The 72089-nt window shown below is 39.0% G+C and overlaps 1 long non-coding RNA gene across 1 annotated transcript; it reads right to left on the bottom strand.

Moving 5' to 3' along the window:
- Positions 1–36302: 36302 nt before the first annotated feature.
- Positions 36303–52782, bottom strand: LOC123375353. The gene is made up of 3 exons (XR_006581412.1): positions 52730–52782; positions 38054–38115; positions 36303–37490 (listed from the first exon to the last, which is right to left on the bottom strand). It is a non-coding gene; the product is annotated as an uncharacterized LOC123375353 (long non-coding RNA).
- Positions 52783–72089: the final 19307 nt, after the last annotated feature.

Here is a 72089-nt window from a genome sequence, read left to right as displayed (position 1 = left end):
GGGGTTTCTAATTATTTCACAAGCTGGCATCCACCAACAGCTGGATCAGGAGATCATTTTAATTAAAATAAAAAATACAGACAAATACATTTAAGTGTATTTTTTGTGAGAAGAGCTTATAATTTCTCTGCTGATATTTTAAAAAGCCCTGTGCATTTGTTATATATAAACTTGGAAGCTGATATTTCTATTTTATTTTTGGAGTCTTAGTTGAATATTTATATCCCATTATATCAGCTGCTCACACCTGACCTTTCTTGCAAACTGAGTCTTGGGTCCAGTGTGGTGGGAGAAAAATACCTCCCCAAGAAATAGCCACACTACCCCAAGTTTCTCCTTGTTTCCTGGTGGCATAATGCACCCTTGCACGTCAGACCCACCATTCTTGTCACCTTTGGCTGGGGACTTGCTCCCAGTCGAATGCTATGGTGACAGAAAATCACCCTTCTCCTGGATGCTCCCCAAATATCCTTGATTACCCAGTGCACCGTTAATTTGGCCCACAAGTGGATAAACAGTTCATGATGAAGGGTATTAACTCCCAGTGAGCATTCAGGCCACAAGGATCTGTAAGATATTTTCATATTTTGTTTCAAAATAGCTGATATTCAGAAGAGAACTGAGGCTAGATTTTCAGTTGGAGAAAATTAAAATTGTTCCATTGAAACCATTAGAGCTATGCTTGTTTACACCAATGGAAGATCTGGCCCTTTGGAAGCAATACATTAGATGAGAGCCAAAATGCAAGTCTATAGGTGCCAAGAATATGGAACAATATGAAATGTAATGCTACTGATTAGTTGAGCTGTATGTATGTAATGTAATATACCTATTAAAACAGCATGTTGCCTTATATTTCAAATGTTCATCAACATGTATACTGTAAATTACAGGAAGTAATGGTAGTCCTTCAAGCTAAAATCCATTGCAGGATCTGTTTACAGCTGCTATTCACTAGAATCTATTTCATACCTGAAGCAGGAGTATAGGATGCAATGGTGTTTATGTACATAATGACTTATAAGCTACAGTGGACTTGTCTGAAAGTAGAAGCCCTGTGTGAGTAGTTAATAAGGTGCTAATTGGGTGACTGGGTGAGAATTAAAAGGAAGCACACAAGCTGGCCAGGAAGGGTGTATTGTGACTAATGCTGAGCTCTGTGATTGGCAATTAGGGTAAATTGAACTCTTTCTTTGATGTGCTCTTTATTACTTGGCTGCTGGCTCTTTTCTTTCTTTCTCTCCTGATAGGTCATGTCATCATGCTATATCTGTCTATTTCCCCATTATGAAAGATCACAATCTCAACCACATCAGCTGTGAAATTTGAAAACTCTTCTTTCTCAGCAGATTCCAGTTATTTTAAAGGAAATGTCAACTATATGTATTACAAGGAGTGGTTGCCTCTGATGTTGTGGCTTTCCTTTTAGTACAGTAGTGGCATGATTATCGTAAAGAGGAATGAAAATTCCAACACTGTTGTAGCTACTGTCCAGTGATACCCATATACTGTATCAAATATTTGCAATCCTCTTGCAGTGCTCCATAGGATATCACTAGAGTTAACACTGAATTACTTTAAATAAAGGGAAAACACTGATTTACCCACAGATCTCCTTTTATTTATCAACAGGTATATCTTTGATTTAGTTGTCTGACATGTGTTGATTGCTTCAGTTTCCAGAAGGCCGTTTTTGTATCTAAAGCCACTTCTGTATAATAAGGCCTATGCCATCTTAATCCTTATCTCAAGCACCGCCAAGTATGCCCTTCAAAGTCTAAGAGAATTCAGTAAAAGCTTCGTCTAACCCCTAGAAATGCATTTTACAATTCTATGCTTTCCTTAGTACACTAGTGGAAAATGGGAAAAATTGACTGTGCAACTGCAAGTCGTCTTTTTCCCTAGGTTCGTGCTCCCAAAAGGCTTTAGTAAGTTAGGCATTTGGGGCAAAAAAAGCCTTTAGTTATATTATATTTTTTTCATCTCTGTAAAACCCCATATGTTCTTCAAACATTTCCTTTTTTGCTGAAATTGATTAAATAGATGAAAAGAAATACCCAGAAACAGAAAAATACAGGATATTTTATTAGTAATCAAATCTTTTTAAATGGATGGAAAGTTTCTAAGTGGCCATTATCCATGTTGTAAGGAACCTGGATCAGTATGGGGTGTGCAGAAGGAAGTGGGTAGCTGTTTCCTAGTGCGATAAGTATGGTTCTAATTAAAAAATAAAATAGTAAATATGCTATATGGACTCGATCTTGTGTATATAAGTGTTTAAAACTAGAACACCTTAAGATGGCATTTTACAATAAGGATGAAGGGCAGAGATATGGCCCTGTGAGAATAACTCGGGAACTGCCTCAAGAGCGGTTAGTGTTAGCAGTCTAAGGAAAGGAAAGTGTTATGGGTTTTTTGTTGTTGTTTTTTTGGTACATTCAGAATATAGTTTAATATCAAATAAGCCAGATGTGTTAACCACACTTGTGTCATATTTTATAAGAAAATACATGAGCAAGTTACTTCAGTTCACTGAGGTGGTAATGAAACTGGGATTCATGTAGAAGACTCAACTCCACAAAAGATCTCAGAACATTTTGGGAGATAATTTGTTAGTGTTGACAGTCCTACTCTGAGTATTTCAAAGCTGCTTAGGCTACCAGGATACCCTTCCCATCAATTTCTCTCATGCATCTTTGAAAATCCCACCCTTGCTTTCCAGTCCATTATGAGCATTAACATTCAATGCACATCCATATGTGCCATTGAAGATGAGCTTTGGCATATGCACACATACCTTGAGGAGTAGCTGAATTCCTGAGATGCACACTGAGGCATTACATGTGTCGGAGTACGGGGTCAAGACTTTGAGGCTGGGAGGGCTGTCTGTTCCTGATCACAATCTATGCAGTGACAGTGGCAATGGACAGGAAAGCGATAGGTCAAGATGGCCAAAACTGGTTCTGAAAATTGTGAAAGCCTCTGGGTAATACCAAACTACTCACTGACTGAGGGAGCATTTGATGATCTGTGACTGAGATAGTTTAGCACTACCTACAGAAATGGACCTTGAAGGCAATAGTTTGACACAGATTTTTCTTGCATAGGAAGACAGTAGCTTGAGTTCTGTTTCCGTAAATCATTCCATTTTAAATGGCATTGCAGTTTGTGTCTGGCATGGATGCAAATAACACTGCACGTGTGCAAAAATAAACTACTCTAAATCTAGAGGTGGTTTAGAGTTCCAATTATTATTATAATGGAGCCCATCTCTCACACACTTGTAGTGTTACCAATGGTAAAAACATTCATTTTTCTTGTAGTTTACCTCAGGAATATCCTGCCTACAACACAGAAGCAGACAGCGTATTCCATGGTCTTGTTAGGACCTCATATATAAGAAACAACTGCATTAATTATTTTTCTCTAGCTAGAGCTAAATTCTTCTTCCTAGTGTATGAGCAATGTAGCTCAGGTGGCACATGACCATGATTCATCACTGAATTTGGTCTGCTGGTTGGACTTAGCTTGCCCGGACCAGGCAGGGTACGGACAGGGAGTGTGATGTGAATGCTGATCCATGCCCCCCAAACTAAATTCATACAATGTAGAGATTCTATAATAATAATATAATAATGCAGAGACTATAATAATCCACTTTGAGGATTTTGAATATTTCCTTCATTTATTTTTATTCATTACTTTATTATTTATAGTTTAACTTCTTCCAAAGTGGGGGAAATGCAAAAACTCACTGAAGAATAACCCATAATTGTAGTCTTTATTACAGTACAATTTATTTTATTTGTTTCAAATTTTAGGTAGTGTAGTGGCAGGGAACAGGAGACAAAGAAATGCCAGATAAAGAGGAAAATTTAAAATGGGAATTTTGCCACCAACTTCAGTGGGGAGGATTTCACCCCCCATTTTTAGTAAATATGTTTTCCCTAGTTTGTCAGCTAAAGTAGTTATTACACACTTTTCATTTGCTGCACTGCATTATCTTCCGAGAATCTCCTCTCTGCAGGGCATATCTGTTTGTGTTTCAATCTCATCATATCTACAATGTACAAATTAGGAGGAGCATATCTCGGCAGGTTCAGAAGGTGGGCTAAGATAAGGACACACAAGTTCACATATTGATTCTGAGCCTTAGCCAAACTATCCAGACTTCTTGCATCTGCTAACCTAGGTTGTAGTTTTAGACAAATAACCTTGTTTTTTTTTTTAAATCAATACAAAATATTTTTATTTGAATAGGTTTTAAAAAGTAATCAGATCTATTTTATTTTTCATATTCTAGTTTTACTTTCTCCCCATTGTATAGCCATATGCTGCTAATGTGGATGTTTTGTATTTACTTGTTTAGTGTTGTAATTGCTAGTGGAGTTTTTTGTTAGATAATAGAAAAAATCTCAAAGAACTTTCACACTTAAAATATTCGCTTCTGATGAAAAGGACCAGTTCAGGTCCTCATGAACATCCTTACTGCGAAAACAACACCAAGTCATACACACAGCATTGATAAGCAAATAGCCCGTGCTATATTTGCAACCAACACATCATTTTCTGATTTATTGAACTTCCACAAGCCAAGTAAGCTGGAAATCTTCAACCAGGCTGTACTCCATCCAGGTTGTCAGTTAAAAGTCCATGGGACTTGTCCTCTTCAGAGCCTGAATATAGACTAATATTAAAAAGTTTACAATAACTTTGTTTAAAATACTGAAACTCTAAGTAATGTTTAGCTGTTAACACTTTACTTTGCATAAAATCTATTTTGCTTCAACTAAAAAGTTTTTAATAAAAATAAATGTGGACCCTGATTTTGCAAATATTTCTGCACATGATTAGCTGTAAGCACATGACTGCTGTTGAAGTCAGCAAGAGTACTCATGTGCGTAAAGTTATGTACCTTCGGAAGTGTTCACAGGATCACAGGCTAAATGTTGAAATATTCGTTTTTTACCTCTAGCAGTTTTGTAAAATTCAAATAAAATATCCTAGCAGATTTTTGTTTTTTTGTTCATTATAAATTCATTATAAACTTTAGATTAAAGTTTGCAACAGCATAAATTAAAGCATCAAACTAATTTAAATCACTGATTAAAAAAAAAAAAAAGCAGGTCATTTAAATTATTCTGCCCTGCTAGGTTGGAAACAAGAACAACTTGTGTTTTTACTGTACTGTGTTTAACCCATTCTGCTTAGGCTAAATATGCCCAGGATGTGGAATGGAAAAATCTCACACCAAAATAAAATAAAATACACTTCATTCTCCAGAAAGATTAGATTTGTGTTGGTTCCTATTTTATGCAACCCAATTTGCATCCCAAAATTGAAGGTCTGTGCTGCAAATTTAGCTGTTTGAGAAAGAGTTTGGTTAAAAATTAACTCAGTGGGATCTAGATTTAAAGTGCCATTAAATCTTACTTTAATCATGGGAACTTACAGGGGAACTGTCCATCTAGAGCAAGTTGTTGTTCTGTCTCTAGCAGTCATCTTCAAAGGAGACAGATAATTATGCAATAAAACATCTCTGAGGAAGCTTTATCCCATCCCTCTGCAATTAGTGGTTGGCTTATGTCCTAAGATATGAAGATTGATATCCTGTATAAATGTTTTATCCTTGGTCATGCTATTATTGCTCTGGTCGTTGTCAGCACTATCTGACTGACAATCCATGCATTAACACTGGAAACTTGTTCTGTTGCCCTCTGAGTGTTGTTTTCAATGTACAGCAGCATATATAAAAGTGAGGGTGTGAGGAGGAATTTCAGGGTGAAAAGAATGACTGATACATTTCTGTTAACTCTCTTGATTAAAAGAACATTTGGGGTCTTATACAAAAACAGAAGAGAACACATTTTAAAATAATACACTTTTCTGTGTCGTTGAAACGAATTATCTGCTACAACAGTAAATGACAAATTATTTCAATTGATGATTACTCAGTCAGAAGTTTGTCAGGTGCTCTCAACTATATCCAGACAAGGACTTGCCAGAGTTTTGAGGGCTACCTGAAATAAGCATGATACTGAGCTGTTTGTGACCATGATGGAGAATACAGATCCCAAGATGCAAAACTCCATTTTCATCCATGTGCAGCATTAGATCTTGGCGCCAGTAGGCTGAATTTCAATCCTATTGATGAAGGTAGTTAAATGCCACAACACGTTATTTCTAGGCAGCACATGTTATTTCTAGATGCTGGATGAGGAACATAAATACAGTGTGAAGCCTGCCACTTTCATTAGGCCATGTACTTAATGTGTGTATTTGTTACTTATAGTTCATGCTTCTGTTCAAAATCAGGGCAGAGCTCTTAATGATGTATCCTGTATATTTTATTGTTGGGATGACATATTGTACTCTTAACAGTAAAATAATGGAGTCATTAAACACTTGCTGCCAGTCAGTTAGCAGGGAACAAGATGCTGGAGAATCAGTTTTACCAGAATGAAATTTATTGAATTCATGAGTTTACAGTTTTGTGAGGAAATGAAATTTGCTATACTCATAAGGAGGATTTATGGGTATCCTGAAACAGTAACTGGAAAATTTCATAGGACTGACAATCATGACACATACTTTGATATCTCTCCATAGGAAGCAGTTGCACAGAGTATCTAAAAAATATCTGACGTAGATTGTGGTGACACTTCTTGTTCAGGTTTTTCAGAGGGAAGTTGAATGTGAAAGTATTTCAGTTAGGCCTTGGAAGTTAATTTGGGTGTTCTTACTATAAATATGTAAGCAAGTTAGTTGATGATAGACTTGAGTGTGCCCCTCAATAAAACCATTATTTTTGGACATATTGGTGAACTGACCATACTAAAATCTAGTTATGCAACCAAAGAAAAAAATTCCTGCCTGTATTAAGAGCGCTTCTGAGCTTGTGATCAATGCCTTCTTCAATATTTGTGTCCTTGAAAGTACCAGCCCCCAAGGTGACCTTCTAGGAATAACCTCAACACTGATTGACAAAAGCAATTTCTAGAGGTACATACTGTGACACTTTTTAGGAAAGGAACTTTCAAGCATGATGTGCACAAAAGATGATCTGTTTACAGTAATTTAGTCTGAGGGCATTGTCGGGCCCCAGTCTACTTGCTATTGACTTAAATGGGAGTTGGATCAGGCCCATGGAGAATGTTCATAGGCAAAAGGTTGACTCAAGCACAGTGGTTCTCAGATTAAGGAACATGGACCATTGCAAAAATGATTAAAGATCTACCAAACATGACCTACAAGGGAAGACTGAAAAAAATGGGGTTGTTTAGTCTGGAGAAGAGAAGACTGATACTAGACATAACAATTGTCAAGTACATACAAGGTTGTTACAAGGAGGAGGGAGAAAAAATGTTCTCCTTGGCTTCTGAGGGTAGGACAAGAAGCAATGGGTTTAAATTGCAGCAAGGGCAGTTTAGGTTGGACATTAGGAAAAACTTCTTAACTGTCAGAGAAGTTAAGCACTGAATACATTGCCTAGGGAGGTTGTGAAATCTTCATCATTGGAGATTTTTAAGAGCAAGTTAGACAAACATCTGTCAGATAATTCTTACTCCTGCTAGGGGACTGGACTAGATGACCTCTCGAGGTCCCTTCCAGTCCTATGATTCTATCACTGATGGTCCTAAGAATAGAATGCTTTGACAATCAAACACTAAGCTATTGGGGGCCTGACACAGAAACGTGGGCCACAGAAGGACTGATGTCTTATGAAATGCTCAATACTGTAACAAAGTTGGAGAAAATGTGAATAGTTGTTGAGTTCTATTCACTCAATTTCATGAAGCACTCTGTCAAATGCTTGAATACCATTCAGATATATTCTGTACTCTGTTTCTCTGACACTCATCTTTTTCAATGTTATCAGTAATTTCCTGAATGGCAAAAATTGGAAAAACATGCATATATCTAATTTAAAAATAAACAAATATGTGAACTAAGTCATAAAGTAAGCACAAATGCTATTTCAGTGGAGTTCTTCAGCTAACAGATTGTTTCAACTTTCTAAAGATGTTAACATTGATGTACATGAGGTTTTTATTTTCCTTTTTATTCTGCAAACAGTGGACATTTGAGTGCGGAGATCTTTTTGGAAATCTGGCCACTTCATTTCGGCACCTAACCAGGAGCTGTTGGCTGTTCAGTTCTTTTGAAAATTTTGGCTTGTATGCTTTTAAGATCAACTTGTTGAAAAAATTACAATATAAACTGCACAGGCAGCTCTGTAATGCACTGTCTTTAAAATGCTCTGGAATCTTTTGTGATTAAAGCAGGGAATGAAAGTTTAATATTTCTAGTTTTTAAATCTGTTCCTATGTAAGTAGGAAAATATGACTGTACCCATAGTAAGCATTGTTTGACTTTTAGACCAAATCTTTTTGTTTGTCCTCAGTTTCATCAATTTCTTTCCCATCTATCTTTGACCGGTGTTATATTTTGTTTATATAGGCAGAAAGCTTTGCAACCCCTGGAAAAGTTGAAAAATGTTTTTTTGTTAGGGCTTTCTTTGTCTTTTGTATCACCTGTGCTGCAGAAGACAACCATATTTTTGTAATTGAATCTTGCCCTCTGGTGGAATTCAGGGTGTGAACATGTCTGAATAGTAAATAATGTACTTTAATCCTCTGGGTAACCCAGATACATTCATTGGCATTAATTTACTATAGCTTATCTATTTAACCCTAAAATTTTGTGTGGACATTTGACTAGCCACATTTTTAGCACTACTCATGACAATGCATTGTATAATTTTTCACTTTAAAAATCTTCATAGACTCATCTCTAACACTTAGCCAATTAGCTACTTACCACCACCACCAAAGCAGTTTTGGTGGTGTTTTTTGTAACTTACAACTGCATAGTATTGGTTTAGTGTTTGTGTCAGAAAAAAAAATATGTGATTTTACCTATAAAATCAGCTTGTGCTCTACAATAGAAAAATCCTGTCATGATGACATACAATTTATCCTGTAGAGCAGCAAATGTTAAGAGACACTTAAAAATAAAATCCCTGCAGCAAGGGATTTGGAAGATTCAAAAGAAAATTTGCATTACTACACATTGTTCCCTCCTATTTCCTGCAGAGGGATATTATGGAACAATTGCATTCCTCTGAGCTCACCACTTCAGTTACAATCAGTGCAAAAATCTTTCTCATAGCTGCATAAATAAACCACTTAAAAAGAACTTTTACAATGTCTGATGCATATTGCTTTTAAAAAATGGCACATTTTTTATTCCAGTTTAAGACTGAAGATTTACAATGAAGTCCAAGTCAGCAAATGTTGACTCCTAAACAGCTTTGTCCAAGGGTGCTCACATCTGGTTAACTCACATCTGGTTTAATTTCTGGTTATTTGGAAGATACTACTACATTCCCCACCCCAACCTCTACCCCACCCCCACCCCCCTACTGTGATGTAAAGCACTCAGGGAGTAAACAGGTAGATTATTTTTTTTTAAATTGTGCATGCTGTTTGTTCACAAAAACTAGGTTTTGGATTTGAAAGAAGAGGCTTGTTATGTACCGATGTAGACTAGGCTTAGAACAGTACATGCATGAATAGTATGTCCCACACTGACATTCTACTCATGTTATATTCACAATGTACAAACAGCAAAATTAAATAAAAACATACACATATTTTTGCTTTAAGGTTGAAAATTAACACTACTTTGTCTCTAGAATCCAAAATGATCATACACAAGAACCCAAAACAGAGAGAGAAAGAAAGCAGGCTGCTTTGTAAAATGGAGAGGCACAACTCACCTCACCATAATTTAGGCTGTCTGAATTAACTTTGATCTTGTGCTTCCCTACTGAGCTCTCGGCCTGCAAGCAGGACCAGGAAAACCCCATAGAATTTAAAGTGATCACAATTTTAACATAGTTTTCAGTACACCACCATAGTAGACTTACTGCTGGAGGTTTTACAGATTTCAAAAGTGGAAGGAAAGTGGGTGGAGCTAGACATTATAATCATATAAGTGCAATTTTCAAAAAAGAATTTATGGAGGCATCTTCCATTATGCCATGGCAAATGTAGACAAATGAAAATATTAACTAAGAAGAATCACTTCATAGATGTATGTACGCGTCAGCCAAAATGCCTGTAATTAACTTTTGTTTTCATGGTACCTGCAGATGTCTGGATTACAGAAAGCTCAGAAGGTAACATGCAAATACCTTTTGGTCCTTGCTTAGGAAATATTCCAGGCAAATATATGAAGCTGTAACACTTTACAGGACCAGATCATTAACCCCCTCCCCATTCATACTGCTTTTCATTGCTCTTGTCACTGGGTAAAAACTTACTGAAGACTTGAGAACTTGGCTCATAAGTGATAACTATCTTAAACCATGAACAAATAATTTAGCTTTAAGAAAAGATGTAATTTTGTATGTTTTGCCCACTGCTATGACAGTTTGTGGGGAAAAAAATATTAAAACAATAAAATAGTCATAAAGGTAAAGCCTAGAAGGGGACCACCAGATTATCTCATCTGACTTCCTGTATATTGCAGCTACCCAGCACCAATTCACTAAACCCAACAATCAAACTTAGACCAAAGTATTACAGTGCCCACCAGGAGACTAAAGTATTATGTGCCACAGGGAGAGAATACAAGTGACTGAGGTGCACCAGTAATGGCCAGGAAATAATTACTTGAAATACACCCAGATAATCCTAGCAAGTAACACAGAGCCACATGCAGCAGAGGAAGGTAAAAAACCTCCAAGATAACTGCCAATCTGACCAAGGAAACAATTTCTTCCTTCAGGGTGATCAGCTAGACCCTGGGTATGTGAGCAAGAACCAGCCAGCCAAACACCAGAGATACAGAATGCTCAGTGCCATCTCAGAGCTGTGGGCTATCTCCAGTTGTGGCTATCTCTGGTGCTTCAAAAGGAAGAGACCAGCCTCCCTTCCCCCAGAACATATTTGAGGGGAATCCCTTCCTGACTCCTGAAGTTGGCCATTTGAAACCCTGAATCATGAGCTTTTAGAACCATAAGTCATAAACCGTAAGTGATCCTGTGACCGTGGTCGCTGGAGGAGCAATATTGAGAATGCTCAAACAGGGCAAACTGCAAAGAATAGGACAGACAATCCCTCAAAACTGGTGGTTTATGTTATGATTAGATTTCACCAAGCCAGTAACCATACAGCTTCTGTAATACCTTCCTGGTTACCAAGAAGAAAATGGGAAAATACAAACCTATGCGGATCTTAAAAAGACTAGATGAAGCAGTAATGAGAAAAAATATATCCTCCTAACATAGTAAGACTTTGTCCCTAAAGTCACAGGAGCTATTGTATTCTCCAAGCTAGGTGATTCAAGTGGTCTGCCAAATTCCTTTAGTCAAAGAGTGTGCTAAACTTACTACATTATTTACACCATTTGGGAGATTTTGTTTTCAAAGTTTACCAGTGCTCTTGAAGTTTTCCAAGTTTTAACAGAGCTGCTAAAGAACATAAATGGAACTATAATTTTTTATGGATGACATTTTAGCATATGAGTCACCAGTGGAAGAATATGACAAAACCCTCAATGAAGTTCTGAGCTTAATCAATGAGTCCAGAGTCAAACTAACTAAAGAAAAATGTTTTCTGCCTATACCAAATTGTTTATGATCTGTCCCATCTTAGAAGGCCTGTGTTTAAAAAAAACAAATTGATATTTACAGTGTGGAATTCTTTGTAATGAAATTCCATTGTTTAAGCTTAGATTTCTTCTGAAGTTTTGTCCTGTATTGTAACCCAGATCAATTTAATCAAATTATTTCCTTAAAATTATGATACTATATTCCTATAAGCTAAATATTTTAGCCTGGGAGTATTCAGCTTCCTGGGAAGGCTGTATTTCAATCAGCTATATTTTTTGTGAAGTTAATATTCTTTCCATTTTACTAAGATTCAATTGATGTTGACTCTGGTGAATGGCTGTTGGGAAATTGCCCTCAGAGCTTTATTTGCAGCCACAACAATCTTTTAGTAATGAATTGTTGTATTGTGAAAGTCACACTCAGTGTGTCGATTCTTTTCCTAAGTGGCATTGTTGAAGCATAACATACATTTAGTTACCTGCCTGACAAGTTGTCTATTTAACAGGGAAAAAATGATCTGACTGTGATTGATGGCATAGCTGCCCCTTCTCAGTGATGAGGAAAATAAGCTGAGTCAAAATAGATCTGGCTACACTATGGCACTTCTATCCTTACTGGTTTTTCCTCATTTCTCTTCATTTGGATAAGAAGGTTTTGCTCTGAGCACACTTATTCCCACAGTCTCTAATCTACCAACCACTGTGCTTATTGCTTTCTTCTTTTTCACTTTGAAATTACTTTAGAGACATATTACTCTGCCCTGGTCTACATTAAAGAAAACCTTTTGTAGTGTTTTCTATCATGTGCACTCCAGGTCAAGGACAACCGCTGAGCTCTTGGTGGGGAATGCTTAGAGTGTTGTTTACCTTGATGCTCTATGTTCCTCTCTAAACATTGACGTTCTGATCTGGGCCCTTTTCGGGTGGTGGTGGTGTTCTGGTTCAGAACTGGAGTTGCAGATTGCTCACATGCAATGGACATGCTACAGGATAGTTCTAAGGCTGCCAGGCTGGCTCAAGAGATAAATGTTTTTGACCACTGCTCCCTCCTTGTTTTAGGACCCTGTCATTTCTGATAAGGTATGGAGGTATTCTTGTACCTGGGAGGCTAGTGGGAAAGACAATGTCTATTGTTTGTCATTAGCTGGTCATTAATTGAAGGGTTCCGCAAATAGAAAAGTTTGCTGCTGATCCTATCCAAGTGTCGCTATGACAATGGAAATAACTGACTTGTGGAGATTAGAGGGATATAATTCATACAGTCACAAAGGGTATAAATAAGATATTATAAAAGGCACTTTCCTAATGCAAGAGGGAAAATTATACTGAAAACCCATATCTCAAAACTCAGTTTGCTGTTGACTCAAATCATTTACATTCAAACACAATGCTCAGAACACTTGAAATTTATACTAGCCTTGCTGGAAGGGGACTCTTTCAGCACAAAAGGGATATGAGAGATGAAAAGGGGAAGTGAGAATTACTCCATAAGGGCAAGAAACAAAGCATTAAAAACTCATGATCTGCCATGTTTTTCACATACCCTTTAGCCTAAGAAAAGGAAAAAATGGCAAGTTGCAGTCTACAGAATAACGAAGGACCTAATCCAAATAGTCGATTCATTGTCTTCAGGTGGGAGTTAGATCAAGGCTGAAATGCATAAGTACTGTAAACCATCTCAGAGCTGGAGCTGCAATACAGATATACACTGCTATACGATTTCTGTTGAGCACTATGTATGAGTTTTGAGTTTGAGTCTGTTGCCCCTCTGTACCTGGTTTCCCGTTCCTTCTTTCAGTATTTCTATATATTAGGGATCCCTTCAGGTACAAAGTGTATATTTGAGAAATAGGGTCCAAGTCACACTCAGCCTTTATTAGTTACACACTAAATAAACAAAAGCTTCCTTCTGTCCCCATCAGGAGCAGATGTGGGTGAGACATGATGTGGTATTAATGGCTTTCTTATTTTTTGTGCTATTTTTAGAAAAAAATTGTCCCTTTTCCCTAAGGGAGATGTGGTCAAGATCAAATCCATGTGTGCTTCCCTGCAAAAGCAGCATGATGAAGGGAGCTGGTTAATACTGTCTAAGTTGGCTTTTAATTTATACCTCTTCCACTCTCTGCATGGGCTCACAAAAATATCAGTGTTTGCATGGAGTTATGACTCACTGTGGAGACTCTGGGTAGTTACAGGATTGACTGTAGTAAATTGAGATTCATTTGTTACCAGACTGTGATACTGATGATATGCATTTATTGGACTTTGTATCTCTCAAGATGTGGGGTTGGTGTCAAGAGCAATGTAATGGATGGGCTGTTTCCAAGTGAGTCAGATATGTTATGGGTATGATTCTTCATTTTAGTATATTGATGATTTTTGCAGTAATATTTTAACAAGCTGATCGCACAATAAGTTCTCCCTTTAGCCTGCAATAATGCCTGTGTATTCCAGGTGTATGCATTCCAAGAGAAGAGAAAGGTGAAGGACTCAAGAAAACATATTAAGAAATTCCCATTAAAATTCATAGGAGAGGCAATACCACTTGGCAAACCAATTAATACAAGGAGCCACTTTGAAAATGTTTATAGTTGTTTTCTTTCCCTGAAAAATAACCTGCATGAGTGTAGGCTGTGCAGCACAGTATTGCATCTTAATAGTGAGAAATAATTAAAGGATGGTTTGTTTTGGAATTGAGGAGTAACCCTGCTGGTTAAATATTTTTGAAAATACATGGCTCTCAGTGCAATGAAATGCATTCCAAAAGCAAACATTTTGTTCTTTGTTAGATTTTATGAACCTCAGGCATAACATTTTCTCCATCAGGGATGATTAGTGATACAGCTGTATCTTGAGAAATAACAAACTTAATCAAAGGGTGAGAAATCACCTAAGTTGCTTTCTCATTTTGGTGGCAGAATATGAAGAAAGGGTTCCCACAAGCTATCTCCAGCAGGGCTGGCTTTAGGCCGATTTCCCCGATTCCCCCAAATCAGGCCGCTCGCCTAAGAGGGCCCTGTGCCATAAAGAAGAGCATCTAACTTAGGCGCCTTTTTAATTTTTACTCACCCGGTGGCGGTCTGGGTCTTTGGCGGCATTTTGGTGGTGGGTTCTTCACTCACACTTCAGTGCCACGGAAGACCTGGAGCAGGTGAAGGACCCGCCGCTGAAGACCCAGACTGCCACCGGGTATTCAAAGTGAGCCCTGCACTTCATAAAGCCGGCTCAGTGGTTTGAGCATTGGCCTGCTAAACCCACGGTTGTGAGTTCAATCCTTGAGGGGGCCACTTAGGGATCTGGGGCAAAAAAATTGGTCCTGCTAGTGAAGGCAGGGGGCTGGACTCAATGACCCTTTAAGGTCCCTTCCAGTTCTAGGAGATTGGTATATCTCCAATTATTACCTATCTCCAGCACATGGCTAGCATTCTGAAAATGAAAATACCCATGAACCATGTGTCAGGTAACATATGAATTACTAATGGGAATACCATTTCAGAGCTGACTGATGTTCTGCAGATACAGTGAAATGGATACTGTGGCTCAGTCCTCATGGCTCAGAGGCTTAGACTCACCTTTGAGGGGGCAGGAAGAAGTGGGAGGGGAGTATACGTGTTTCGGGGATGAAAGAGGGGAAAAGATGGAGGGCTAGGGAGTGTGGAACAGATCAGAATACTTAATCAGGGAGTAAATGAAATTATTTTACTTACTTAATACAGCATACTCTGGTACTAAGGAGGTAAAATATTTTATTTACCTTGGGGTTTTTTTGTTTTTGTTGAAGGTTTCCTAAATATCTATATCGTGCCTCACCTTTTGCTCTGTGCCACTCTTCCCTCCCACTAGGGGGAGGCTTCCTTATGTTTAACTGTAGGATTTCCTTATGCTAATGACTTCCACCATACAGTGTCAAAAAGCGTACTCGATTATGACTATCCCTTTGGAGCTTTTAAAATGTAAATTGATGAGACACCCCATGGCTTGAAAACAGAGGTCCACCTCTCTCACACATTCAATTTTAAACCCCAGATCACTGTATTTTGATACAAAGCAAGAATGATTCATTTTCATATGATGTTTATCAGGAGATAAGGATCTCATAAGGGATCCAAGACAGAAGTATACGGTCTCACTATTCAACAAACTCTTGATATATTTTTGCCTTGAACCATCTAATCCAAATATTGTCATCTGTAACCACATATTTCAACTCCCTTTGCTTTACTATTCCTCCATTTCATTGTAACCCACACACCTTCTGGGTGTGGTGTTCTGTCTCATCTAGTGGCACTGAGACCACTTAGAGAGAGCGATTAAGTCTGCTCTACAGCCTTATCTAACAGCAAGTTGGCTTTTAGTTTATACAGTAGAGGCTCATGCACTAAGCTCTAGAGGTCCCAGGTTCAATCCCGCTGATGACCGGGGTCTGTCAGCGTTATATCATCACTTGTTCTTGGCCTGTTGAGAAGGGTAGGAGACCTGCGGGATTCTTGGTTCAACAGCAAAATGAAGGGAGAAAGGGAAATTAAGTGGATAGAAAGATGAAGACAGAACAGGCCAAGGGACAGGGAGGTTTTATTCCAAACTAGAAATGATCTCATCCATTCATGTCAGAACCTTATCCATTTTCTCTTTTCCCTTCACACAACAGCTAGAGACCCTGATTTGCCTTTATCTTCTGTCTATTGAGCTGTAAGGGTCCCCATATTTCTTTGCCAAGGTGGCTCACAGAATTTTCTTTTGTATTCACCCATATGAGTAACAAACTATTCTCTGATAAAAAACACTTTAATATCCTTCCCGATACAATTAGGGTTTTACTATGCTGCATAATCGGCCTGTTGCAGTTCTTTGTAAAATTAAAAAATACTCAATATCCTGTTTCATATTGTAAGCAACTTACTTAGTAGTTAATGTACAAATGATGGACTCTTTTCTCAAGATAAGCCACAATGGCCTAAGATCACACTAAAATTTTGTTGACAAGGGAATAACTTTATTTCATCACTAGAAGTCCGTTTCAATCATCTGATTGTTAGCCAAAACTTGAAGAACCAATCTTCTGCCATCTAGCTCCTTCAGTGTTTTTTTTTTTGGTAAACTGTCACCTTTATGTCAACATTTAGCATTAGCACCATTTGGATCAAACTTTGTTATAGTATGACTTAAAGTATTTCTCACTAATTTAAGAGAGAGCTTAGTTCTTTCAAACAGTGGAATATCTGCCAACTCTCAGATTAAGTGAATGCTTTAATGTTCACAGACCTAATTAGAATAGAAGAGGGTTTATAGATTTTCATAGTCAAGGCATCTCATTCTCAAAGTGCATTGCAAAGTAATTGGTTAGGTATGATGAGTGCAACGATGGTATCAGCAAATGGAGCAGCCGTTATGCATTCAGAAATAGCTTTCTTACAACCTGAGACATTACAACTACTTGCACTGAGAAAGGGAAAGTTGGCCAAGAGCCCACAATTATCTAGGTGTTTTTTCCCAGATAGTGTAGTGTTCTTTAGCATCTACCCGCATAGCCACTTCAGCAAAGCAAAAGGGAATTTGGGCTTAACAGACAAACTGTAATATGATGTTTGTAATGGTCACAATTCAGCTTTGAATTCTGAGTTCAATATTTTTCTAATCTTTTAAATTTCTTATGTACTCATGGGAAGCAGTGTACTCTTGGGAAGCTTGATAAAGCACTAGACTGGGACTCAGGAAACCTGGCTTCTGTTTCCATCTCTGCCACTGGCCTGCTCGGTGACCACAGACTCAGACTTTAAGGTCAGAAGGGACCATTATGATCATCTAGTCTGACCTCCTGCACAATGCAGGCCACAGAATCTCACCCACCCACTCCTGTAACAAACCCCTAATCTATGTCTGAATTATTGAAGTCCTCAAATCGTGGTTTGCACCTATCACGGGCAAGTTGCTTCACTGCTCTGTGCCTCAGTTTTCTCTTGTATGAATTGAGAATAATGATAGTGACCTGCTTTCTAAAGTGCCTTGAAATCTACTGAAGAAAAGCTCTATATAAGAGCTAGGTATTTTTATTAGTATTATATACTGTATTTAATGCATGTTAGCAGTTATTCCTTTATTATTTTTTTAAACATCATTACTCCCCACCTCTTCCAATTACTGGCAAAGTTAATGCCTATACCTTATTTTTCAGTGTCTGAAGTATGTCAGATGTTTTAGGTGATGAATACAGTAGAAATGTAAATATTGACTTTGGCGGGGGAGGAGATATAGGCATTAACATAAATATGTACTTTATAAGTATCATGACTGGAAATAACATGAAAGGTAACACATCTCACGGATGGGGATGCTTTCCATTGGAACAATACATTGTGAAATGACTCATAAAATATGACATTCTGAACTATTAAAAAAGTAACAAGTAAAAGCTAGTAATAAAATAAAATTCAGGGATGAGGTATAATTCATATGTACAAGATATCTAATATAGAAGATACAGCCCTTGCTAAGAAAAGATTTTATATGTACTTGTACCTCTTCTACTTCAAGAAAATAAAAACCATGTACCAGCTTTTCCCCCATGAAACTTAAATAGTTGTGCCATTTGCGACATCTGTTAAGCAAAGACAGAAAGGAGGTGAGGGGGAGAAGGGATATTTTAGGAATGCCATGCAAATACTATGAATCAATGCTGACGGTGGTTTGGAGATGCTTGGCATGAATCATATTTGTACTTCAGTCTATCAATAGAAAAGAATAATTTAAATATAATCAACCTATTTTTCTAATCCAATCTTCCCAAGTACCCAATCACCCCAGCCTCCCTGTTTCTCCTTATATAAAAGCAAAAGGTGGCCAAAAAAAAGAGCCTGTTTCTCTATGTAATATGGGCAGAACTATTTTTCAGTATTAGAAGCTTATATTTGAACCTAAGCATTTAATGATGAACTGAAAATAGGCTATTAAAATCAAGGTGAAAATATTTTTATGCTGCATGCTCCAAAGGGCAGAAGTTCTTTTAAAGTCCTAATTTCAGGTCTCTCAACTTTCTGTGCTTCCTAAGTACCATAATATCATGACAATGCCAAATCCCAAAAGATAAAAAATAACACCAGTATTTTTCTCCAGAGCCCCACTAGCCATTAAAAATCTCCGATATCTGAACCAAACTGGTCCTACTTTACTGTTCCTGCAATGTTCATGTCACTGGTGACATCACCATATCCAGGAGTTCTCAGCAGTTAGGAGCTACCCATGCAGTGATATCCATAGTCCTGACATAAATATTTTTAAACAAACATTTTATTTAAAACAAAACAAAAAACCTGAGTGCATAATACTTATAGCTAAAAAACCACACATAAATATCTATACCAGAACGTTCATTTTAGCTATGTTGACCATATCCTATACTATACCAAAAGTTTGACTTGATCCCATCACTTCAAATCTAGTTTAATTGTATTGTCAGATCTAAACTCATCTCTAGCATTACCAATCATTTTGTTCCTCCATAACATTCTTTTCTGCCCCTTAGGCTTGATCCTGCAAGCCCTGGTGACACTGCATGGTGGTTAACTCCAGCATGTGTGTGTTTGGAACCTATACATGGGAGCAAACCCCTGTCATGCCTGCTCCCTTACTCTGAAACGTGAAGAGTCAGGGTGGAGTCCAGGAAGATGGGGTTATGTGGGATCTGTGACATTGCACCCCATAATGCTTTATAGAAATATGCTTATGAGTGTAAATATGGCATAACTGGAATATGTTTTATGCTAAATATGCTATGTAACATATCTTTGCAAAGGTTATGATCTACTGAATATATTCATCCTATTTGTATGCATGTATCATGTTTATATTTGAAGTTATGAGCTTTGGCTCTATGCTTGTATTTTATGTGCTTCCTACAGCAAACACTTTAGGCAGATTTGGTTAACATAGTGTGAAGGGGTTATTCAAGTAATTGGGAGTACTTAACTAACAATGGACTTTGGGTGATGGCAATCCACATCTGAGCTTTCCTGGGAACATTCAAACTAACATGTAAACAATGGTGTTGGCCTGCAAAAAGCTGAATCATCCATAGACAAGTGACTTGCCCAGGTGGCTACAGATTGTTGCTGTGATCTTGCACAGGAGAACTAAGGGGTTTCCGCCCACCAGAGAAAGAATATAAAAAGCCCTGAAAACTCCTCCATTTTATCCTGAGTTGGCTTAGAAGATAGCCTCTCCACCCCAAAGAGATGCCTGAAAGAAACTGGAACAAAAGACAGTAATTATGGGGATGTGAGTGACTGCTGGATCCAGACTAGGAAGGAGTCTAGTCTGTGAAAGAAGTTTATTGGAACATCTCTGAGGGTGAGATTTACCTACATTTAGTTTCCTACTGTATTAGACTTAGACTTGCATGTTTTTGTTTTATTTTGCTTGATAATTTACTTTGTTCTGTCTGTTATTACTTGGAACCACTTAAATCCTACTTTTTATATTTAATAAAATCACTTTTTACTTATTAACCCAGAGCAAGTAATTAATACCTGGGGGAGCAAACAGCTGTACATATCTTTCTATCAGTGTTATAGAGAGAAAACAATTTGAGTTTACCCTGTATAAGCTTTATACAGAATAAAACAGATTTATCTGGGGTTTGGACCCCATTGGGAACTGGGTATCTGGGTGCTAAAAACAGGAGCACTTCTTAAGCTATTTTCAGTTAAGTCTGCAGCTTGTGAGGCATGTGGTTCAGACCTGGGTCTGTGTTTGTAGTGGGCTAGTGTGCCTGGATCAACAAGATAGGGTACTGAAGTCGCAACCTGCCAGGGAAAACGGGCTCAAAGGTAGTCTTGGCTCATCAGGTGGCAGTCCCAAGGGGGTTTCTGTAACCCAACCCGTCACAGGATCATTAGTGTGCAAAGGAGGCACTAGTTACCTCTTTCACCTTACACTCACTGCTAGACCGAGGTAAACTGGAAACCACATAAATTTATTCAATGCAGTTCACTGTCCTGCTCATCCCTTTTTACTTTGCTCCTATAATGCAAAGCTCCACATGCGAGCTGTGCCAGATAAAACCTCAAATTATCTAAACCAGCGTTTCTCAAACTGGGGTCCGCTTGCCCTGCTGATCAACTCCTCCCTCGCATTCCTCAACACCTCCTCCTCCTTCCCAGCACCTCCTGCACACCAGGGAAGAGCTATTCAGCTTTGGCTCCTTGTCATCCTGTCACACACCTATGAAGCAACATAAATAACAAATGATATGTTAAAGTAAAAAGAAAACGATAGGCTAAGCTAGTACTATCACTAAAACAAATATTACAAATGTGATGCTAGCCAACTGAGAATGATATCCCTTATTAGTGAGGTTTGTAGCATTTTGCCAGATGACTGTAACATGGAACCTTTAGATGTTGTGTGTTTAAAAAAAATCACATCTATATTTTTGATAAAAACTGGGAATAAAAAATGTGCCATGGGAAAAAATATCAAGTCTATTTAAAAAACAAACAAACTGTGTGCATATTGACAGCCATCTACTTTGAATCTCTTTTCAAAACATAGGCATTTCTCATCTATGATATGTATATTGTACAAGTGTTTGGATACTATTTCCACCTGTTACAAATATATTTATTGTAATTTTAACATCTCCTAAATTATTGTGTGACATCTGGAACATTTCATGGCTATGGTCAGGTGGAAAACTCACCTAATCACCACAAACTCGCTTTGAAGAATAATCCAAAAGTCTAATTCAATGGTAAGCATTTTATGGACAATGACTGTTCTTACATAATATGTATGTCTGGTGACTTGCACAATGGGATCGAAATGCCTGACTGGAGTGCCTAGACACTGCCTGTAATATGAAGAATATTAAGTAGTAATAGTCATGGCTATTTCTCATCCACTTTGTCTAACCTTTGCTCTGATACTACTTCAAAATTATGGCTTCTATTCTGATTCTTTGCTGAAGTAGGATCTTTAGAAGCCATCACTAAAGTGAGACTGAGTCTTAAGTGACATCTTGAAAAACTGAGAAATCTCTCTTCTCCAGTCTTCCTCATTTCCATGTATGGAATTCCACCTCTAATAATATCCTCATAAAGCTACAGTAAATTGCCATTTTTTCCATGTCCTCAAACAGTAAAGGTTGCAACCTCCCTGTACTCCTATCCTTGATCAAATATTTTGAATATATACATTTCTTATGAAAAAGTGGATTCCATTCTGCCCTGCATGGAACTAAGGGGAGAAGATATTTCTCAAGTTGATCATTGTTGTGTTGGAAGTGCTTTTGCTTCCAATTTTCCCCTCCCCCCCCGACACACACACACACACACACACACACAGAAGAACATAAAAATAGCCAGACTGGGTCAGACCAAAGGTCCATCTAGCCCAGTAACCTGTCTTCTGACACTGGCCAACACCAGGTACCCCAGAGGGAATGAACAGACCAGGAAATCATCAAGCAATCCATCCCCTGCGCCCATTCCTAGTTTCTGGCAAAACACACTCACACTCTCAGAAGAATCTACAGGTTAGCCCCTTTGACCTGCAGATCTCTGAGCATTTTCAGGAAGCAAGAGGCTTTTGAGCTTCCATTTCTCCTTCTGGATCAATCTGCTTCTGGTTTCTGTACCTCTCCTGAAGTACTCCCCAATCCCAATCTGCCCACCCTATCTCCACAGTGTAATAGGGACACCATATGCTCTGAGGCTGTACTAACTTAACTGTTTTTCGAGTTGATTTTTGGTGGGGGAGAATCTGGAGCATTCCAGATGGCTATCCATTTTTCTCTACCATGTCTCCTCTCGCTATCCTGCTTTCTCCAGCCCCATGAATCTGGAAACCATGGCACCCCAACAGAAACACTCTTTAGGGAATAGAGGTCAGATTTGCCTCTGGGATATATCACACTTCAGAAAAATGTGAATGATAACTGCGAAACATTTAAGAACACCTTACTAGATGCCCCCAAATCTGTAATCCCATAACTGAGGAAGAAAGCTGTGCTGGTTTTAAAAAATGGCCTGATTTAGAGGAGAAGTAATGACATGTATATAATAAATCCTGACAATGGTGTTGCTCCATTACTGGATGGAAATGGTAGAATTAATGATGCAGAAAAGGCAAAAGTTAAATAAATATTTCTGTTCTGTATTTGGGGAAAAACAGATGATATAGTCTAATCATATGGTGAAAATGCTCTTTCCATTCCACTGGTACCTCTGGAGGATGACAAAAAGAAGCTACATGTTATACCTTTTTAAATCATAGGTCCAGTTAACTTTCATTCAAGACTTTTAAAAGAACTGCCTGAGGACCTTTCTGGACAGTTAATGGTGATTTTCAATAAATCTTGGAGCACTGGGGAAGTTCCAGAAGACTGGAAAAAGCTAATGTGCCAATTTTTGAAAAGGATAAGTGGGATGACCCAGGTCTTTAAGCCTGATATCGATCTCTGGTGAGATAATGGAGCCTGATATGGAACTTGACTAGTCAAGAGTGAAAGGAGGATAATATAACTAATCTAAATTAACATGGGGTTATGGAAAATAGATCCTGTCAAACTAACTTGATACCTCCTTTTGAAGAGATTACAAGTTTTGTTGATAAAGGTCATACTGTTGATGTAGTATACATAGACTTTATCTAAGTTGTTTTCTTTTTAACATTATTTTTATAGTTTTTATATAAACACACAATGAAACAAAACATTAATAGGTGCACAAGATGGAAATAGCATATAAATAATAAAATTCAATTTTCATTATTTGAAAAATCTGTGTGTGGGTGTGGGTGGGTGTGGTGGGGAGGAGAGTCAAAACTCAACCCATGGAGGTCATGCAGTGTATCAATTATTAAAGGGACTAACTAGATAAATAAGTGAGAACATAACCTATTCTTAGACTTCTCTAATTTGTTTGACTTCGTACTTCATGACATTTTGATTTAAAAATCCTAGAACAATATAAAATTAATGGATTAAATGGATTAATACCTGGCTAAATGATATATTTCAAAATGTAATTGTAAATGGGAAACCACCTTGAGCAGTTGTGTTTGCAGTGGGGGATCACTTCTTGTCCCTGTGCTATTGAACATTTTTATCAATGTCTTGGAAGAAAACAAAAAATCATATTTGATAAAGTTTGCAGATGACACAAAAATTGCGGAAGTGGTAAATAATGAAAAGGTCAGGTCAATGATTCAGAGTGATGTGGATTGTTTGGTAACCTGGGCACAAGCAAACAGTATGCATTTTGAGATAGCCAAATGTATAATTTAGGAACAAATCATGTAGGACATTCTTACAGGATGGGGAACTCTATTCTGGGAAGCAGTTAAACTGAGAAAGATTTGGGGGTAATGAGTTGGAAGTTGATAACTTGGGGAGGATTAAAAAAAAAAGAGCAATGAGAATGATTAAAGGATTAGAAATATGATTAGTCATGCAGACTCAAAAAACTCAATCTATTTAATTTAACAAAGGAGTGACTTGATTACAATTTATAAATATCTATATAGGGAACAAATATTTAAAACTGGGATCTTCAATCTAACAGAGAAGGTTTATAACATAATCCAGTGACTGGAAGTTGAAGCTAGACAAAGTCAGACTTGAAACAAGGTTTAAATTTTTGATAGGGTAATTAATTGTTGTAGACTATGATTTTAAATCTAGATTGGATTTTTTTTTTCTAAAAGTTGAGTTCTAGGAATTGATTTGGGGAAATTCTATTATTTGCATTATACAGGAGCTCATGCTCCCAGTGGTCCGTTCTGGCCTTGGAATCTATCAATCTATGGATTCCCTCCTTAGTGCCCTAGTTATTCATACTATCATTCCCTTTGGAATGTGTTTGAGCTCTGTCTTTGACTGATGCCTAATAATAGGTAGGAACTGTACTTGGCCTGGACAACCTCACCTTACATTGCTAGAGCCTCATTCTCATGAAGTACCCATTTCTATCTTGGTTTTCCAAATTCACTGTACTTCTGCTCTTGGTGTCGATGCTCAGCAAAGTGAGAAGACTTATAGGGATGCAGCAGGGCTGGCGCTTCCATTAGGCGACCCTAGGCGGTTGCCTAGGGCGCCAGGATTTGGGGGGTGGCATTTTGTGCGCTCCCCACGGGGCGCACGGGAGCTTCCGGTTCCGCTCCCGTCACGCCGCCAAAGAAGGACCTTCTGCCGACGTGCCGCAGAAAACAGCGGCAGGCAATTGAGCAGCTCAATGACTGCTGCTGTCACCTGCGGCATTTCGGCGGAGGGTCCTTTTTCGGCGGCGCGATGGGAGCGGAACCGGAAGCTCCCACGCGCCGCTCCTGGGATGAAGCTATGTGATGGTGTCAGTGAGAGGTGAGTGGAAATCTATCTTGATTGAATACGTTTGGTAGAATTTTTATTTTGTTTGTTTTTGTGTTTTAAATAAAATCTTTTGATGAATGAACATTGTTATTACACATCTCTGAAACAAGTGTTGTATCTGCCTTGACCCCAGGATATTAGAGAGACAATGTGGGTGAGGTATATCTTTTACTGGACCAACTGTTAGTGAGAGAGACAAGCTTTCAAGCAACACAAAGCTCTTCTCAGATCTATAAAACTTTGTGTTGGATTTTGTGTATGAAAAGCATAATGTGATAAAGAGATGTCATCTCACAAGCCTTGGCTTCTTAATGAGTTAAACCATTTTCCCACTGACCTGACAAAAAGCTCTGTTTAAGCTTGAAAGCTTGTCTCTCTCACCAACAGCAGTTGGCCTAATAAAAGATATTACCTCACCCGCCTTGCAACTCTGAAATAATGCAGACAAATACATTTTGGTAATGATTTATCAAATCCAAAGCAAAATTGTATGGGAAAATGGTCATTAAGAAGCTAAGGCTTTTGACGTGACATCTTTGTGTATGAAAAGCATAATGTGGTAAAGACCAACACAAAGTTTTCATTCAGAATGGCCTTTTTTGGTCCATGTTTTAAAACAACAACAGCAACAACAAAAAAAACTATGTTAAAAGAATGGTAAGAATGCAAAATAGAAGTATGGAAAAATAGGGAAATCCCAAAATTGATTTATTTTTTTGTTTTGTTGCGACTTGAACTCTGTCCACTTATGCATATGCATTTTGATCTCATATTTATCCTTTCTGCAGCACTACTGAGTAATTCAGTGCTGACACTGGAATTGTTCAAAAGGTTTAATTAAGTTTTTAAACTGCAAAACTATCTGCCATTTTCTTCCTTGAAATAGCTAAAACACTTGTACTCAACTTTAAATCAATTCTGGACAATGAACAGATGTGCCAGTTTCATCACAAATTGTAAGATCATAGAATATTACAGTTGGAAGAGACCTCAGGAGGTCATCTAGTCCAAGCCCCTGCTCAAAATAGGACCAACCCCAACTAAATCGTCCCAGCCAAGGCTTTGTCAAGCCTGGCCTTAAAATCCTATAAGGATGGAGATTCCACCACCTCCCTAGGTAACCCATTCCAGTGCTTCACTACCCTCCTAGTGAAATAATATCCAACCTAAACCTCCCACATTGCAACTTGAGACCACTGCTTCTTGTTCTGTTATCTGCCACCACTGAGAAGAACAGCCTAGCTCCATCGTCTTTGGAACCCACCTTCACGTAGTTGAAGGCTGCTATCAAATCCCCCCTCACGCTTCTCTTCTCCAGACTAAATAAGCCCAGCTCCCTCAGCCTCTCCTCGTAAGTCATGTGCCCCAGCCCGCTGATCATTTTCATTGCCCTCTGTTGGACTCTCTCCATTTTGTCCACATCCCTTCTGTAGTGGGGGGACCAAAACTGGACACAATACTCCAGGTGTGACCTCACCAGTGCTGAATAGAGGGGAATAATCACTTCCCTTGATCTGCTGGCAATGCTCCTACTAATACAGCCCTTGGCCTTCTTGGCAATGAGGGCACACTGCTGATTCATATCCAGCTTCTCATCCACTGTAGTCCCCAGGTCCTTTTCTGCAGAACTGCTGCTTAGCCAGTCACTCCCCAGCCTGTAGCGGTGCATGGGATTCTTCCTTCCTAAGTGCAGGACTCTGCACTTGTCCTTGTTGAACCTCATCAGATTTCTTTTGGTCTAATCCTCCAATTTGTCTAGGTCATTCTTGTCACATTCCAATGGCCCCCTCCCTCAAGGGGTCCTCCTGTGGGAGGCATGCCCCGGGCATGTGGCACTCTGGACCCTATCCTTACCCTCCAATGTATCTGACTCTCCCCCATCTTAGTGTCATCTGCGAACTTGCTGAAGGTGCAATTAATCCCATCATCCAGGTCATTAATAAAGATGTTGAACAAAACCGGCCCCAAGACCGACCCCTGGGGCACTCTGCTTGATACTGGCTGCCAACTAGACATTGAGCCATTGATCACGAGCCATTGAGCCCGATAATCTAGCCAGCTTTCTATTCACCTTATAGTCCATTCATCCAATCCATACTTTTTTAACTTGCTGGCAAGAATACTGTGGGAGAGCATATCAAAAGCTTTTGCATGACTTGCCCTTGGTGAATCCATGTTTGCTGTTTCTGATCACCTTCCTCTCCTCCAAGTGCTTCAAAAGTTTGAAGTTTGAGCAGCATTTTGTAAATAACTCTTCAGAATGAAAATGCTTGTCCAACTTTAACTATAAATTTCACTGCACAATGTGTCTATAATTAAAATAATACAAACATGTAAAGTCTCAGTGACTCAAGCACACAGTGCTGTCTTCTTTACAATGGGCTTCAATACTATGCTTTACAAAATGGCAGCCATATCTCCTCCACAGGATGGGGTTATAAATATCCAAATCCCATTTTAATGGGAATTTGTGTGAATAAATTCACTGCACAGAAAACAAGACCATATGTTATTTAGCTGCATACACCAGAAGAGTCCCCTTAAAACAATAGTGTAATGTCAAACATAGGAAGGTTATCTTGCTTTTTCATTTTATGATTGAAGTTGAGCCAAAGGGTGGATTAACCACTATTTGATAACTATAGCAGCAACAACAGATTCACATGAATCTGATGTACCCATTGTGGTGTGTAGAAAAGACTTAATGTATTCCACAAGAAAATACTCATTTAATGCAAGGGAGATTCAGGAAATCCTCATTTTCATCATCTGAAATTCCCCAATATATATTATGCAGGGTTGTTGTAGCCATGTTGGTCCCAGTATATTAGAGAGACAAAGTGGGTGGACTAAAAGATATTACATCACCCACTTTGTCCCTCAATATATATTGCAAATTAATATGTATATGAAATTAATTATTACAGCTTGTATAGATGTGTAATTCTGTGCTTACTTTTAGAAGCAGAGTGATGGTATGCAAAAAAGACTCACAATATCATCCATTCTTGTAGTTCTGCTTCATAAAAGTAAAACACTATAGAGAACTTGACTGCAGTGAAAGAGTTACCAAAGGTGAGGAACCCTTTTTCTTTTTGTTTTACTCATTGGAAATGCCTCACCAAATTGTGAACATTACTGAAATCTTTGAGAAAGTTATTCAAGCAACACTGAACACAAGAAGCAGCTGGTCTGTCCTATAAACAAGGATTTATTTAAGGCACAAAAACAATCAAAACTGAAGATGAAGGCCTTGTATTTTATTTATGTATATATACCGGTATATATATATATGGCTGCCCTCACTTTCATTTCCAATAGGCTACATGCTAGATTATTCCAGTGAGCAAGCAGAATCTCTAATTTTACTTAATTGCACTACAGAGACTGCCCACATTCATTATAATTAGTTTTGAAAACGCAATTTCAGAATTATTTGTTGACAATGTGATGTACTCAATGTAAATTTACTTCAGAAAGAAAAATAATATGTTATTAACTTGAATCTCACGCTATTCCTTGAATCTTGAGGTGTGTTGGAGCAGAGCTTGGTGCGCTTGAGGACAAAAAGAAGGGGGTGGGGGGAATCTTTTCCTTTCTAAGAGTCTGCCCCAGCCAAGGATTCCCTCCTGGTGGGAGACAGTTCAGCTGCTCATTTAGAAGACAGTTTTAAATCTGCTTTGTGCCACTGGAGTGGCACAAAATGGATTTAGGGCCAAATTCTTGGGCATACTATCCTTTTACTTCTATAGGTTCAATACTATTATGTGAAAGAGCTTGTTAAAAATATGGCATGGTAAGTCAAATATTGGATCAGGTCTCCTTGCAGATGCTTTAGCTGTAATTAGTTACAGAAATGCTTCTTATAGTGACAAAATGTTTAGGGAGTATTCGGGGGCTTCTGAGATTGTATTTAATTGGTAATTTAATCAATAGAGAGATTAGTTCTGAGCCATAAATATAGTGGTTTGAGGTTTGGAAGGACAAGTGTACTTATAGTATCTGCTAAATAAATTCAAGACTATAGATAGGCTGGGCAGAATTTGATTTTTCTTTTCTTATCCTTTTGATGGATAATATCAATGTTTATTTTAAGCTTTTTAAAAACTATTTAAATTTTCACAATTGCGGCATGGGGTCAGACAGTAGGTCAGACAGTAATTTAGTTAACGACAGTACGCAGTGAGATTCAAAAAGCTAAAGCTCTATAACTATTAAAACAAATTTTCAATATCATATGTCAAATATACAAAGTAAATATCCTTAAATAAAACTGCGTTTTCAAACAGCATTTTTCGCTCTTTGCCGATATGTAATTTTTTATTATAAATGGAAATATTTTATTTATCTGTTTGTGCGTGAGTGATGAAATTGACATATACTCACACTTACCAATAAAAATTGACCCCTTCCAAGCCTAATTACAGGCCACTGGTAGAGGTTTTTGAAGAGAGATTTGGCAGTGATTATGATGTGTTAGTTAATGAAGATCTGGAAACCATCTAAAGAAGAGAAAAATATATTCTGAATAAGCAGATGTCACTAATTAGTAGTTTTGGCTTAGCCTGTTATCCCTTCCCCTCTTCAAGATGGTTTATACAGGTAACAATTTATTGGTATTCCCAATCTTGGCTGATTACACCTGATTGTAACTATGTAAATAATCCTTCACAGAATAAAGTTGATTCTGTTGACATTTTCAAGTGCAGGGCTAGGCAGCAATGCAGCACCTCTCTCCACCCCCACCCCCACCCCTTTCTCCATATACACACCAGAAATGCTCTGATTTATTGAATCTGCTGTGCAGTGTTCCCATGTTTATTTTAACTTTGTATTGGGTGAGTATGAAGATAAGAATTCACTTTCCTCCTGATGTGAATCTGGACCCTTCTCAATGTGCAACATGTTGGGTGTCACTACCAATTCTATTTTCTAATGATTGTTTCTATTTCATTTGGAAAAGGAAAACCTGCCCATGCTTTTGCTTCATGCACCTGTGGAGAATAACAGGAGTAATTTATATTAAAAAAATCACTGGTAATGTTCTAAATTGACAAACACTATCTCAATAGATAAAATATTAATCTGAGTCCCAGAGACTTTTCAAACTTTCAAAAAACAAACTCCATTGCTGAGTAAGGTGAACATAATTCTGTTTTTTTACAATTGGTTCAGTACTCATGTTACTGTATCAAGAGGTCTGCTATGAGCTCATACAATCTTCTTTAAGAACAATAGTCCATTACTTCAAATTTCCAATCTGTGGAAATTATCCCCAGTAGCAAATATCTGTTCTTCTACTTTCAAATGCCAGCATAAATAAGACCAAGGATAACAGACAAACCAGAAACCTCAGCGAAGTTGTAGAATATATTTGTAGAATTAAAATTATATTGGCCAGTAAGTTAATTGCCAGTTTTCCATTTAGACATAAAGATGGAAATTCACTTGCATCAAGCTGGCAAAGTGAAGAACATGTCTCTGAGCAGAATGCTGACATATACCAACCACCTTTGCGATATTTGTCCTGATGCTTTGTTTGCTTACTTCAGCTTTACTCCACTCTAACTAATGGGATTATTTCTGGCTTTCAATGACACTTGTGTTCCTGAGTTACCTCGGTACATTTGAAAATCCATCCTTCCCCAGTGCATGTACCTGATGTGTTCTAGACAGCATTTTTGTGAAAGGTGAAGTGCTGACAACTGAAAAGATCACAGGCCTTGCTGCTTAATTATATACAGACAGAGATCTTTTGGAACATGATATTGTAAACATTGCTACTATGAGGCATTTTTACTCTTATGTGTAGGGCTACCAGATTAGCAACTGTGGAAAAAAAGGGATGGGGTGGGGAATGATAGGCGCCTATATAAGAAAAAGGTCCCAAAAAAATGGGACATCTGGTCACCCTACTTATGAGAGATGCTGTAAGAAATTTGCAGACAAAGAAGCATGTGATGCTGAGCCAGGGAAAGGCAAAGACTGAATCAAATGCCATTCACTGTTCACTTTTCTGCGTTCCTTTGTGCTTGGAGTGTTTGCTGGTAGTGAATATTACATTTGTGAATTGCAATGTATAGCTACATGTATTGTGACTTTAGGCAAAGTATATGAATTCTGGAGCACTGTCATCACTAAACTCTGTGTGAAAGAGCAATAGATGCTGATGTCAATTTTGGAATAGTGAATTCTTTTGTGAGGACTGTTAGGTTTCCATTTGGCCCTTCAGGAATTCGATTTAAATAGTCAATAACATCCTTTTATTTAGATATCATTGATTGCTTTGGCTGTAACATGGACATACATGCTGGAAAATTTAACAAGAAACAGGTAGCTCAGCTGCCTGGTAGCTCAGCTGAGCAGCATTCCAAAATGAATATAAAGCACAAGACATAACCTAGTCCATAGGGAAATAATGCAAGAAGTAGAAATGAGGTTCATTTGGGCTTATATTGTCTCTGGCCTGGTTACAGCTCTGATAGGACTGGATGGGAACAGGAGGAAATAAGAGCATTCTTGTGCATTGTTACTGTCTTGTTCTATTCTGCTCTCATGAGATATGTGTATCTGCTGTACAGCTATAGGGACCATGCAGAGGTACTTGGGGATGGCCTATTATCTGCATATGTTCTCACATGGCTTCTTATAGAACTCTTGCTGATTTATTTCTCTGTGTTTATAGTAAGTGTTTTCTCTCATGGCTTTGAGTTCTTCATCTCTATATCTGGTCTGATGGTCCATACAAGTATTCTTTTTTCTGTCTCTTCCAACTTTTCTCTTTTGCTCCTTCTCATCTGACTGGACATACTCTTCTCATTTTTTTTCTGCCACAAATGTGTCATTTTTGTTTCTCTGTCTTTTGGCCCTGAAATTTGTCAGGCACCCTCACCCATGAGTTGTCAGATACGTGCTCCCTTTTCTGAGCTGTGATGGAGCACCACTTCTGGGTCCTGTGCACATAGTACTGGGGTGGGGGGGATCCAAATGGATAAATAAAGCAAAGTAGGTTACTAGCATTAGTATCACCTGCTTTCATTTGCCATGCACAATGACAGAATGAAAAATTTGATTCCCCTAAACTAGTCTCTTTCTCTGGCCACAGGCAAGAGACATACTGACAGATTCAAGCAGTGTACATTTTTTCCTAGTGCACTTTACATCCACCTGGGGCAGCTGCTCAGACTTCCATCATAAGCAAGAGTGTTCCAAAATGATTGAATGCAGCTGAACTCGGATCTCATCTTCACCCCAGATATGCACAAATTCCTTGTAGTTTGCCAGTTATGACTTTGATCTTAAATCAGGTTGCAAAGCTTTTACTACAACACAATAACGTGGATCTACAAAAGTGGATGCTGGTGAAAATGTGCATAAATGAGGCCTGAGGTGCATGTTGCCCTTTTTTCCCCGGGGTAAGACACTTGGATGATTTGATCCCAGGGCATTAGAGTACATAAACTCAGCCAGAGGTCACTGAAGAGGTAACTGGTGCCGGGGCGGCTCTAGGCATTTTGCCGCCCCAAGCACGGCAGGCAGGCTACCTTTGGCCGCTTGCCTGTGGAGGGTCCGCTGGTCCCGCGGCTTTGGCGGACCTCCCGCAGGACCAGTGGACCCTCGCAGGCATGCCGCCGAAGGCAACCTGCCTGCCGCCCTTGCGGCGACCGGCAGAGCGCCCCCCATGGCTTGCCGCCCCAAGCACACGCTTGGCGTGCTGGTGCCTGGAGCCGCCCCTGACTGGTGCAGTGTGAGAAAGTGCTGGAAGGACCAGATGAATGGATGCAGGTGATATGTCTATGCTGGCACTTCAGTGATGCAGAGTGACACAGTGGTATATCTATTAGCCTTGCTCAGAGAAACTGCAGTCACAACAACAATGCAAATGCTTCTGTTGGAAGCACTTTTGTGGATATGTGGTATATTACAGGCATGCTAGGGCATAACAATGGTGCTGGCGATGCGCTCTCATGTAGTCACAAGTCAAGCAAGGAGGAAGGTGAGAAGAAACAAAAGAGAAATAGAAATAAATAACCAAAGTTAGGTTTAAGAAGAATATGTGGAATTGAGAACTTGATGGAAGGGAAATAGAACATGCTCAGAACAGCTATATGAAGCAGCAACTACGCAGCATTTAAATTTCTCCCAGTTTAAAGAGCTGAGAAAGTAGCTGAGAAAGTTTGAGTTCATCTACTGGGGGCATCAGGTATAACACTAAGGCAATCTATTGTGGTTTTAAAAGAACAAACACCAAAACTTGGCATTCACAAGCTCCGCTACACAACTGCAGTTTCAGAATCTTCACTTTCTATTTAATAGTTTGAATGGAAAATGTATAACAATGTGTTTTTAAGTAGATGAAGGAAACCGAGAAAAGAGAGAGTGGTTAGAAGCCGAGGGTGGAAAAAGTCACAGGGGAAAAAGAAAATAGCAAATAATGCCTTCAGCACATTACTGTACATCAAGAATCTCCATAGTACTATTTACCTTACCTGAATATCTTTAATTTCTTGTGCTTTTCATAATTCTTCCCATTCCTAATAGTACTAATGTATTATTTATATAGCACCAGCATTGTGTTTGGCACTTTATAGACAAGTAAAACTTCAAGTCATTACTCTCAAAAGGTTACAATCCACATAGACAACACAGGGATGAATGATAGCGTGCAAATATTAGAATAGATGCACAAATGGTAAAATAACTGAGCGGTATAATCAACGTATTTTTACTTCTCTGAATGTTGTTTAGTCTGTTCTCTTTTCTATAAGATTCTAATGTTAGTATACAGACTTGCCAGGCAATAAACCCAATAGCTATAGTAGATGTTGATACACATCCTCCAGTTGCATTCATTTGGCTAACAATGTAAGCAGGCCAAGGCTTGTGCCATATCAGGTGTCAGTGATGCCTATCCTATGTATTTAATGTGTTTTCCTATTACTGCCTGAACTGCCTATCTATCAAAAGGCATCCTAATATCTGTTGCCTGAAATTGCTTTGATAAATATGGATTGACTAAGTGCATAGACTTCACATAAGTAACTCAAGCTGCAGTTTAGTTTTGAATATAGCTTAGATCTGCCAAAACTATGGGTCTTTAGTGGCTAAATCCAAGCAAAGCTAGGTGAGTGAAGAGGAACACATTTGTAGCAGACTCTGGTTTGTTAAAACCAGACTAGTGCCTGGGGCACCTCTCAGGGTATGTCTACATGGCATTGTAAACCCAGGCTTGGACTCAGGTTTCAGCCCACACCCACCTACTGTCCACACACACAGCTGCCTGGCCTTGGATCAGCAAGAACTCAGGACTTAGGACCCACCTGTGGGGCAGGTATGAGCCCTAATCCTTCTGAGACTTGGGTCCAAGCCCTATCATTTTGCAGTGTGGAAGCAGCACAAGCTGCAGACCCAAGTCAGAAGATCTATGTGGTGCTATATGGAGGCACTAGCATGTTTTGTGAGACATTGATCTGGTAACTGTAAACCTGACACTCAAGCACAGGCTTGGGAACACCAAGTCCACAAACACAGCTTCTACAAACCTAGGGTTTCAACAGAGTGTAGACAAACCCATAGGGTGAGTCTATGCAGCATTTTGGAGTGAGCCTTCCAGCCCGAGTCAACAGACTTGGGCTAGCGAGGCTCATGCGAGTGGTCTAAAAACAGCTGTTTTAGACAGCACTTCGAAGATGCAGCTTGCTCTCTGAAGTCAAGTCCCCTCCCTAAGTTTCTGAAGGCCAACATACCTTCAGAATCCTCTTCACAGCATTACAGTTACACATATTACACAAGTTCTAGTGTATGAAATGACTACTAAAGGTGGTCACCTAGTGACTCAACCCTCCTGCTCTCTCTCAGCTAAAAGAGTTCTATTTTTAGCTCAGTGGAGGTGAGCTGTGTTTTCAATTCCAGGTTCTGTCCCCACTGATAGCCCGTGTGTGTGTGTGTGTGTGTACAGGGCAATGGATTATTACATGACATGTGATTAATAAGTACTTCAGTTTGGAATTAAAAGGTTGCAAGTGTTATAGAGGGAGTGTTTTCTAAAGAGAAGAACACAAGACTAGGAATGAAGATTTTATTTTGGCTTCTGCTATCAATTTCCTTTGTAACCTTGAGCAGGTTACTTAAGGTAAAATCCTAATCAATGATGTAAAAAGGGGTGCAGTAGCCCCATATGTTGCATAAAATGTTGGTTTACTAAATCTAAGAATAATCCACCCAGTGAGCAAGGAGTGTGCGCATATTTTGGGCTGGGACGGGGTGGGGAAATGCATGAGCTTGAAAGGGTTCTATACATTCTCAAAAGGCAGGAGCCACAGGACTGTTCATGGAAAGCACTTCCTGCCCTCCTGAGCAGCCCTAAGTGAATCCTAATTCTAGGTCTTGCCTCTGTCCCCAACTGTGACAACACTTTTTGGTCTAAACTGGGGCAGTAATGTTACGTTAAGAGGATTATGAGGGTTGTGTAGATGCTCTATGTACCTCTTCCTTCATCACCTGGTGGCCTTGTCCAAGCTCAGTTGTTTTGGAGATGACAGCCAGAAGAACTCTTTAGCCTCGTGGTCTTGTCTGGAGTACCCCTTGGAACATTATGAAGGCATTGCCTGTGTGACGTGGCTCCTTCAATATCACTCCATGGTGCTCAACAAGAAAATAATAGTTGAGCAACCACTTTATGTATTATGCAACTGTAAGCCACTTGTTTCTGGGTGATACAGGTCCCTCTCTATACCCATCAATAGAGGGGATGAGTTGTTACAGCCCCCACTAAGGAGCCTTGGCTCTTTTAATTCAAGGTGTAGCAGCTTATGTTTTTAGTGCTATAGGTCCCTGGTTTGTCACACAACCAGCTCAAATGGGAATTTCACCATTCAGGTGTATGATGAAAGTTATTTCTAGAATGCTTTGAGAGCTTCACATGAAAGGCATTATATAAGTGCACAGTATTATATATTTTTGAGTGTACTGCTACAGTGCACTCTGATTTTCTAGCACTGGTAAGGAAGATGGTGTCGAGACAGTCTTCATGCTGCTTTCATTTCTCAGATGATTTATTTCACAGCTTTGTGAAACTTTGAGTGTCTCGAAGAAAAGAAAATAATAATCATTCACCACCAGTATTTGGATCAATATTTTACATTTTTCAGACACAGACCAGCAATTTGACAATCCGATATATTTTCCATTTCCACAAAAAGTATAGCATCCCATTTGAAAATAGCTTTTTCTGAGGATAGGATATTTTCTCCTGGAGCCTTCTCACTCTACTGTATTTTAATGGTGGAGGAAGACTTCCACTATAAAATGTTCAAATCCCTTTTAATGTGAATAAAGAGGCAGTTATGGCTGAAATGATCAAAATACCTCCTTTTCTGTGAATGTTGTTTTACTGCTGGAGACAGAGTGTATTTTTACTCACTTTTACTCACTTAAGAACCCCATTTAGTACCTCATTTGCCTGAAAATTAATCTTAACAGCTTCCTGATAATTCAGTTCTTCAGTTTTCTCTGAGCACTAAGTTAATTGAAGTAATGATAATGAAGCAAATGGTTGAATTGGATAAGGGATCAGCAAGATACCAAAATTCTCTATATATATTTCTGCATAAAATGCTAGTGCATTCATGGGGATTTATCTGCAATAGGAACAAACTGTTGATGGTCTTAAAATGATTCTCAAGTCACATTAAATAATCAAGTCTGTAAACAATATTTCTCAGTCAGGTTGCTGCTGTTCTCCCCAGCCACTATATTGCTTGTACACATTCCACCTGTTTACTGTTTCTGAGCCTCTAAGTTAAACAAGAAAATATTATTATAGATCACCTAGTTGATAACCTTGAGTATAAAACTGAACCTCTTCTCACTGGACAAAAAGAATATACTGTACTATTGACAGTAAACCTTCAGCATAATCTACTTTGCAGTCTACTCAAACACAAATATTTAATTCTAACAACTAGAAAATATTGAGCCACATCCTCAGCTGTTGTAAATGATCATGGCTCTGTTGATTTAAGTGAAGATATGCCCATTCACAGTAGCTGAGGATTTGGCTATATATTGAGATCTATATGACATTGGGTAGATTTTTCCTCCCCGCATGCTATCTGTACATTTGAAAATTAAGCTCCTGATCATGTCTCTGATCTCTAGACAGTTCATATCCTTCCTATGTAGAAAGAGATGGGTGGAACACAAAGCTAATGTGGCAGCATATCTTCCCCCACCTCTGCCCTTTCCCTACCAAGGGATTTCTGTGGAAATGGATCTGCAAGTAGGGCCAAGAGGATGCATATTTTTTCCTTCCCAATGTCCAGCAGATTTCCCCATGGAAAATTAATACAGCTTCACCCTATATTCATTTTCCTCTGCTTCTTCTGACATGGTGGAGATCAGATGGGTCCACTGGATGGCCAGGACTCATGCGGGTAGGGGTAAAGAGATGGTGCTGTCTCCTGCTGCTCCACAGGATCTGCAGGTTTTATGGGCTGATCTGTGGTCTGTTCTGCAGGGAGCAAAATGGAGCATTGAGTATAAATCCCATGAGGAAAATGGAGGGTGACAATCAGACCACAAGGGACAGATCTGGAATTGATGTAAAGACACCATATCAGGTCACAATCCTGCAAATGGCTCCCCACACATGTCTGCTGCATGCAGGCAATGACAGGATCAGTAACTAAGTTACTAAAATACTGCTAGTAAGATATTTGCATGTACAATGTGGTGTGTGCCCATTATGCCTGGGTGCCTAATATGGTATGTAAGACAAAATATTACCAACTTTGTAAACTATCATGAGACATTTGTAACCAAAGATAGTAACTATGAAGAGGAAATAGGTTTTTAAAACAAAAATCGAATTTAATTAATGTCTTTAAATAAGTCCAGTCTATTATACCATGACATTATGATGGGTCTGATCCTGCTTACCAAAGTCAATAGTACTACACTATGACAATGGGCCCAATCCTGCTCCCATTGAAGATCCTTGTAGTTTTGCCATTGATTTTGATGGGTCAGATTCTGCAATTTGCGTCAGATTCTCTCAATTTGAGAAATACTTACTCAGACCTTCCATGGCACTCCTCACTTCAAGTACTACTTGTTAGGAATGAAGGATGCAGTATCTAGTGGAGAGGAGAAGGATAACAGTACTAAAATCACATGGCTACATAGTTTACAGCAGATGGAATATGTACATAACTTGACGGATAGAAAATGTGAGGTTTTCTTCTTTTTAATAAATAAATACATTCATCTATCCTGATCTGCCACTCAGTCTAGTTTTTTTTCTGCACAAGTTTTATGTAACATGTTTCCATTTGGGTTTAGTCATTCATTGGTGAACAGCCAAGATGGTAACCTCTTGCTAGTCAGCCAACCCATCTCCCACCCCCATATCACATTTGTGTTCTTTAGGCGGAATTAATTTTAGGAGGAATTAATTTTTTTTAAAAGAATTCTAAATCAATGTGGAACATATTGCAAATCAGATATAATCAGCACTTATACATATATGTAGCTTTTTTAGATGTGCTGAATGTGTGCAAAAATTAAGCACTCTAAATAAGAAATGAACTGTTAACAAACTGATCCAATATTAGTTAAAAAGCTCAGGCCTATGTTTTTGGATACCCAACTTTGCTTTAAAGAGGTTTAATTTTCAGTGGGCAGGTGCTCGTCATTAATATGTCCCATATTTGGGCAACCCAGAGATTGAGGTACATGCAATCACCTTTTGAAAATGTAGGTGTTGATAAAATCCCAATACCCTCCTTTGACAGACAGCTACACACACACAGTCTCTGTGTCTCTGTCTCCAAAATACTTCCTCAGAGAAAAGCCTGTACAATTAAATAGGGCTTGCAGCACGCCTTGAAAGTCACCTAACTGTGGCGCTACCACATCAGCATGAGAAGCAAGCTCCACATTTACAGGCTTTTCCCTGAAAATGCTCTCTTATCAGTGCCAAAATGTGCAAATCTCCGGAGGGGTTCTCCAGTGCCTCAGCTGATCTTGACTGTCAGGTTAGAGCACAAGGAGAGAGGGTGTTATGGATAAATCCATAAAACATCAGATTTATTGTAATTGCATGAAAACCACGTAACAAGTTGTGTGAATTCCCGGATAACTCATTTAAGAGCTTTGTAGAGAAGTGTGTGTAATCCAGCGCATACTGTAATGATAATGGTTTTCTAGGAACATTTTAATGAAGAATCATAGAGAATCAATCAAGCCTTTTTCTGATTAAGAAGCACATAGTCCTTGTTTTACCAGTAATATGACATTTAATTGTCCCTCAGTGTAAAGAGAAAATACACATTCTCACTATTCTTTTAGAATAATTTGGCAGTTTGTTGTTGTTGTTGTTGTTATTTTCTATAACCCTCTGTTCTATAATTAGAAGATTAGCCATTTTCACTTTTGAATTGTTTTCTGATATTGTATTTATAGTTTTTGTTTTTTTCATTATAGTAATGTAGAATGAAAAGCATTTAAAGTCAGAAGGGAACCTTGTAATCTTCTAAATTAACCTCCTGCCTAACTCAGGCCACTGGATTTCCCTGTATTAGTTTCCTGCTACAGATTCAGTAGCTGTGCTTGAACTACAGCATAGCTTTTAGACAATTATTCGATCTCGATTAAAAAATTTCCAGTGATGGAGAATCCACCACAACTCTTGTTAAGTAGTTCCAGTGATTGGTTACCCTCACTGTTAAAAATGTCCTCCTTATTTTTAGACTGAATTTGTCTAGCATCAGCTTTTAGCCATTAGTTCTTGTTTCTTCGTTAGCTAAAGATTCTCTTAATATTATCATTAAATATCTGTTCTCCATGTAGGTATTGTATATATAGAGAGTATAGTGTATCAAGTCACCCCTTAATCTTTTCTTTGATATATAGATTGAACTCCTGTGACATTTTGGGAATCACCTAGACTGGTAAGAGGTTCTGTCACTGCCTGCCCTGTAACCTTGAAGAGCTTTATGATATGCAGTTGTGGTTCAGTTCCCTGACACCAGTACCTTGCTTGCAAACACAAGGTCCCACTCTGGGTCTCACCAGCTAGTTATCCCTTGTAAGGTGACACCAACAGCCCTTACAATGCAGAGTCTCTTCAAATCCACCCTCCTCTAGTTCTTCAGTACCAGTCACTCAGACTGTTCCTCTCTGGTTAGTCACCCCCGAAGGCATGAAACCAGCCCTGCTGATACCAACTGACTTTGGCGTGCACACTCCGCTCATCAGAGACCTGCTTGGGTAAAAAATAAACACAGACAGCCTCCTGCCACAAGACTCTCCCTCAAGGTCTGGATAAAACCCCTCAGTCCTAAGTCTCTTTATATCAGGCTTTTTCCCTTCTCTCTCCCCGTCCCCACTCCCTTTTGTCAGCAGGTGGTGATTTATGTTTATTCAGGATAGGGAGATTTCCTCTTGACTTGATAGCTGGAATGTCTCAATGTCTTTCCATTAACTCTTATTGTCCATCATTTTCTTTTCCTGGGCTGGACAATGGATCTTTACTTAAATCTGGTTTTAACTCCTGGCTTTTAAGGATTCTATTTTTTTTTTTTTTACTGCTCACTACAAGTCTGTGAGGTATAGTTGGAATTGTAGTACAGATTATGATTAGTTTTCTATATGTACAAATACATAAATTCATAATCCTAGTCTGTATACATATCTCATTATGACCATCAAGTTCAGAATATTATAAGCTTTCATAAAAGACCTTACTTAATATACTTTTCTAGCGCAATCATTACAGTATGCAATTAGTTGGTTAACTGCTCATTTTTGAGGGGTTAAACCTCCTGTTCTCTCCAGAGTGTGTCTGGATCCTGATTGTCATAGCTCCTTAACAAGGCTTTCACTATATGGCAAGTTTTCTAATCCTTTAATCATTCTGATAGCTCATCCCTGAACTCTCTCCAATTGTTTTCAAAACCCTTCCTGAAATGAGGACACCAGAACTGGGCACAGTATCTCAGTACCACCAATGCCATATAAGAGGAATATAACCTCCCTACTTCTACTCAGTATTCCCCTGTTTATATATTGTGATAGACCCAGGTCAGTTGGGTACAGCAAAGTAGCAGAAGGCAGATATACCGGCCACTGGATTAGCAGTTTTCTGTTCCCTGACTGACCAGAGCAGGGGCTGCTCCAGACTAATGAGAACACCTGACTCCAATTAAAGAGTCAGGTGAGTCCATTAAGGTAATGTGACCACCTGACTCTAATTAAGGCCCTTTTGATACTATAAAAGAGCTCACTCCAGGGGAGCCAGAGGAGAGGAAGTGTGTCTGAAGGGCTGGTTAATGAAGACACCCTCAAGCCATCGGTAAGGGAGACCTAAGAAATGGGTGAAGAAGGGAGAAGCAGCAGAGCTATGGGCAAGTGGCCCAGGGAAATGTAGCAACTCTGGCAGTGAAAGGTTGGCTGCCAACGGCTGCTACCATTAGGGTCCCTTGTCCGGAACCCAGAGTAGAGGGTGGGCCCGGGTTCCCCCCAACCCACCACTACAGAAACATCTCCTGGGAGGGGAAGTCAGGCCCCTGTCAGGACAGGAGGCTAAACTGTTCTGAAATAAGCCCTAGGGACAACAGAGACTGTGGGAGTTCTCTCACCAACCTCCTTGCTGGCTTATGATAAAAAGGGCTCAGTAGACTGTAACCCTGGCCCTAGAGAGAGAAGGGCTATGTGGAGGGTCGCAGTGAGCCACTGAGGCTAGCATAAACTGCCTAGAAGCGCGATACCCACAGGGACAAGGTTGGAGCTCTGCCACAATATATATAAGGATCTCATTAGCCCTTTTGGCCACACCATTGCAATGGTGCTCATGTTCAGCTGATTATCCACCATGAAACCTAAGTCTTTATCTGAGGTATTAGTTCCCAGGATAGAGCCCCCTCTCCATCCTGTAAGTTTGGCTTGCATTCTTTGTTCCTAGATATATGAACTTAAATTTGGCTGTGTTGAAATGCATATTGTTTGCCTGTGCCCAGCTTACCAAGCAATTCAGATCACTCTATCACTGACCAGTCCTCCTCATTATTCATTTATTCTCTTTTTTTACCCCAAGTTCTTGATTAAAAAATGGTAAATACTATGGGACCAAGAACAGAACCCTGTGGGATCACACTAGAAACAGTCACTCAGTCATTGCCCATCTATAATTAAATTTTGAGACCTTTCACTTAACCAGTTTTTAATCCATTTAATGTGTGCCATATTGATTTTATATCATTAAAGTTTATTAATCAAGATATTGTGCAGTACCAAGTCAAATGCCTTGCAGAAATCTAAGGAAATGATATCAATGCTATTATCTTTATCAACCAAATTTGTAATCTCATCAAAAAGGCAATTGATTAGCTTGCTGAGACTTATTTTTTATAAATATGTGTTGATTGGTATTAATGATACTACCCTCTTTAATTCTTTATTGAGTCCTGTATGAGCCATTCAGTTTTTTTTTTCTTGGGATCAATGTCAGGCTGACAGTCCTCTGGAACTTCCCTGGTGTTCAGAGTCTTACTGATTATCAACATTTAATGATTCAGAGATGATATTGGCCAGCTCTTTTAAAGCTCTTGGATGCAAATTATATGTCTAACTTGAGTAGCTGTTATTTAACATTATCCTTAGTTACTGTTGGAGTGAAAAGTATTTTTTTCATCATCACCATCATATCATAAATATGAATACATGATCTCCCCCACCCCCAAATACAGAAGAGAAATGTTTATCATACCATGCATATTTTATCCCATCAAGTGCTAATACTTAGCATTATAATATGGAATATATGACAATTGAATGCATAGCAAGTGAAAGTAGCAGGGCTGCTTGAGTTGTAGCCAAGTTAGTATAAATGAGAAGGAGCTTCTGAGAGGGTGGACTGTTTGAAGGCCCCAACTTTGGAATGATCTTCCCCAATTTGCTTCAAGTATAGCCTGAAACCGGTGACCTTCAGGGCATGTTGCAAAGCTCATGGTTTTTTTCCCCAGGAATTTGAAAATGGGGCAGGGAAGGATGTGTAAGCATGGAGGATTGTTGAGACATAATTAAGTTTTTAAGTTTCCTGGCTTATTGCATAGCCATTCCATTCAATCTCCCATTGACTTTAACGGGAGTTAGAAAAGGCTACAGGATTGGTCCTGGTGTATGTCTGAGTCTGAATATGTATCATAGTAAAATCACCTACATAGCACTATACAAATATCAGGTGTGACATTTTCCCTACCAGAAATGGTGTATAATCTAGCGGTCAGATCCTTCCCTTTGCTTCATTGAGGAGAGGAGCCAGAAGAGTTGGAATGTGGCAAAGGGATTCATAGACTCGAGGACTGGAAGGGACCTCGAGAAGTCATTGAGTCCAGTCCCCTGCCCTCATGGACCATCCCTGATAGACATTTATCTAACCTACTCTTAAATATCTCCAGAGATGGAGATTCCACAACCTCCCTAGGCAATTTATTCCAGTGTTTAACTACCCTGACAGTTAGGAACTTTTTCCTAATGTCCAACCTAAATCTCCCTTGCTGCACTTTAAGCCCATTGCTTCTTGTTCTATCATTAGTGGCTAAGGTGAACAAGTTTTCTCCCTCCTCCTGATGACACCCTTTTAGATACCTGAAAACTGCTATCATGTCCCCTCTCAGTCTTCTCTTTTCCAAACTAAACAAACCCAATTCTTTCAGCCTTCCTTCATCATGTTCTCAAGACCTTTAATTATTCTTGTTGCTCTTCTCTGGACCCTCTCCAATTTCTCCACATCTTTCTTGAAATGCAGTGCCCAGAACTGGACACAATACTCCAGTTGAGGCCTAACCAGCGCAGAGTAGAGCAGAAGAATGACTTCTCGTGTCTTGCTCACAACACATCTGTTAATGCATCCCAGAATCATGTTTGCTTTTTTTGCAACAGCATCACACTGTTGACTCATATTTAGCTTGTGGTCCACTATAACCCCTAGATCCCTTTCTGCCGTACTCCTTCCTAAACAGTCTCTTCTCATTCTGTATGTGTGAAACTGATTGTTCCTTCCTAAGTGAAGCACTTTGCATTTGTCTTTATTAAACTTCATCTGGTTTACCTCAGACCATTTCTCCAATTTGTCCAGATCATTTTGAATTATGACCCTGTCCTCCAAAGCAGTTGCAATCCCTACCAGTTTGGTATCATCTGCAAACTTAATAAGCGTACTTTCTATGCCAACATCTAAGTGGTTGATGAAGATATTGAACAGAGCCGGTCCGAAAACAGACCCCTGCGGAACCCCACTTGTTATACCTTTCCAGCAGGATTGGGAACCATTAATAACTACTCTCTGAGTATGGTTATCCAGTCAGTTATGCACCCACCTTATAGTAGCCCCATCTAAATTGTATTTGCCTAGTTTATCGATAAGAATATCATGCGAGACCGTATCAAATGGCTTACTAAAGTCTAGGTATACCACATCCACCGCTTCTCCTTTATCCACAAGACTTGTTATCCTATCAAAGAAAGCTATCAGATTGGTTTGACATGATTTGTTCTTTACAAATCCATGCTGGCTATTTCCTATCACCTTACCACCTTCCAAGTGTCTGCAGATGATTTCCTTAATTACTTGCTCCATTATCTTCCCTGGCACAGAAGTTAAACTAACTGGTCTGTAGTTTCCTGGGTTGTTTTTATTTCCCTTTTTATAGATGGGCACTATATTTGCCCTTTTCCAGTCTTCTGGAATCGCTCCCGTCTCCCATGATTTTCCAAAGATAATAGCTAGAGGCTCAGATACCTCCTCTATTAGCTCCTTGAGTATTCTAGGATGCATTTCATCAGGCCCTGGTGACTTGCAGGCATCTAACTTTTCTAAGTGATTTTTAACTTGTTCTTTTTTTATTTTATCTTCTAAACCTATCCCCTTCCCATAAACATTCACTATGTTAGGCATTCCTTCAGACTTCTCAGTGAAGACTGAAACGAAGTCATTAAGCATCTCTGCCATTTCCAAGTTTCCTGTTACTGTTTCTCCCTCCTCACTGAGCAGTGGGCCTACCCTGTCCTTGGTCTTCCTCTTGCTTCTAATGTATTGATAAAAAGTCTTCTTGTTTCCCTTTATTCCCATAGCTAGTTTGAGCTCATCTTGCCCCTGCATTCCTGTGTTGTTTGCCTATATTCATCCTTTGTAATCTGACCCTAGTTTCCATTTTTTATGAGACTCCTTTCTATTTTTTAGATCATGCAAGATTTCGTGGTTAAGCCAAGGTGGTCTTTTGCTACATTTTCTATCTTTCCTACCCAGCAGAATAGCTTGCTTTTGGGCCCTTAAGAGTGTCCCTTTGAAAAACTGCCAACTCTCCTCAGTTGTTTTTCCCCTCAGTCTTGATTCCCATGGGACCTTACCTATCAGCTCTCTGAGCTTACCAAAATCCGCCTTCCTGAAATCCATGGTCTCTATTTTGCTGTACTCCCTTCTACCCTTCCTTAGAATTGTGAACACTATGATTTCGTGATCACTTTCACCCAAGCTGCCTTCGACTTTCAAATTCTCAATGAGTTCCTCCCTATTTGTTAAAATCAAGTCTAGAACAGCTTCCCCCCAGTAGCTTTTTCAACCTTCTGAAATAAAAAGTTGTCTGCAATGCAGTCCAAGAACTTATTGGATAGTCTGTGCCCCACAGTGTTATTTTCCCAACATATATCTGGATAGTTGAAGTCCCCCGTCACCACCAAATCTTGGGCTTTGGATGATTGTTAATTGTTTAAACAGTTGCTCTCTGCTGGAGCTCATTTGCATCAAGCCTCTGGTTTCTGTGGGGTTGGATAGGGGAGCGGCCACACTCTGTGGCATGAACCTCTACTGACCCCAAAGATTTGTAATTCGAAATACACTCACAAATAATAATGCTGCAGACAGTATTAACTTCCACCAAGTGCTACTGTGTAGCTGTAGGGGGAGACCATCAATTTCTTTGTGGAAAGCACTGTGCTGAGAAAGGGAAGAGATGCCAGCAGGACTCTTAGTAGCGAGGCTAGAACTGGTTGAAAAATTGGAACTTTTTGGCAAAAATAAATAAATCACAATAAATGTTTCCTGGTTTTCACTGGAACATTTCAAAATGTGACATGTTCTGACCAGCTCTAGTGGAGGCACAAGATTTCTATAGGTATCCAGAGTACTGCATAGACTGAAGGACATTTGCTGCACTAAGATGTACCCCACCTGTTCTGTGAGAGGGACAAACCCTGATGTCACAGCTGAACAATGAGCAAGAAGCTCTATGAATTCCAACTCCCTTAGGTTTCTTCCCCTGTGTGAATACCACTAATATAGGAGAATATTGCCCTATGCTATACAGCATGTATATGTGAATCGACAATCCTGGCTAGGAAGACTGAATGAACCTTAGACCTCTGGATTTAAAAGCACACAAGCCTCTTCTATTTGAGGTTAAAGTACCAAAAGCAATGGCAGACTCTCAAACCTCTGTGACCCATCTACTAGATGAGGAACAAAGGCATACTAGGTCAGTGTGTGACACATTTTATATATTTGTGTGTGTGTGCGTGTATACACACTGTGTGCATATATGTATAGAACCACATATACAAGCATATGTTTATGTATAGATCAAACTAGAGAGGATTCTGAGCTGCAAAAATCACATCTGTGCTTAATTTATCCCTTCAAGCTAATAGTTCATGGCCAACCTGTAATATACCGTATTTTCCAGTGTATAAGATGACTTTTTATTCTAAAAAACAACCCCCAAAAATCGGGGGTCGTCTTATACGCCGGATATAAACAGCGGGCAGCCCAGAGCCCTCTGACTCCCCGCCGCGGCTGGGATTTAAAAGGCTCTGGGCTCCCCGCCGCAGCGGGCAGCCCAGAGCCCTCTGATTCCCGGCCGTGGCTGGGATTTAAAAGGCTCTGGGCTCCCCGCCGCAGCGGGCAGCCCAGAGCCCTCTGATTCCCGGCCGCGGCTGGGATTTAAAAGGCTCTGGGCTCCCCGCCGCAGCGGGCAGCCCAGAGCCCTCTGACTCCCCGCCGCGGCTGGGATTTAAAAGGCTCTGTGCTCCCCGCCTATGTTTTAACTATAAAATTAGGGGGTCGTCTTATACGCCCAGTCGCCTTATACGCCGGAAAATACGGTACATTAAATAATGTTAGTTTCATTTTTCTATTACATATTCCCCATCTGTCTCTGATCTAATGCCTAAAAACATAGTGGTGGCACTGACTTATCTCATAGATGTTGTTGAACAGGACATTTTGCTGTTTCAGACTTCCTTTATTAAAAAATAAATGAAAAAAAAATTCAGGGATACTTCTGTTAACTTTTTTAGCCTTCAAAAAAAAATCTTCCTAAACCACTAGAAAATATAATGCATGTTTCTGTAAAATATGAAGCAATTTTTGAAGCTTTACTTGATAGCCCCATCTCACTTTTTTTGGTATAAGCCTACTTATTTTTCAGAGAGCTTGCAAATTATTGAATACAGTCATAAAATGCCAAAAGTACAATTAATTTCCAAGATGTTTAAGCCAGATAATTCCAAGGCAAATTATTATTTGATTTGGAAATTGTGAGCCTCAAAAGGTGCAGGATATTCAGCTCAGTTGATGTCTGAGGGAAGCGACACATAGTCTACAACACCCTTATAAATAAAACATCCACACATGCGGACACTTGAGAAACAACAAACCTGACAAAATGTAATTTGTTCCTGAACCACTACCTTTCATGCAGTAAATCTTAATTTGCATGATGCCCTAATGAGCCATCACAAAACCTTGAAAGAAACTGAAATTAATGAAAAGCCTGTTTAGAAAGTTGGGTATTCAGTGTAATTTCTACTAACATTTTATCTTTTAACAGCATCTGGAAAGAAAATAGCTCAACCTCTTGACAACTTTTTTTTTGCATCATATCAACTAATATTTTTCTTTACTGTCTTCATCTATTTTCCTAAAAGACACCAGCTAACCTCTTTAACTATGATATTTTGATATCTTATATTAAAGTCTTATTTAAACATGTCGAGGTAGTAAACTAATATCTGCTGGAAGTAATCATCCATGCATAATAAATAGAATCCACTTCTCAGTGCTATTCATTCAATTATTTGCATGTCAAGCTGCCCATCGCTACCATTCACCAAGAAGTGTGTTTAACAAGTTCAGCAAATAGGAAAAAGAGAGATGGTTGCAAAATATTGTTAAAATCTCAAAACAGTAGTTTAAGATAGCTGATCCCTAGATGAACTGTAGACTACAGTTTTGTCATTTAATTTATGAGCTTATGATAGATGCATTAATAATGTACTATGGAAATCCAGAGGAGTGCTGGAGAATGGTAGAAGGACTTGAAATAGGGTATTGGTTACAATAAAATGTAAAAATTTGAAGCCCAAGAAGGGTCTGGAAAAGCCCTGAATGCAAGGGAAACTAGTGCATTTATAGTCCATGGCCCTCCGAGGGAGGGACCGAATCCCAAGAGGCCAGTCCAGTGACCGCCTTATCCCTTGTGTACTGGAGGGCACAGTTCTGTGGTTACCTCTGCATTAGGTCCTGAGAGAGAAGTTTTGGAAATGAATGAGTGAGCAAAAGATAGATAAGGACAGCCTAATAGATCTGTGTTTGAAGATCCACTGGACTTACTATGTATATAGGCTTTTCATTGCAGACTATGGGGGCTATTGTGGTATTCAGTCACAATTATGGAAAAGATGCTATGCATCCTGTCTCTGTGGTGGATATTCTGAACATTCAGTTTCCTACATAGTTTTTCTGCACCTATCCTGGTTTTTTTGGAGGCCATGCACACAGACCAGCTTTTGGTGTAGTGAATGGTTCCCATGATCTGTACAGCATGTATTCAAAATGTATTAGCTGAACTTGAGCCCTTATGCTCAATTTGATATTATTTATTTCTCTGTTTAAATATAATGTCTTTTGCTGTGTTGTTGAAGCCAGATCGGTCCCAGGATATTAGAGCGACAAGGTAGGTGAGGCAATATCTTTTATTAGACCAGCTTCTGTTGGTGAAAGAGAAACTTTTGAGTAGCACGTAGCTCTTCTTCAGGTTTGGGAAAGATGCTCAGTATCACAGCTAAATAAAAGGTGGAACAGATTGTACCTTTCCCAGACCTGGAGAATAGCTCAGCATAGCTTAAATGCTTGTCTCTTTCACCAACAAAAGTTGGTCCAATAAAAGATATTACCTTGCCCACCATATCTGTGAATGAAATGAGATTCTTTTGAATGCTGCATCTGATCAGTTTCAAAATTTCAGGGAATGTTGTAGACATTGGATAGAACCCTATTGATTTGGAGAAAAATCAGAAAAACAGAAGAGGAGAAATGGGGAAACATTGAGCCCCTGCCATTTGTATTGTAAAGCCACCACTTTAAGCACCTATGCAATTGTCTATAAATTAACTGGTGCCATCAGCTAGTTCTTGAACATCTTGACATAATAATACCTGATCTCATCTCTCCCCATCCTCCAAAGATTCTCTTCTGAGGAAGAGCTCAGTGTAGCTCAAAAGCTTGTCTCTTTCACCAACAGAAGTAGGTCCAATAAAAGATATTACCTCACCCACCTTGTCTCTCTCACATCCTCCCAGTAGTGTAGAATACATTGATAATCTGAATGACTTATCTCACCAACAGAAAGAAGATAATAATGGTGGGGGAGATGGAGGAATTATAGAGAAGGGAGGCACACAAAGCCCCTAGTAGGAGTGTGGGGGGAAATCTGGCATGGGAAGGCAGGAGTCACACAGAGCCCCTGGTTTGGAGGGGGGGGAATGAAAACCCTAGCACAGGGGAAGGAGGGAATGAGAGTACACACAAGGTCCCTGGCTTGGGGGAATGGGGTACACTGACATGGGGGAAGGGAAATGGGAGCACACAGCCCCTGGCATGGTGGAAGAGGGCAGTGTGGGGGATTGCAGAGAGTCCCTGAAATAGAAGGGGAGAGGAGAGTGGTACTCAGCAAGCTTGTGGGTAAGAACGGAGAGATTCAAGGAACTCCTAGTGTGTGTGCAACAAGTTCAATCTACTGAAGCAGTAAAGTGAGCAACCCACTTTTATATACTAAGCAAAGAGAGCTTTCTTCACGAGTGGGTTATTCTAGCTTCCACTCCAAGTCTACCCTCCCCGTTTCCCCCTCTCCCCCCAGTATACCTCTGGCTGTGCCTAAATGACATAATCAAGCCTTATATGGATAACAAACAGACTAAAGGTCAGTGGTGTTGTTTTTGCCACATTTACTAGTGTTGACTAGTAACTTATTCCATGATTAGTCCCCCTGTTTTCAAAGGTGCTACCAGAGGAGGAGGGTCTTTTCTACATTTGAAACACTGCAGCGGCCCCACGGAAGAGCTTCAGTGTGGGCACTACACATGCCGATGGGAGGTGTTCTCTCCCCCCGCACCCTCTGTATAGGTAATCCACCTTTCCGAGAAGCGGAAGCTAGGTCAATGAAAGAATTCTTCTGTCAGTCTAGCACTGTCTAAACTGGTACTTAGGTTGGCTTAACTATGTCACTTGGGGGCGTGGATTTTTCTCACATACCTCCAAGTCACAATGTTATTCTGACCTAATTTGCTAGTGTAGACAAGGCCTAAGATACTAGTCACCATGTTTCGGAGTAGCTGAGTAGGGTCTTGGTGGGGAGGTGAAACAGGTTACAAATGGTTTTGGAAAAAAAATAGTAATACATTTTTTTCCTTTTTTGTTTGGTTTTCTCATATTTGTGTTTATTTTAGTCTATTAACTAATGCTTGTCTACTGTTGGGTGGCCAATCTGTAGTATTTAGAAAATGCTTGTTTCTTCCCTAATCCCTTTCCTAAATCCAACCCTGGATTTTTTTTCTTTTTCTAAACTATTATTTTTCTGTTTAGCTTGCATTTATTATTTATTTCTTGTGGTTTGTTTGTTTATTTATTTATTTTATTTTATTTTACTAACTATGATTGTCATAGGCTGGCTAGCCCTTTAAGATAGTCAAGATGAGCTGTGCTGGTGATGGATTAGCTACTTCCCTCTCCCACCAGGAGATCCTGATCAGCTGGGGATTTGGGGCAATCAGTAGGCTCAGATGGGAAGAAGCTGGTTCATTTCCCTAAAAGACTGAAGAGAACTCAGCTGAGGGAGAGCTGCAGGGCAGTTGACAGGGCAGCTGTCAGAGGGAGGGTACCTTTTGTGGCTCTCTCTGCAGGAAGAGAGCAAATGGAGAGGAGCAAACCCTGGAAATGGCCAATCCCCAGTCAGAGAGGTGGGGGTAAGGACCTAGCCTGGGAAGAGGCAGCCAAAGGGAAGGAATTCAGGGATGAGGGCCCTACTGATTAGCTGCTCAGGGGATATGGGTGTCCAGGGAGAAAGTCCTTGGAAATAGTGCTCTGTAAAAAGAATGGAGAAGTACAATTCAGAGCCTGGAAGCAGGGCCTGCTCTAGGTTTTTTGCCGTCCCAAGCAAAAAAAATTTTGGTTGCCCCCCATCCCAGCTCTGGGATCCCCCCTATACTCCCCTGCCGCCCCAGCACTGGGCTTCCCCCTCTTCCCCCCACCCCGCTGCTGCCCCAGCTCTGGGCTCTCCCCTTCCCCCCCACCAGTGCCCCCACACACACACCACCTACCGCCCCAGCCCTGGGCTCTCCTCCCCCCCCACCTGCACCCTCCTTCCGCTGCAGCCCTGGGTCACTGGTAACTCGCTCCCAGGGCGGGTCATTCAGCAGGAATTTTGGTTGTGCACAAAACACAGACAGGATTGGGTCCCATATGGTTACAGAGCTGCAGTAAAGTGGAACAATTTTCAGCTTGTGTGATTGGAGGATATCTGGATGCATATTATAAGACTGTCCTCCATAAATGAGGAAAAGTTGAGGTGCCTTTATTATTCTTTGGTTCCACTCTTTCTTTCAATGGGGAATTTGCCAATGCAATATCACTGTCTTCCTTTCAAACAACAAACAAAAAAAAGGCAATGGCTGTTGAAAATAGCAATTCCAGTCCTAATAACCACCAGGAAGCATTTCTTGCTCAATTTTATCCTACTTTTTCTACAGCAAGTTACAGTGGATCAGTATATTTGATTTGGGAGAAATGAAGTAACAGCTGCCCAAACTGAGCTTGAGCACTCCTGAATTTTGAGGTGTTCAAATCTGGAAGGCAGGTGCTGGGTGTGTATGTCGGGGGGGGGGGGGGCTGTGGGCTCCGTGGGGGAGCACGGCAGCATGTATGCAGCAGCATGTATGCAGCAGCATGTCGGGGGGCAGTCAAGGGGCAGGGAGCAGGGGGATTGGATGGGGCAGAGGTTCGGGGGGGGCAGTCAGGGGACAGGCAGTGTTTGGATAGGCATGGGAGTCCCAGGGGTTTGTCAGGGGACAGGTAGGGGGTGGGGTCCTGGGGGGAAGTTGGGGGGGGTCTCAGGAGGGGGCAATTGGGGACAAGGAGAAGGAAGGTTTAGATAGGGGTGGGGTCCCAAGGGGCAGGAGTCCTGGGAGGGGTCAATCAGGGGACAAGGACCAGTGCTGCTTAGATAGGGGGTGGGGTCCTGGGGGGCAGTTAGGGGCAGGGGTCCCGGGAGGGGGTGATCAGGGGACAGGGAGCAGGGCGGGGTTGGATGAGTTGGGGATTCTGTGGGGGGCAGTCGGAGGGAGTGGATGGTGGCAGGGTGGGGCTTCCCTCCCCGTGGAGTGTCCTGTTTTTTGAATGTTAAAATATGGTCTCCCTACCATTCACAGCACTCACAGCACGCTGCCGCATGAGGTCCCCCTCCTTCCTTTCCAGTTGGTAGTGGCCAAGAGAATGTTGGGAAATGTAGTTCTTTCCCTGCTCCAGGGCTGGCTCTATAGGCAGGGAGCTAACCAAGGAACTACAGCTCCCAGGGCCCCGTGTTGGTTCTCAGCTCCCATGCTGCCCCTGCAAATGGGCTGCCCCAAGCAGGTGCTTGCTTTGCTGGTGCCTAGAGCCACCCCTGCCTGGAAGGGAGGCTAAAAAACTGTAGAAAAATGAGCCCAAGAAGGCTGATAGTCATGTCCTGTTACATCCACTTTAGACTTTGGAGAGTGGAACTGAAGATGAGCCAGGTGGGGTGGAAGAGCTTGTGTTTATTTCTTTTTGATTTGTGAAATGTTATTTGGTTTGGATGTTAGTTATCTTGGAATGGGGGTACGGAGGTACAGAACTGTATGTGAACTGGCAGGAGGGCCAAGTTGCCAGACTAGACCACCGAAGCTGTAAGAAGGAGATGAAGTGGAGTCATTGTAATGCTGGTCTTGCCAGGAGGATGTGCCTCCGGGATAGTGAGTCTATAACACTGATACTTTTATCTCCTTTTTTTTTCCCTACCAGAGTTCTTCAATTTGAGAGTTTAATGAATTCAAGACTTCTGAATTCTTTATTAAAAATCTTTCCTATTGGTGGATACTATAAGACTTCTATCAAATTTGAGCAATTTTTAATCCTTGCACCTTGTGCTTATGACTTTAAAATACGGTGTCTTTATATTGCTACAAAATATTTATCATTTGATGCAAAGTGGGATTCCTCACAATCTGAAGTGCAGTCACCATATAGTATATGCAAACTTCAGACTAAGCATTCAGAATATGACCTGCATCCAAGTTCTGATTCTGCCAAGATAATGAAACAGCACCACTAAAATAGGTGGAACTTTTCCATGCATCTTAGTGGGCTTTTAAATGTAAGCCTAATTATTATCACTTAAGAGTTAATATTTTCCACTGCAATCATGAAAGACACATGTATTGTATATGGTTATGTAGTGAGTCTGGGTGTATCTTTTATGTCTTGATGTTCCTTTCATTTGAAAGGGTGCTCCATAGGAATAAGGTTTAAAGTTTAGAGCATACAAAGAGTAGAATGCTGTTTTCATTGAGACATTTGCTGCTGTCTTTAAAGATTAGCATAAAAGTGGTATCTTCAACTGAGGCATGTTGAATTCCCACAATAAAATACATCTAGTATAATAGCAGTAGAGGAAGCAGCATTTAATCATCTGAGCTTCTACTCCCTTCTCACATTATAAAAATCATGGACATGAACACCTCAGCAAGTGTGAGCAGGGCCCATACCCCACAAATCCCATGATCTGCTGAATGTCCTCTGTACTAAATCCCTTCCACCTCCCAATTAAGCTTTACTTCTAAGGGCTCTTTCACCCATCATTGCCCTGGAATCCCATTGAATGCAAGTTCTACAGCATAAAGGGACTAGTGCAACTTCAGTTATATTAACTTTTAAGTGGATTCCCTATGGGGATGGTAGATTTGAACTACATGTAGTGTACCCATCCCCTGTGACAGCCTTGTTCCCATATGTTAATTCAGGAAGGGAAATGCCCATATGCAGTTGGACTGCCTGCAGGCAGATCTCAGTGCATGAACCAGCCTCGGATAAAGTATTCTTTTGTAACAGCAACCCTTCTTGGTAAATTACCCGTATTATTCCTACAACTCCTGCAGCAGTGCATGACAAACTACTTTTAGAACACAGGGCAAGCTCCGCAGACATAAATTTCTGTTTAATCAGGATGCTGGCCCTTTCTACATTTGTTAGATACTTCATTTAAAGTCAAGATCTACAATTATTTCTCAGAAAGCAAAGTTTTTAAATTAAAATTAAAAAAAAACTTTTGTTTTCTTACAAATTGGTAACATTACATTGTGATCCTCTCATTAGAGGACTGATACAAAGCCCACTTAGGAGACTTTCCATTGTCTTCAGTAGGCTTTAGATTAGTGTTTGGATAAACATTGGATACAAAATCTTCAATTGCAACAACCTTTACTGTTCAATTGGGGATAAAAATGTATTGTGAATGTGACAAAACAGAAGCAATAAGTTTAGGAAGTGAGAGTTAAATAAGAGGCAATTTCAGATCCCTCTCTGCTGAGACCCTGAATTTAAAGTTTATACTGAAGAAAAATACCTGCATGATGATCTATGATAAAAATACAAAAATTGTATGGGAAGTAAACTTCAAAAAGCAGTGTGAGTCGAAAAGCAAGCGCTAAATATAACAAGTTATTTAAACTAAATACTAAGAGCTGCCTAAGCCTTGTCATGTGAAAGTACTAAAAGCACAAAGTGTAAAGAATTATCACAGCTTGCAATTATCAGTATAAGAAGATTAAATGGCTCAATTTGTTTCTTTTCTTTCCTAAACTGAGTTTATCTTCATTTACACAGTAACCACAGAACAAGACTGAAACTTCAAAGGCAAATGTTATAATGTTCCAAGTTTCATCTTTAAGGTTGCTTATTTTTTTACCATTTTCCCTTCCCCTCTCCGAAAGAACTTTGTATAACCAAGCATATACCGGTAATTTTTAAGGAAATAACTTGTCTGCAACTTCAACTACTGTAGGAAGGATAGTCTTGAAATGTTGATGGGTTTTTTAAATCTTGGGAGTTTTGGTAAATTGCTTTTCATATTCTGCTAAATTGACACATTTAAACTGTTGTATGGCAACAATAGTTGAACAAGTAGTAGATGAAGCAACAATTTTTGGCCAAATTTTGCAAAAGTGGCATGCATTTTGGGTCCCCAAAATGAAACCCTTTAAAGGGGCCTGATTTTCAAACTTGCTGACTACCAATTAGATCTGTTGATTCTCAAACTTCTTGAAAATCAGCCCCAACAGGATTCAAGATAGACAGCCAAAATCTAAGGCCACTTTTGAAAATTTTGGCCTTAGTGGGTTAGTATGTGTGGCCTTTTTACTTGTGAATGTATTTAGGCATGCCCCTACTGTGGTGACCGAGTGTTAATGCTGTACGGAATAGAAAAGTTGCATCTTAAAATAAATACCAGGAAGATGAAAGTACAGAAAGTTTCAAGATATTTTTGCCCTGTGGGACGGAAGTGTCAGGGTTGAAGAATATGCCTGCAAATTATCATTCAGGAAAGGTAAATTTCCTTTATAGTAAAATGTTCTACAATATTTAGTTCAGGTACCAAACAAACGTGGCGATACAAATAGTCATTAGGTTTAATGTTGTACTCTTCTCTCCTTTTTATTAGACTGCAATTATGATGCTAGCAGCAATTCCTGTAAGAATGTGCTGCGTACACAATCTTTATTGTATTCTTAATCTAACAAAAGGGAACAGCCTCAAACAGTGAAGCTCCTACAGTAAACTTCTCCCATCTTTTAGGTACACTCTATTCCTCTTTAATTCTAAGGCAAAACTAAATACCTTTCAATATATAATAAATATTTATACTTAAACAATACTGGCTAACAATTCCATACATCTCTTACATTAGAACCTTTTAATTTATAACTTACTTACCTGTCTTCTTGAACTATCACTGGTATTTTAAATTTCACTTTCTGGCCTTATCTTCACTAGGAAATTTTATTGTGATTTTAAACTCTCCTTTAATGGTCAAGTTGGCTAACGCAGAGGTGACTGGCCATATAGATAAGTATCATGTCAGCCAGTCATGTGTAAACCTGGTGTTTACCCCTGGAGAACTGACATAATGCTGAATGTGACTTCTCCTCATCTACGCTGACTGTTGTGGTCAACATTGTACCACTTAACTCAGTTGTTTAAAAAATGGTTACATTTTCTGGTGAAGACCAGTCCTCAGAGGGCAAGGGCTGTGAGAAGCAAATGCTTCTCTATTTAGAGACTTCCTTCCTTCTCCAGAGTCGTCATCTGCAGGTTTTCCTACCATAGTTAGCAATACAGTTCTGTATTATGATTAAAAAACTTGTATTAAACACACATCATAGTAGTGTGTTTATATTAAATACATGGATATTTCAATGGAAATATAGATTACCAGAATCACTTATGTTTTATATCGTTAAAATGCTAAAAAAAGTAGAGGAAAAACTCATCCCAAGGAAAAGATCATCAGCTGGTATAAAATCAACATAGCTCCATCGATTTCAGTGGAGATATTCTGATTTATACTAGCTGAAGATGTAGTCCTAAGTATCTGATACCATTTAGCAACATCATCTTGCACATTGCAAATGTAAAGAGGAGTTTTAACTAATAAAATATAACAAATGAAAACAAAGCAGAAAGTGACTTCTCCTCAGGCCAGTTTATGCCTCCATATAAGAGCCCTGTGGAAATTTTCCACATCTGCCAACGGGGTATGCATCAATTCCTATATTTTCTTTTAAATCTTAATCTTTCTCAGGATGTAAAATGGACTCTTCCCAATGTAATGACTGAGGGTGAGATTCACATAGATGCTCCCATATGTTTCAGTGTACCTGACTTAGAATCCAGACAGTTGAAGCTAAGTTACTTTTAAGAGTTAACACTTCTGGAATTTGATGATTATATCTGAAGGCTTAAAGGTGGCACAGGGCAGACTTCACTCTCTACTCTAAGCCTGCCAGATCCCTGAGGTTAATTACTGACTGACTATGAGCTCTGTACTCCATGCAAGATAACAGTAATAAAGCTGAAAAATAAGTCAGTCTCTCAACTCATCAGCTTGGCAAAACCTTAGTCTTGTATGTCTTCCATTATTGACTTGGATAATACCTCTGATTTAGGTCCTTCCAAAAGTAATAATTGAACCTCTGAAAAGATTTATTTCAAACCTCCGGGACTCCATATGTCTCACCTCTTTGCTACCTGTGGAGTTTTAATATTTTTTCCCTTTAGATCCCATGAAAAGACACACTGCACATTATGTTTTGTATTCCAGCAGTTACAGCAACCTAATCTTTCATGTGGATTAAAGAGTCACAGTGGCTTAACTGACACTCTTTTCAGAGTAACCCTAATACTCTTTTTCACATTTGCTCTATTTCTTCCTGTTCTTAGTTCTGGTGAATGATAGCACCAGAAAGCTAATGTTGTAGCCAGGATGAGCACTCTCTCTATATTGTGACAAATGGAATGACCTTTGAGGTGTTCACCCTCCATGGAACTCATCTTAACCTCAGTCTTGCAACTTCTTCGGAAAGTTAGTACTTATTATGTTCATGGGAACTTCATTGAATGGTATTATTACAACTGAAAAAAAACAATTCAGATCAGTGTGATCTAATATGGAACTGAGGAAAAGAGTGGAAATAATCATTAGATGTTGATGAAGTTAATTCTTATGTAAAATTGTCTAAACTATAAAATTAAATATGTAGATGAGACTAATGAAGTGGTACCTTTCAGTGGACAAAGCAGTAATTTATAAATATATTATAATTGTCATATCAGCATTGATCAGTGGTTCATCTAGTTTGGTATCATGTCTGCCAGTGGTGAATGCCAACTGCTTTAGTGGATGGTGCAAAGGGTTTTTTTGTTTTGTTTTGTTTTTTACTTGCAACTTGGTTTGGATAAGTTTACAGTAAGTATTTGCTACTGTTCATTCAAAATTTGCAATATTTCTATTGGAAGCATTGGTCATTTGTTACATTTTTGTCCCGGGAGGTGAATGTGACTTTCAGAATTGGGGTTCTAAAGTGGAAATGGGTGGATTTGAAATTCATAAACATGTGCAAAATGGTAGTCTGTATAGGAGCACCTGTAATGGACCAGGAGCCCACTGTGCTAGGCACTGTAAAAACACAGACAAAAAAGATGGTTCTGGCCCCAAAGAGCTGATAATCAAAGTTAATACTTTTGAGTAATATTCCCTGATAAAATTAAAACTTATTTTACAATTCATTATTTGCAAATATCCCTGATTAATCTGGCTCCCTAACGTTCCAAAACAATGACCCAAAAAAGGAATGTGAACATTCATTTTTAAATTCAAATTTGTATGAGTGAACAGTTATTCTCATATTCAATCAGATCTTGATTTTTGTATTGATCATTTAATGCAAAGAAAATCATTATTTCATTATTTTCTCTTTCTCTTTTTTCCTTGGCATGTGCCACCTCATTTGGAGGAGGGGAAATGGTGCTTTCTTTGGGGTCTTAAATCAAATCCATGTACTCTTTATATCCATCAACTCTTAATTTTCTTTTACATATTCTGGACAAATTTAGTCTTGTAATACATATACAGTGCTTTCATTGACTTCATTGGGAGCTTCATACATGTATGCCAGAGAGATTTAGTCAGAGGAGAGAGCATCTAAAAATAGCAGTTTACTTCTCATAAAAATCTTTGCTTCTCTTCTCTGTTCTATTCTCTCTGTCAATATTCTTTATCTTATCTGTTTCCTCCCTTAGAAACATGTTCAAGATAATGTTATGATGCAGGATCGCATTCAGCAGCAGATGCTTCATTTTGACAACATTATGTGATTCCACAGGAGCAAAACTTTGCATTTATCACCTGTCCAAAACAGGGCTGTCTGGGAGACAGCATAGGTAGTTCTCTCAGATTCTGGGTCTGTGCGGTGTTGCTATGAATAAGAGGCAAAATCTCTCCTTTCAGAAAGTAGCTCAGGCCTGTGCTTTTCTCCTGAGGGCAGCCAGTGCTTGGGTTAATGCTGGAGACATTGCAATATGAATTCATTACACAGAGCCTCCACTAGCACAAAACTCTAAGTGCAGTACAGACACATCTGGGAAGGAACTGAGAAGAGGTGTGTTCATGAAAGAAAAAGTGAGAAATGTGCAGAGGTGGGGGGAGCAAATGAGGGAAGTCAAATAGTCAGTAGGGGCAGAAACAAAAGTGGGGAACAGAGAAGGGAAAGAAGAAAAGCCCCAAGGTGTGGGAGGTAAAATGAGCCCTCTTGGAGGAAAATGGAGGGACTTGGCTGCAGAAGTAGCCTCAGAAGAGATTAGGCTGAAACTTTCAAAGAGGTCTATCAGATCTAAACACCCATTTCCCACTGAAATCCCCTATGCCAGGTGTTCCCAAACTGGGGGTCAGGACCCCTCAGGGGGTCACTGAGGTTATTACATGGGGGGTCTTGAGCTGTCAGCCTTCACCCCAAACCTCACTGCCTCTAGCATTTATAATGGTGTTAAATATATATTTTTAAAGTGTTTTAAGTGTTTTTAATTTATAAGGTGGGTTGCACTCAGGGGCTTACAACGTGAAAGGAGTCACCAGTACAAAAGCTTGAGAACCACTGCCCTATGCAGCCTTAAGAATCCCAGCCCTCGTTTCTGCTCCTTGCTCAGGGCCCAGTGCATCTAGCTGCTGCAAAAATTCATATTTCCATGTCTACTTTAGGCTAGTGTCCTTATGCAGCAAATGGCAGAATTAGACCTCTGGTCAGAGCTTGGAGTTGAAGGGAACAGTTGACTGCACTACAAGAATGTAGATCATGTTTTTTCTTTGAAATGACATACAATATTTTTACAAGATCCAAAGGTTTGTTCATAATCAGCATGATACAACTGTGATTAAAATTAAGTTCAGAATTATTATATACTTATAACAAGTAACCTGCTATATTCTGGTAACTGTCTTAAAGATTACTTATTATTTTTTTCAGTCTTCCCAATTAGATCGAAAAGGGGCAACCAAACTGTTAGATCTGCTCAGTGGCATTCAGATAACTGGAGTAACATTCACTTTTTGTATTTCTTGTGCCTTTGGTATGTGCTGCTTCACCATTTGAAACAAAAAATGAAAGAAGCTGGTATTTGTTGTTAACATGTTGCAAATCTGATGCCATTATACGATAGCATCTAATCTGAGTACTTTGTAATCAAAATAATGGTTGTGTGAGCAGCTGAGGAGCCCTCCATCAAGGGAAGGCAAAACTTTGCCATCTCTGTATGTAAAAGTTTAGGATTTTAAACTTGTCAAATACCAAAACAAAAAGCCTTGGTGAGAGGGCCCAAATGTTGCTAAATTTGGGCCCTGATTAGCCTTGGCTCTCCTCAAATCAATCTACTTTCTCCCTAGGAAGAATTTACCTCCATTCTTGGGAGAGAGCAAGGCCCTGATCCTTGCACCATTGAAGTCAATGGGTAATTTGTGACAGGCTTCAGTGACACAGCATGAGGTTTTACATTTCTTGGGTGAAATCCTTGCTCTAGTGAAATCAGTGGGAGGGAATCTTTCACCCCTTGGTTTTTTTAAAAGCCTTTCTTATTTATAGTTTATTCTTGTTTCAAATTGCAAGGATGTCCTGCTTCAGTATGTATTTCTACCAGCCATTAGCTAGCTGCAGATACATGACATTCTGCTAAAGCAAATAAAAATAATGAAACCTAGCACTGGGCCTGATTCTGCATTGTCTTGTGTAGTAGTTTACTTCAGTACAAAGTGGCTGTAAAACATTACCATTCTAATTATACTAAGTTTGCCCTGGAGTAAATAACTATACAAGGTGCAGGGCAATGGAAAATCATGTCCATTGGGTGTACATTGTGTCATATGAAAAAATAATGTTTATAACAAAAAATGAACAATTAACACCAATGTATAGTACACAGTGCTGTCTGGAATTTAAGCAGTGCATGACACAGAATACAGGAAGGGAAGTCTTTCAGGTTTGAAATGCTACTGTAAAATTTATAAGTTTAAGAATATGTGCAAAATGTTATACCATACATCTTAGAACACTTTTTTTTAATGTGCGGAATTTGTGCTTGTTAGAAATATAAATTGGTATAGATGTACATTTTAGTACATTATACAGATTGACCGGGTCTTCTGATTTGTCCTCATAAGTACAACTTACCAAAAAAAAACCAACCAACCCTCGTTTTTACTTTCACTTATATCTGGTTTTATTTTATTTGCTTTTAATACAATCAATTATTTACTTTTCCCCTAATTTTATTTCGATTTTTACTCTGATTTCAATTATTTACTTCCATTTCCTTTACCCTAATTGTTCTTCTAACAAAGATTTCACTCTGTGCTTTTCACTTTTTCTTGCATTTTATTAACCTCCCATTTTAAATTATTTTCCAAAATTTTTTTATAGGGTTACATATAAATAGTTTATAAAAACTTTAAACATACTCAGTCCCACATATATTGACAAGCACGTAAAAGGGAGAGGGCCTGCAGTACTGTGTAACTCAGGGACAGATGTAAAATACCATAACAATATCAGTTTAAAAGGAAGAAGGAATGCACAGCTCTTCACTGAGAAGATGCATGTCGGAAAGTTTTAGGAATTTATAGTCCTTTTACTGGAGAGGATACAGGGTAGATATTCCAGTCTGGCCGCCTTCATCATGACAGGAATGATTTCATTATCCTTAGACCGTCCGTATAGATGGGTGTCAAGTCCAGTCTTGACATCTCCGGTCATGGTAGTTCCACTATTGAACTGTTAAAGTAATAAAGGTCTTTGTGGAGGATGAGGAAATTGCTCTAGATTTTTATGAAAAGTATGTGTGATTCAGTTTCCCCACTCACTTTTCCTTGTAACCCACTAGATATGAAAGGATTAAGTTTTTTACTTGGATGGAATAAGCAGTAATGTGTCTGGATGTGAGTCACATAGACATGTCTAGGTTGGCATAAATGTAGTATGAAGAATTGTCAACACGTGAATGGAGCTACCCTGGAGATATAATGGAAGACAACAACTGGACCATTAATTTTTAATGATATACTGCCCTCCCTTGGCCAACATGAAAACAGTGTCACTGAATTTACAACAGACTTTGAGAGAAGGAACTGAGATGTGAGCAGACTGTACTTAGATGGTGTCTCCCAGCACCAGGGAGTCAATCTAGGGTGACTGGGGAATGTTTTGCTGCAAGCAATCTTCAGTCACTGTAACATACGTATTCAGTGGCTTCTAAAAACATCATTATTTTTTTAAAGAGAAGATTATTAGAACTGAAAAACTTTTTTTTTTGGTTCACTAACTGAATCAAACAGTAAATAAAAAAGCATCTCAGGTCAACTTGGAATGAAAATTTGTCAGTGAACTGAACAAGTGAAAAATATTTCAATTCAGATCAAACAAAACACTTAATTTAACCTGAAATGCAAGGTTTTGTCTAATACTAAAACCACTTTTTAAAAATAAAATAGAAGTAAAATTCAAAAAGAGAAGTTCTTTAGAATAAAAGAAAAAAAATCACAAGTCTTCCTGCTGAAATTGTCAAAACAAAACACTTTGGGGATTTTTTTCCAGATTTTGTTTTTCAGACCAAAATAAATTGGCAGATTGAACACACATTCTCTCAAATGTTTTGATCAACCTGAATCTGCATTTTCTTTTTGGCAAAAATAATCTCATCTGAAAAACTTCACCCACCTCTATATTACAATGACATAATAGACATACATAATGGGGTAACCTCTGGACTTGTGATTTGGTTTGGACAATAATCCATGTGTTCAGATGATACCAAAAGCCTTTCTGTGGAAATCAACTGGGTAATTTAATTTCATTATGTAGGGCATTCTGTTGAGTTTTCCATTCTAGGGTCTTCAATACTAAGATGATCAGCACCGTAACAATATTAAGTAAATAATAAATACTTGCTGGATTGACCAAACCAGAAATATTGTAAAATTAGCCTGGTGAGCCATTTTGGTGTTTTCTCTTCTGGTCTCTGCTAAAACAAGAAGTGCAGAGAGCTGTGAAATATTCTGTTTTGTGGCTTGGTGTTTTGTTTTAGCACTTAAAAGTTAAATATTTTTAAACATAAAAAGTTTGGAGTTTGAGTGTTGCTAGAAGTTTACATGAAGTATGTATGAGTACCATTTTACATATGGGAAAATGAAGTCAGAATTTGAGATTTGTCAAAGGCCATACCGTGAGTCAAAGTGGATTAGATGTGAGAACTCACTGTCTTCCATGACTACTCCACTAGAGCACCCTGACTTTCATTGTCCAGTCTTTTGTCTCAGTAGTTATTAATCTGTGGTCCATGAAGTTCTCTTTAGGGGTCCAAAAAAGGAAATATTTTGAGAACTGTGTGAAGGATGCTAGGATTGGAGATAAAATAATGTTTCAAAGTGGTTCAGACTGAAAAGGCTGAGAATCATTGATGTATACACACTGCACAGTGGACTATTCTAACTGCAGAAAATGGGAAATCCCATGATTCACCTTGTTTGAAGCAGCCCATCACATTGATCCCAGAAAACTCATACGTGGGTTAGGTTGGGATTATGATGTTACCTCAATATTTATGGTGAAGAAAGTTCAAACTTCTCCTGTGGAGATTCCTTATCAACAGATATCTGCTAGGAATTAGGATAACAGAAAGTTATTTGCATCATTTCTCTGAATGATTTCACTGAAGTAAGCATCCTATGTATTGTCTTTTAATTCTTAATTTGCCCTTTTTGAGACGTATTGTGTAATGGGAAGAATGAAATGAAACATACTCTTTCCCTTCTTTTCTGTATAAATAACTTTTTATTAACCACAAATTACCTGGGATTGCTGGGAATCCATTGTGTGTTCTTCACAATAACTAAAAAGGGGAGAGAGCAAGCAAGATAAAATGGTTATTCCAGAAAATGTGAAAGGGAAATTAGAAGTCTTCAGTTTAGAAACAGGCTGCTAAGACTGAAACCTAAACACAACCACTTTCAAGATTATTTTACTCATTGTCTTAATATATATACGTTCCAAAAGAGACTGCAATTGTTGCCAGATGTATAGCTTCTTTTCCTTTTTCCTTCAATGTATACTATCAAATGTAGTCCTAAAGCTTCTGCTACTAAAGAATATACTTGAATAATAGGATGGCTAGTAACAACTTGATATTTCAGTTAGGTAGTGTATTTTTTAATCTCTTTATTTAAATCGTATTAGGGTCTGAGTGCTCATTAACTTTTTAAGCAAACAGAGGTACATAAGTATGAAGTATGGATGTTTGATCCTAAAATTCAATTGATATGAAGGCATGATATTGCACACAGCATTTAAACCAATGTTATTGGCAGAACAGAACCTCTTCATTAAAGTTGTTGCCGGTTTTAGTTCAATTCCTTTGGCCTCACCTCAGATTAAGACACCTGAGCTGCTGGAAATGAAAGGAAAGATCAACGATGAATTGATCATTTGGCGAAGAAATAGAAACATTAACTGGAATCTCAAAGGGTGTGTTGGTTATGTTAAGCAAATGAACTAGTTACTATCAGCCTTAGTTCACCAATAATTATCACTGCAGTCAATGGTATCTACTATTCCAAGAGAGTATGTGAATTTCCAGAATCAGTAGGGTTTGGTTTGAATGCTTTCCAATTCCACCCAAAAGTCTGTTGGAAACCCAACTACAAAATTAGCCCAGCTAGAGATTCATCTTCCGAGTTTGTGTTGGACAGTTTTGGCATTTTTACAAAATTAAATGAAATTTTCTCCCTAGCACAGTTCCTGTCATAACATTGCTGTCACATTTTTAAAAATACATGTGTTATAAATTGTTATTTAAACATAGATGTGAGCAAATGGGGAGAACTAAATTGTTATATAAATTAACATAGGATTTTAAAGGTGTTTTGGGGCATCTTTTTATTTTCACAATATTAGACAGTTAATTTTAGGATGTCAGTGTTCTGCAAATTGATGTAGACTATAATACTATGAGCAGTCAGACCAAGTAGAGGTGGGTTTTTTTAAAATGTATTAAACACACACATGAAGAAAAGAGAAATTAATGTTAAACTGCCTGACAATCAGAAATGAAATGAGCATGAATTCTGAAAACTTTGCTTTGTCCTGCCCCTCATAATGGCCAGTATATCTCCTGCATTTGGGCTGATTTGCATTACTTAGCCAATGCAATGAGGCCCTGAACCCAGCATAGCCAGTCACAAGAGAGTTAGTGTAGCAACACCCTTTAGTGACATAGAACTAATGTAACAGTTCCTGTTCCAGCACCCTCCTTGCAGCTCATGTAGGGGGCATGGGAAACAGAAGCTGATCAAGGCTTTCCTGTGTCCTAGTAATCACCCACTGCCATAAGAATGCAATGGAGTCACTGGCAGCTGACATAGGTGAGCCTGAAAGATACTGTAAACTAACATACAAGGACCAGCTTGGCAAGTGCAAAGCAGGCTCAGTATCGGGGAGTGTGAAGGTTGATTGATTTTCAAAGGTGCTGAGCAATTGTAACTAGGATGGGTCAAAACTGGTGTTTGACAGAAATATGGGTTTTCAACAAAACAACACTTTGAGAAGTGTCTTTCTGTAGAAAATGTCAATATTTAACTGAAAAATCACTCAATGATTTTGGCCAGAGCAAAATATTTCAATTCAAAATGGTGCCACTGTGCCTCATGGGAGGAGTTGTAGTTCAAGTATCTCATGCTCTTATTCTTTGTCTATGTTGCCAGGCAACATCTCCCATGATGCATGGTCAGGGACTCCTGTGATTCACCATTCATCTCACCATGATGAGGGAAAGTGGTGCATCAGGGGAAATATAGCCAAGACAGAGAGCTTAGCCCATAGAGAATATGTATATCAGGCACCTGAACTATACCTCTCATGAGGCACAGTGGTGCTATTTTGAATCTAAATATTTTGGGCTTTGGCCAAAATACTTTAATTTTTGATATTTCACCTAAAAAGTCACCATTGTCTGTCTGCAGGAGAAAAATCTTTTTTTCCCAGGCAGCTCTGCTCAAAACTTACAACCTCGAATTGGAGATATAGCTGCTTGATATTTCTGAAAATAAATTCCTAGATGTCTCAAGTAGGCACCAAAATTTGGTGGCCACTTCTGAAAATGTGGGCATCTACCACTGATTTATTGTGTGACTTTTGGCAAAGAACTTAAACATCTGTCTATTTCCCATTTGTAATTGTAAGAATTGATTGATTAACAATTGTCCAGTGCTTTGAAAATGCCAGCCCACATTTACAGGCTAAGTATTGTTTTGAGGTAATTCACTAAGCATAAAGAATACAGAAAATGTGGGCTTCAGTCAATTGTTTCCAAATCTTATGAACCAGAGAGAAAGAGCAGATCTTTCTTTTTTGTTATTTCCAAGCAAAATAGCTCAGGGGTGTGCAATAATGACACTACTCTGGTTCCAGGAAAATAGGGTGTACTCTACTATAAGCTCATAAGTGAAGAATTACCTACAAAGAATACTTGTTTCTCACTTTCTCATAGAAATCCTGATGAAGGTGAATGTAGGCTTGGAGTTGTCATTACATTGCTCAAAAATTGTGTACACTCTCCTGTTACTGTCAAGTTCTAGGTCTCTTTGCAAGTCAAATGCTACTTTATTAACTTCCTTCAGGTGTCTAAAGAACTTTCTTTGTATCCACATAAGGGAACTAAAATAATTGAGTAAATATCTACTGGTAGAAATTCTCATTATTAATCTTTCACACTTCACTCTCTGGGGTACTGTGTAAGAAAGAGTTTCTACCACTTGTTAGCTTTGTATTAAAAGTATCTTGTTTTATTAAAGATAATGTTTAAGCTTCTGTAAATATAAAACAGAAATTGGGACCTGGCAGATAGCTGGAATGGTAAACCTATAGGGTCTGCCAGAAGGCAGTAATGATAAGCCAGAGATGCGCAGAGCCTAGTACAAAATAGTGGCACGTGTGATTAGGTGAGAAATATGATTAGAATAAACCCAGGTTTTCTGAAACGTCATGAACCTGGGCTGATGTTTGTGAATTTGACTAGATTTCAAACTTACCCTACCTTTGAATGGGTTCAGGATTGTACCTGAAATTTTTGGCACAGCTCTGGAGAGCACTCCTATGATATCTCCCAGTTTTTTTAAGAACACAGTCACAGCAAGATTACTCTAAAATTATAGAAAGAGATGTTATCTACAGGTTTTTTGAACCATTCTATATTTAAAATATGGTTCAGAAAACCTGTAAATAAGTTTCCATTTTCTATGGTGTTCTGTAGAACCTTTCAGTAAGGGTGGCCTGAAGTAATGTTCTATAAAATCCTACTGCATTACTATAGAGTGATTTTTTTTCTCTCAAATATTAAAGGAGATTTCCTTAAGGAAATATGAAAGGTTATGAAGATTCTAAGGGTAGAAATATACTTGAAACTGCATACTATAAATGCAGCTAAACCTAGATTTCTACTTTTCTATCAGTATCTCCTATATAACTCCCAGATAGGTTGTCAGTTCTTCTACAAACTTTTTTCTCCCCATGACAATATTTCAGGTCCATACTTGACTAATGGAGATATTAATTACTCATTTGGGTCTTGGTGCGCAGTCAGATTGCAAGGAATTCAACTAAAGTCATTAAGGATGCACACAGTGCAAACGTCCACTAATGTGGATCTGTGTCTCAGTTATACATAGGTGCTGGAACTGGGGGCGCCAACGCACCTTCTGGCTTGAAGTAGTAATAACTCAAATACATGGTTTCCACCTTCATCATCCCCACTATCGAAACTGTTCCAGAACCTCGGGTTGTAAATGGCACTACATCTCAATCCCCAACTACATCCCCAAAGTTTTGTATTGCTAATCAATAGAGGAGGGTCTTCTGAGCTTCCTTGAACCATGAGGTAGCTTCTGCCCTTCACTCCACCAAAGTCACACAACTAATTGCCCTTCTTTGGCTGTCTCCACAACTCCTCAAGTAAATAAATAAAAAGCAAATCCACATACAAACATAACATTCATATTAGAGGAGCCTAAGATACCATGCAAAAGTTTAGTGAAAAGTTTCCCACACAAAGTAGTAGCTGAAGGGTAGCTTTGCTTTATATCAGTAATTTCAATATTGTAACAGCTGTTTTCACCAATAGCACTACTTTGTACACAGAGAAAACAATAAAAATCACATTATACCAAAAGGGTCAGAGCTTGGTGGTTGAAGGCTAATCATACTTACTTACGCTCCCACAATGGGAGGAGTTTGAGGAGTGAGAGAATGCACTGTGATGTTGCACTTTTACATTTTTGTTTGTTTCTTTGATGATTTATAGTACAATATCTAGCCATGGATCTCTGAGCCTCGCTAACATTCTCCTCAATTGGAGTTTTGCCCACAGATTGATGGGTAAGAGGTGGTTCTCAACAAAAATAAGGTTGTTAAATCCTCCATGTTAGGAGATGAATGAATACAATGTATTTTGAGAGTGGAGAGAATCTGCTACAAAGCTGTTTCTCCTCTGATGGGAACAAAGGGGGAATGAAACCTTTGGAACCTTGGAGCATTTTTTCTTTTTGCTTTTTTAAAATATAATTCCCCCTCCCATTCTTCCAACTTTACCTGATGTCCTCCTTACACCAATCAGGAATACAGAAATGTAATAAAATATAATTTTTGGGAATTTTGAAGATGACTTTGTTTAGGTTAGTGCTTGTATGAGGCTTCTGTAACCTCTCCTTTGCAATGTCTCTTCATTGTGATAGCAAATACTAATCATGTGGGGAAGATTAAGATTTTGCAAAATGAAATTGAACTCTGACATTCATCCTCCATTGCAAAGTACTTTTTTTTTCTTGACTGAAAAGCACTGTGACTACTGCTTTGTGTAGTGCAAAAGCTCATGACCGCGGTTGCCTGAAAAGTGTGGGTTAGTGTGCAATCACATGAGAGAGCTGTGATTGAACTCAGCATGTAGTACTCAAAAGTACTAGAGAGGAAACTGGTCTTTACTTTAAATATGTATCACAAAAATTCCACACATCATTTTCCATAGCAGGCAACCACAAAATGGCCAGGTTCCACCCAGCCCTGTCCAAAGGATCTCAGGGTTGTCTCTGAAATCCTACCACGTGGACAGTAATGTGATGTGCTACCTTATAGCATAGGACTATAGGTAAAGTTCACAGCTGAGTGGATATTGCACTTGAATGAGAATGTATCAAAGCCTATATACACCCAATGGCATCAGTGTATTTATAATATCAGAGACATGGCATAGAAATGCTGCAGTACAGAGGAGTATTGATTTTTAGACACTACTTTTCTATACATTAAATTGTATATTTATGGAACAGTTGAAAAAGATTTTTCTAAATTTACCCACCACCGCCACCACCCATTCCCTGTTTATGCCCATATGAGGTTTATTCAAGATAGGGTAAGTCTGTCTTGTGGCTTTTTACTCAACTTTGGGGACTGGGACTGAGGTTCCTCAGTGTGGTCACCTCACACCAGACCCAGTCAGACAAGACACCAGGAACAAAGATGTATTCTGTAAGGAAACACATAGCAAGGTTACAGTCCAGCAGCCTCTTTTCTGCTTGCCTCATGCTGTCCATGCTCTCTGCTAGGAGGGTAGAGGATACTACTTGGCAGGCACCAGGAAGTTCTCCCAACATGCAGCAGTTTGTAATCTATAGTCCCCACTGTTGCAACTGAAGCACAGTGGACCTTCAGCTGCATAAAAATAAGTAAAACACACTTACCTGTGTGTACATAAACTACATATATGTAAGTATACATTTATTATAATTTACATTTTGCTATGGTTCTCTTCATAAATCATCTCTTTTCAAACTGATTATTTTTAAAGCCTTTTTAAAATTACCCCAATTACATTTCTGGGCAGAGTGAAGAAACATCCACTAAATGTATTGACTAATATTAATTCAAACAGCCACCAAACAAAACATTGTTACCCTCTTGAAAGAACAAATCTTTGTAAGTGAGTCTTATGCTTGACTCTGAAGGTCAATACATAATGTGTTTTACTGGATCAGCAGTGAGGGTAAGTATCATAACTGGAATCCCACCATTCAGAATCCCACCCTACTGCCATTGCTGTTGAGTTCAATCTAGGGACTGTTCAGTGAAGTACCCACCTGAGCTCAGTTTCTACACTTGTATATAAAGAAAGAGAGTGACAAATGGGAGTATGGATGATCTTGAAATCAGCCCTGTCTGTGTGGATTTGGGAGCTTAACTTCTGGCACTAAGTTTGAAATATTTGGCTAAGGCAATTAAATCTGGATCCTCCAGCAGCAAGCGAGCAAAGAAGTGGTTCCTAATTTAATTCTATTCTGGGATTTGTTGATGATTTAGTCGCCTAACAACTGTTTATGCCTTTGAAAATCTCCCTCAAGGTGAACATTCTACTTGAAATAGGACAAATATTTACTCAGACAAACTCTTGTTGGCAGGATATGCTCCATGTGTTTACAAAGAAATACATTTTTTTTCCTATGGCAGATGTAGTCATAAGGATAAAATGAACCTCAGACAAGTTCATTTTAATAAATGTAATCCAGAACCATTAAGGTGACTTATTTTGATCATCTTCCTTGCACTTACTGCAATTAAAGATTACTTTAGGTTCCATCGTCTTAATAACCACTGCAAAGTGATTTACTTTTTAGATCTGTTTTAGTGTGATGTCTTTGAGTATGCTGTCTTCTATGATGATAAGATTCTGGATTTAATTTACTTTTGGAATAGATTTTAACGTTGCTTTTAGACTTCTATATTTTAAGTCACAGGGTCATGTGATGCGGTTTCAGATGATAGCTTTATTCTGTTGATGCTGTAGGTAGCCAGTTGTTTCCAAGCTAACTATGTTGTATTTGTGGCTGCTGTTGAAATACCAAAGATCATGCAAATGATCCAGTTCTAAGATGAAACTCTCAGTAAAGTGTATGTTTTATTTTTTTCTGGCCATGTAATTTGAATGCCTGAGATCCATCTATCAAAGCAAGCTTTATATTTTGAATTAAGATCCAGCAAATTAAGTGTGGAAAGTACGTGAGATGCTTCAAAGACACTCTGAAACAAAATCTGTGCAAAACGAATGTTTGATGAAACCTTTGAGCAACTGGCAATTGATTGTATTGCATGCCACACTTTATAGGATCGGTGTCCACAACTTTGAGAAGAATTGTGTGGAGCAGCTGGAACCACAGTTTCAGCCATGGGAAAAAAAATGTGCAGCTCAATCGACAACTAGGCAAATGGCTCTGTGGCCAGCGTGTTAAACATTCCTATCAAATTGGTCTATGGAATCACACAAAGACCCACTAGTACAAAAGGATTGTCAATGTTTTCCTCAAAATCGAGGGTGAGCCACATCAGGGTCCAATAGATTAGTCTTCTACTGCACCAGCTAACAGAGTTACTCCATTAGTTAAAACAGTAGAGATCAGAGGTGTGATGCTGAAGGTCCCAGGTTCATACCCTGCTAACGCATGCAGGCAGTAATATCAGGTTTATATTAACTCTAAGTTTACTTGTGTTTTTCCCTTTGACTGGGATAAATGGCTGTACAACATCTTATTGTGTAAATAATTCCCATTCTTTCTGGGAACTACAGTATATGAAA

This window comes from Mauremys mutica, chromosome 8, assembly GCF_020497125.1.
Source record: "Mauremys mutica isolate MM-2020 ecotype Southern chromosome 8, ASM2049712v1, whole genome shotgun sequence".
NCBI classification, from domain to species: Eukaryota; Metazoa; Chordata; order Testudines; family Geoemydidae; genus Mauremys; species Mauremys mutica.
This window is presented reverse-complemented; position numbering and strand designations above follow the sequence as displayed.